The 72,089-nt window shown below is 39.8% G+C and overlaps 3 protein-coding genes across 4 annotated transcripts; all 3 read left to right on the forward strand.

Moving 5' to 3' along the window:
- Positions 1–10,382: 10,382 nt before the first annotated feature.
- On the forward strand, positions 10,383–11,388 carry LOC149302313 (DNA-directed RNA polymerases I, II, and III subunit RPABC3-like). Of its 2 annotated transcripts, XM_089482612.1 has the most exons (5): positions 10,383–10,455; positions 10,541–10,624; positions 10,766–10,859; positions 11,085–11,168; positions 11,271–11,388. In XM_089482612.1, the coding sequence occupies exons 1-5, from the start codon at positions 10,383–10,385 to the stop codon at positions 11,386–11,388; spliced, it is 453 nt and encodes a 150-aa protein (XP_089338738.1). The 2 variants fall into 2 exon arrangements, with proteins under 2 accessions (XP_089338738.1, XP_089338739.1); XM_089482613.1 differs by lacking the exon at positions 11,085–11,168.
- A 7,022-nt stretch (positions 11,389–18,410) lies between these two features.
- On the forward strand, positions 18,411–52,214 carry LOC149302314 (major facilitator superfamily domain-containing protein 8-like). The gene is made up of 13 exons (XM_089482415.1): positions 18,411–18,414; positions 20,501–20,584; positions 24,479–24,664; positions 25,040–25,102; positions 25,501–25,620; positions 32,526–32,605; positions 34,974–35,274; positions 36,372–36,445; positions 36,532–36,615; positions 38,788–38,917; positions 39,079–39,201; positions 51,735–51,865; positions 52,149–52,214. The coding sequence occupies exons 1-13, from the start codon at positions 18,411–18,413 to the stop codon at positions 52,212–52,214; spliced, it is 1,446 nt and encodes a 481-aa protein (XP_089338541.1).
- A 7,193-nt stretch (positions 52,215–59,407) lies between these two features.
- On the forward strand, positions 59,408–60,172 carry LOC149302315 (transmembrane epididymal protein 1A-like). Its single transcript, XM_089482416.1, has one exon. The coding sequence runs from the start codon at positions 59,408–59,410 to the stop codon at positions 60,170–60,172; it is 765 nt and encodes a 254-aa protein (XP_089338542.1).
- The last annotated feature ends 11,917 nt before the right edge of the window (positions 60,173–72,089 follow it).

Below are 72,089 nucleotides of genomic sequence, written 5' to 3' on the forward strand. Positions count from 1 at the left end.
TATGATGTCACACTACTGGCTTTGTATAATTTATGCGGCTTGAATTTGTTTTCATTTCTGAAGACTAAAAAATATGCTTGGTAGCAACAGAGTCATTGAGAAGGGTGGTGGTATTTAGCTCCCTGGACAATTAACATACTGTTTGCTTGTTTTGTTTTAATATTAGGTGTCCCAGCAAGTTGGAGATGTTCTTTCACAGCTCAGCCTTCTTTCAGAAGCTACACAAAAAGCAAAGAGCCCACAGTGCATATCTAATGAATTAAAGAACCTGTCCCGAAGTATCAGAGACATCACAGGTCTCATAAATAAGTTGATGAAAAAGGATACGTCTCTCTTTCAAGAAGTCTCACTTCTCCATTTACATGGCATTCATTTTAACACTACAGACAGTATGGAAATTTTACGTAGGTTCTACAAACTGCTTCAAGGGAAAGTCACGTTGCTTTCACATAACCTGAGACAAAAATTATGCAGGTGACAACATTAAAGCCTGTGGGAGTGGCAATCCCCAGATATGTGGACTGAACAAACATAAAAACTAATATGTGGCATCTATTACCAGGAGAGTTATTTACCTTATGAAATGCTGAACATGGCCAAGTGGCTGAAACCTACACATGCTACCCACACAAAAATGTGGAATTAAACCAGACTTGGAAAAATACCTTTACATAAAATATAAATATACAAAATCAATGACAGTCTCAAGGAAGTGAATGAAACTACACTCATGGTCCATCTATCAAGGACAATGATTGGTTGGTTTACGGTACTTTCACCCATATAATGTGCATGTGGGGTTTAATGTCTATGGTACTGGTGAATGACAATCCTCATCAGCGCTATGAAGATCTATGTTCTGTGTGTGCAGCTTTATGTGACACCTAACAAGGTCAGATAAAACAGTTACAGATGGATTCCTGTGTAGCTATATTATTTTGTGCCTTGCATTTAATGTTGCTATTCTAACAAACATTTGCAAATAATATAAAATGATCAATATCAGATATACTGTGATTGGTGGGCAAAGAAAGAACATATTATGTTACCCTGGAATCTTAACACAGTGTGACTTTATTAAAGAACAACAATTAGCAAACTCCACTGGGCTCTGTGGAGATTGCTCCATGTGTACCGTACCTAGAAAAGGTAATACTGGCCAGAGTTCTAAATATATCAGTTGCCACAGAAAGCAATAGATTATCCTGCTGATTATTCCACATTTTCCACTTTAGATTGTAATTAAATCACTACACCATTCCTACTGCTGAATTGTAAACTCACTGTCCAGAAAAGCTTTAAGCACATAAAGTTTACTAAGAACATGATTGTCGTTGAAGACCAAAGCAGGCACAGATATGATGTTGCCATTAAAAGAGTCAGTTTAATGTCCCAGTCTCACTGTGGCTGACTGGTGGAGAGTATGCCACATGTCAGGAGATGTCTTCAGCGAAACACATCTTCTGCATGGCAATTGGGGGGAATGCATAGGGAGAAGAATCTGCAAAAAAACCCATACATTTGCAAGGGAGATGCTATGTTCATTTAAAGGGACCTTCTAGTTATCATTTCCTTTAAAATATACCGTATTTGCCCGAATATAGACCGCACCCCCCCCCCCTTTAAGCCCCGCAAGACCCCCGGGAGTCTGCTTTGGTAAGTCTAGGGGGGGCACATCTTGGGGGCAGGGTGGCAGCATATCTCGGGGGGCAGAGTGGCAGCATATCTCAGGGGGCAGATGGGCAGCATTTCTCGGGGGGCAGATGGGCAGCATTTCTCGGGGGGACAGAGTGGCAGCATATCTCGGGGGGGGCATAGTGGCAGCATATCTATTACAAACAATTTTCTTCAAAAAAGCACCTAACTTTTAGGGTGCGGCCTATAATCATGTGCGGCTTATAATCGAGCCAATACGGTATATGATAGCTTCAGTGTCCCTTTAAACATTTTTGTGGTGTTTTTATTTTCTTAATAATTTACAGAATACAATAAAAGAGCTGTTAAGGATTATCAATGGGACAGCATCTTTAACTTCACATATCTATGTGAAATATTATAAGTACATTTCATTGAGCACATAGCTCAAAATCCATCAGCTAGAACTTCCACCACATCTGCAGCTCTTAATTAGAAGGGAATCACTGCGCTATTAGCCAAAATTCCCTGTAACTGTGGTTTTGACTTAAGCAATCTGTGACTCTCTTTTTATTGCTAGCTGCAAACAAAGGTTTATACATCTTAGAACTCCCAACTTTTCATTAAATGTCAGAATACAGCCACCATCGAAGAACAAAAACAAATCCTTACAACCCTATACTGAAGGTTGAACTACAACATAAATTATCTTTTTGCTTTGTTTGTATCAATAGGCAACAGTAAGAATTTATGGGTTTTTTTGTATTGTCCTAATGAATTGCACAATCCTAATGTTACAGACGCGACACACTATATATTGAGACAGACAATGACAGTGGTACACTATAACTCCCATCACGTTATACTGAACCAGACAATGAGGCTGGTACAGCATAATTTCCATAATTATATACTAATCCAGACATTGACAGTGGTACAGCATATCTCACATCACTATACTGAGCCAGACACTGATTGTAGTACAACTTAACTCCTATCACTATATACTTAACCACACATTGACAGTGGCACAGCATAACTCCCATCATTATACAACGAAACTCCTATCAATATATCTAGAACCACACAGCGACGGTGGTACAGCATAACTCCCATTGCTAGATAATGAGCCAGGCATTGACTGTGGTACAGCATAACTCCCATCACTTTATACTGAACTAGACAATGAAGCTGGTACAGCATAACTCCCATCACTATACTGAGCGAGGCACTCATTGTAGTACAACTTAACTCCAGTCACTTTATACTGAGCCAGTCACTGATAGTGGTACACCTTAACTTCCATCACACTCTCACTCACACATTTCCTCATGCTTTATCACATTCTCTGAATGTTTTCCTACCTTTCCCATGTCCATGTGTCCTTTGCTGCTGCAGCTCCTCTTTCTCTTCTTCTTCTTCCTTCTCTTTTTGTTCTGCCTTCCGTGGTTGCGGCTTCACTGCTGAACTACGGGAATATCATATTACGGCACTCACCATTAATAGCCAGCATGCATTGCAAGGGACTAGGATATGGATGTCTGTATAAACAGACCTTCCACTCCCTAATTCTTGGGACAGTAAGAGGGAGATCCATGATCTCCCCAACTCTGGCCCTTCTCCCCCAGTGGTGGGCAGTATAGTCCGTCTTTTGAGAGACGCACACCCAGGGCTGAAGGCCTCCCCATAGGGATAGACCACTGGTGCATGGGTCTCCCAACCCTCACAAGCCCTTGGTACTTTTTCACCCCAGTGCTGTTGGCTGCAGAGATCTATATGAGGTCACATAATAAGACATTGCACAATACCTTGCGCCTTTAGTGTGGTAACATCATAACCGGGAGTGCAGGCGGACCAGTGGTGCAAAATGTTATACTGCTTTACGGGGGATGTTTGTGTGTGATAAGCTCTTCATGCCGTGACATGGAAATGTATTGTGAGTGGAGTCTGTGGCTGAGATGTTTTAGTGTGATTTGGTAGACAATGCATGCATTAGTTCAGCTGAGAGTAATCTGTGTTAATGAGTGTGTCAGAGTGGCATATCTTGGGGGCAGAGTGGCATATAGGGGGTATAAGGCATACCAGGGAGGCAAAGTGGCAAATAGGGGGTATAAGGCATATCTGGGGAGGGCATAAAGCATATCTGGGGGGCAGAGTGGCAAATAGGGGGTTATAAGGCATAACTTGGGGGCAGGTTGGCAAATAAAATGAAATAAAAACAAGAAATGCATTTTTCTCAATCATAGTTTACATGTGAATTTATATTTACTAGTAAAACGTTTTTTGCAATATAAACTAAGGAATGACACAATAGTACAAGGTGAATGAGTCAATTAACACAATACAAACAAGCGGAAGACCACTGTCAGTCTACCCTAATTAGGTTGTGAGAAAGCTGATGAAGTCTGAGTAGATCGACTATAAATGCTAATGATCATATACAAGTTGTCATTCACCTTGCATTATTGTGTCATTCCTTAGCTGATATTGAGCTTTTTTCAACTGTTAGTTTAACCTAGTATACACTACTACACATCTCTTATGTGAAGTATTGTAATATGCCTTTTTTGAGGTAAAGAATGCAAACATTCCATTGGTTACAAAGCACTTTAACATACATCGGTGAGCTGCACAAGGCAGTAACACAATGCATTTAGGCATGTAGATGTAGTCAAGGCAACTTTCTGAAATTCAAACCAAGCACCAGAATGGGGAAGAAAGGGGATTTAAGTGACTTTGAACGTGGCATGGTTGTTGGTGCCAGACGGGCTGGTCTCAGTATTTCAGAAACTGCGGATCTACTGGGATTTTCACGCACAACCATCTCTAGGGTTTACAGAGAATGGTGCGATAGAGAAAATATCCAGTGAACATTGGAAGACTGGATGAACGTTGCCTGGTCTGATGAGTCTCCATTCCAACTGCAACAGTCAGGCAGCAGGGTCAGACTTTGGCGTAAACAACAGGAAAGCATGGATTGATCCCGCCTTGTATCAATGGTTCAGGCTGGTGGTAGTGGTGCAATAGTGTGGGGACATTTTCTTGGCACACTTTGGGCCCCTTAGTACCAATTGAGCATCGTTCAAACAGCCCATGTGAGTATTGTTGCTGACCATGTCCATCCCTTTATGACCACAAAAGGGGGTCCAACCCGGTACTAGCAAGGTGTACCCAATAAATTGGCCAGTGAGTATATATATATTGCAATGCTTCATTGTATTGTTTCTTTCATTGTTTTCAAAGGCAAAGGTTAGAATGCATAAGCATCTGACACATCCAGTAAAGCAACACTCATAACACTAGGGTAAAGGGGAAATAACAAAAATGATATTGATGAAAAGTACATTGTTAAAATGACATCATTGGTAAACATGAATAAGTCATGTGACAAACTCTTTATGCACTTTATGGATCTTTTATGACTTTACAAGATTGTGTAAAGATTAGATAAAAAAATACAGGGTTGGGCCTCTGTACTCATTTTTATGAGGTTATATGAGTTACACTTAGTGTACACGTGAGCATAATGTGAGATATATATATATATACATATAAAAATTCGAATCGTTTTCTATCCCACAATCTAGGCTTGATATTAATTTCTTGGGAATCAGTGTTCGAATTCAAATATTTTCACAGCCTGTGTGTGAAGAGTGATCATCGCTATTCTAAATTCTGTGACAAATAACAGGAAATGTGAAAAGTCTTAGGGATACATAGGAGACAGGTCAGCAAGTCATGTGAAATAAATGAGGTATTTATTATGGAACACATCCATAAAGTAGTCAGTGTACCCTGCATTTTTTAATCTACGGAAATCTCAGTCGCATTCCAGGAAAAAAAAAATGCTTCCTTAGTAGAATAGTCACTGAATATGGGGAAATCTAACTAGCTTATAATGGAGGCGTATGTGATTGTTTTAAAAGATCCATGAATAAAACGTGTGTGTATACACATAAGTGTGTACATGTAAAAATGTCAGGAAATACCAAGTAACACTAAAAGTGTTTTCATCTAATGGCAAAATAGCTTTCATGGTCATTCACGGTATTCATCTCTACCACTTCTGCTGGAAGGGTATTCCATGCATCCACTACCCTTTCAGTAATGTTTCCTGATATCCTCTCGTTGTGGTAGTATTTCTTCTTTTAAATTAACTCTCTTCCATTATTATGTTGATTCCCTTTGAGCACTTGTTACTTCTTTTTTCCAGGGTATAAACGTTAAGGTCCTTCAACTTTTCCTGGTAAGTTTTATCCTACAATCCATGAACCATTTTAGTAGCTCTTCTCTGAACTTTCTCCAACATTTCTATATCCTTCTGGAGATACAGTCTCCAGTACTGCACACAATACTCCAAGTGAGGTCTCACCTGTGCTCTGTACAACGGCATGAGCTCTTCCCTCTTTCTACTGCTAATACCTCTCGCTATACAACCAAGCATTCTGCTAGCGTTACCTGCTGATCTACTGCATTGTCTACCTACCTTTAAATCCTCAGAAATAATTACCCCTAAATCCCTTTCCTCGAACGTTGAGGTTAGAACAGTTTCAAGTATGCTATATTCTATCCTTGGGTTTTTATGCTTTACTTTGCATTTATCCACGTTAAACGTCAGTTGCCACAGCTCTGCCCATTTTCCAGTTTACCCAGATCATATGCCATTTGACGTATCCCTCCATGAACATCAACCCTGTTGCAAATCTTTTTATCTCCAGCACACAAAAAAACTTGTGGAAGAGCAAGCCTGAAGATCACAACCCACAATATATCTACATATTATCCTAATGCCATTACCATTTCATGGCCAAGTGTATTTTGTACTCTTAACAATGTTTTTGCAGTTTTTACTATGTTTGTTAAACCATTATTTTAAGGCTTAGTGTACCCACACAATATATAGTTTTTCCAGCAGAAATAGGGCTTTTGAATGAAAATATGTTCTTATACCCCACATGCATAATTTTTAGGTTTTGGAGGATGGAGCATTTACAGCTTTCCACTCTTTTTTGGTCCATTCGTTTTGGAACAATAAATGTAGGTTCCTGGCCTTTCAGTTCAGATGAAATTCAGAAGATTTGTTCCATTCGGAAACTAAATTTGTTGTCATTCATCCTCTCTTATACTTTCATTTGGTATAAAACCAACATTGCTTGCACAATAACCTTCGCAACACATTTATGTAAACATATATACACATTACTGTGAGTTTGAAACAAAACAAACCTTTACGCCAGATCCTGAACATGGACATATTTAAGCTATGGTGTCGATGGGGTTAAAATAAGCTATTCTTTTATATATGTGCAAGATCCAAACCTAAAATCATTAATACAACATCTGTGTCTGAGTCATGCTGATAATTGTAATAGTTGCATGTATAAAAATGGTTAGTCTTTATTGATATGCAAAATGCAATCTCTCTATTTTTTGTAAATAAGAATTAACTCTTACAAAGTTAAGGGCTTTAGTAAGAATTTAGTAATGCTGAGTGCATTATAACAAACATTTTTAACATCAATAAAGAGGAATACAAGGGTAATAACAAATAAGGGGCATGGGGACACGATAGATACTATTCTTCCAAATAAATAATTAAAATAATTATGTTAATAATAAAAAACACGTTTACATTAATAAACGGTATAATTCCCCACAATCTAGGCTTGATATTAATTGCTTAATCAGTGTTCCGATTCAATCATACACTGCATGGTGGCGGAAGTCTGATTTAAAAAAGAGCTTTCTTGATCACCTCTAAGCTTTAACAAAGGCATTCGGCGAAAACCCACCCAAGGGCGCACTGTGACCGCTCTGGAGAGTGGGCACAATCACTACCGCGAGGGATTTTGGCTCACAAGACGGCGGCAGGCACCCCTTTAAAAAAAACACATTTCCAAGGGGGTCTCAACAGCTTTCTTATCGCAACGTGATTAGCAAAATGCGAGCCGTGTGAAGTACGCGAGCCTGGGGATGCAGCCAAGCGTGGCGTCCCATAGTAGGTCTAAGGCGTACAGAGGGCTCCAAGGGCCTGGACTGAGGTAAGGGGTGCCTGAGCTGCGAGCGTGCTCGCCTGAGGGCCTGACAGGTTGTCTAGTTTTCAAAAATATATGGTTTGATGGGGTCAATTGAATTGGCCTGGCTTTAAAGATGGCCCAATTAGGACATGCAGACAGATGGAGCAGATGTAAAAATTCCAAGTTGAAAACCCGAATTGCGCATATCCCAAATGTGGCCTTTTAGCCTCCAAATAACCTGACAAGCCCATGCATGTACTGTACTCAGGAGATGTTGCTAAACACATATTGGGGTCTTGTTTGACAGTGGCATATACCAGGAGCAATAAATTCATACCTGGAGTATAATTTGTTTAATAAAACACAAAATAAATTGCTACCACAATGTTTCATAAATATATGGTTTAAGTGGGTAAATTGCATTGACCAGCTTCAAAGATGTCCCAAATACCACATGAGGCAGAATGACCAGATATGGGGAAAAATGGCTACTTGTACTTATTGCCCTATAACTTGCAAAAAAAAATTAAAAATACATAAAAACATTGGGTATTTCCAAACTCAGGAGTTTTAGAGATAGTAGAATTTATTCAGCAGGTTTTTTCATTAGCTTTTGCAGATGAGCAAAATATTTTTCAAATAAAAGTTTGAGAAGGCGCTTTTTTTGACATTTTTCATAAATTTTTTTTATAGGAAATTAGATTTGTTCTGGAAAAACAAACAAAAACAATATATAACTTATGCAGGTGCATTAGATGGGAGAGAAGAAATTTACAGCTAAAAATGAGCACCGCGAAAGTGTTAAAAGAGCCTTGGTAACGATGGGTACAATTTTGTTTTAAAAAACAGCCTGGTCCATAAGGGGTTAATTGCAGATCAGGGGGTAATAAATGAAAATAAAAACATTATTGGAGAAGAAAAAAAAAGACTGCTCCAATTTTTTTGGGATGGCTCCTAGATCCAAACCAAATTGGTCGACTGTGTCGTAACGGGATAATTTTTAGGACACGGAATAAACAGGGATACATTTGGCTATAAGGACGGGAATAGTTATAACTTGCTTATCTGGTGACATATCAGGCTGGAGTCTGCCCCTTTTTTGAGGCAGAATTGTAAATAGCTTCAATGCCTTTTGTAGCAAGGTTTAACTTTTTTTTTTTTTTTAAACACCTTTACTTCTTCATGAAAAATTAGCCTACCATTAATGTGAAACCTTTTATATTGTACTAACGTCTCATTTATTTTCCCGCAAACAAAAACGTTCAAGTTTACACTTTTAGCTCATGGGTCACGTTTTGGCAACTAGTGACGAAACCCTTATAGTGCTGCTAACGATGTATAATAAAGATTGGTGCGGAAGGCGCTCTGTGTAAACATGCGCTTAGCGTAAGGATTCGGATTTTATGGTATGTTTTTAAGTGTTTAAGTATAATATATGTATTCTGTGCGTAAAAACCCTTAACCCGCTGCCTAGATTGCCATAAACAGCCCGCCAATGTACAGTACAGCTGTATACACCTAAGCCTCTACCACGCCGGTAGTGACGTAGCACACCGGAACAGGAAGTACCACACAGGCGGCGTGCGTGGAGAAGCCGTAGTAAAAAGTAAGTTATTTAGTATAAATGCGTGTTCATTTGTTCTATAGCGCAGCAGACATTATTATAGTTTTTTTTTTTATTGTTATAACGGATGGGTTTTCTGATGTTAGTTTCTGTGAACAGGAACAGGGTAGATGACATCTGCTGATTATTGAATGGACGTTAGAAAAGTTGTATGGTTACATAATTGCATGGAGCGGGTTGTTATAGTTACTGAGCTACCATTGTGGACTGTATGTGGGTTTTTCTATTCCACTTTTAGGATTCGTAGATTTATTTAGTATGTGCAAGAAATAACGCAGTGTCTGTTAATATTGAAGATGTTTGGATTTAATCACATCACGTTAATGCAGATAGCTTGTGGAGGGTACCACATGACAGTGTGTGGAACCAGAATACACATTAGATCTGTTTTGCATGTGGTCATGCTATATTAGTATGTTTTTAATGTGGTATGTCGATGGACATGCCATTCATTGTATGTATGTATGTATGTATATGCATAGGGTAAATGAGTGTCGCTCTTAAATTAACGTTTCTGTTGCGTACAAACGCATTGGGATTTATGTATGCTAGCCATTGTATCGAAGGCAATGCTTTTGGCCAAACTCATCTCCTGCACAGTAGTGTGGATGCACAGCATGCTGTCTGCCAGCCAGTTTCAGAGTTGGCTTGCATGGTTTTCAGGGGATCTAATGACACACAGAGAGAAATGATTGGCTGCCTCAAGCAGCGAAGCGTTATACAGAACACAGACAGTGGAGGTGATGGCCTTGTAAATACACATTAAAGAATTCTGATATACCCATACTAGAGTGCAAGCTCTACAGGGAATGGACTTACTTTCCTAATGTATTCGTATCAGTTGTACCTGATTGAAATGTCAGTCTGAATGCTGTATCCATTATAAATTGTATTCCCTTTCTGGGATTGTAAACTTAAATGCATTAACTAAAATATATATACACAGAGGTAAGCTCCAGTCACTCACCATGGGGTATTACTTTTGCTTTTAGCACTGCCAGTCACCCTCTCGCTTGCCTCTGCAACCTTGTGGGTTTTTTTTTTTTGTTTTTGTTTTTTAAAACAGTTCTGCATGTTCTTTTTCCTGCAGTTAAAAAGGCTCAGCCATGGCAGGCATTTTGTTTGAAGACATATTTGATGTGAAGGACATTGACCCAGAAGGAAGGAAATTTGACAGAGGTCGGTAGCATCTTTAATTGATTTGTGTATAGGTACGTTTGTGTTCTTTGTTGCCCTTGCGTAAATTCTTGTGTCTGTGTTCCAGTTTCTCGTCTGCATTGTGAAAGTGAGTCTTTCAAGATGGATCTGATTCTGGATGTGAATATCCAGATATACCCTGTGGAGTTGGGTAAGTGTTTTTTTTTTTTTTAAGCACCAAGAAGTAAGATCATCACATATTATCATTGGTATTTAGTTTGGTTTTGTTTGATGTCTGCATAATATTCCAGCATTCATGCAATTTTCATCTTGTATTTTTTTTCTTCCTCAGGGGATAAGTTCCGGTTAGTTATTGCTAGCACACTCTACGAGGATGGGACGTTGGATGATGGTGAATACAATCCCACGGATGATCGCCCCTCCAGGTGCCATAATCTATTGGAAATTCATTAGGAAATCGGTGGGGTAAATTGATGAAGGAAAAATAGTTTGTGCGTAGAATATACATAGCATAGTAATTTAGGTTGAAGAAGACACAAGTCCGTAAAGTTCAACCTTGCAGTTGATCCAGAAGAAGGCAAAAACACAATTGAAGCAAGGTATGCCTTATTTTAATCTGCTTCTCTTTATTCCCCCTCTTTCTTTCTCAGGGCTGACCAGTTTGAATATGTCATGTATGGGAAGGTTTACCGAATAGAGGGCGATGAAACATCAACAGAAGCTGCCACTCGCCTGTAAGTAAAATGTGTTCTTTTTTCGCCTTTGAATTGTCTAAATGTTCTCCTATCCGGTACTGCATGTGTCTTTGAAACCCCTATTATCTCCCCTGCAACCAGGTCTGCATATGTGTCATATGGGGGACTACTCATGAGGATTCAAGGAGATGCCAATAATCTTCATGGTTTTGAGGTAGATTCTCGCATTTACCTGTTAATGAAGAAACTTGCTTTCTGATTTGTGAAAAAGCCTGAATGCAGATGGGGTCGTGCAGCGTTGGATTTGAAGCCCGTTATGATGAACTGATTTCATTTCTCCTCTGGTTTTATATTTAATAAAATATTTTTTTAGTATGTTGTTTCTTGTGAAAATAAGGAATAAGTGATGAGTGAGATCCAAGTTTACTGAGGACGTCCATGCAGTCCATAAAATGTTACTGTACTAAGGGCTGTTAGGGAACATACCGAGACAAAGAACGGTTATCACTTCGGCACAGATGGAAGATTACTATTCATTTATGAATAAACGCTCAAACGATGTGTACTTTTACATGGAATAGGCCAGCAGTGGGAGAATGCAGATGACTGAACATTTTAATGTGCTGACTGCTCTCTGATACATGAACAGCCAGCTTGAGCATCTGCTCCAAGAAGAGGCAGATGCTTTTCAACTTCCTTTATAGTAAGGATGTGTTATCCTGGGCCAGCTTTATACCCTTTTTGCAAGTGTTTACCTTTCAGTAAGAGGAGAAGCAGCGAGAGTAAAGCACAGTTTCAGTTGCAGAAACGGATGTACCTTGCTTTCTCGAAATTCCAGTAGCTATTGAATTTCAAAGCTTTATTCACGTTTGGACTGTGTTTCTCCAAAGAATAAACAATGCAAAATTACATATGTAAATTTTGTCAATATTTTGTAATATTGTCTTCCTCTTAAAAGTTCTATTCTACCTACTTTCCTGAATGTAGAACTTTTGCAAGTAAACGCAACATCAGAAACCCCTTTCCTAGTGTTGTACAACACCTAAATCTGTAGTTTGTTTTTTTTTTTGTCATGTGACTTACTAACTTATCGTTATAGATTTTTGCCATAGGAACTAAAACGCTTCTTAAAAGATCATGTTAAGTTAGAGTAAAAAGGCAAATCAAAGTTGTTTAGGATACTTGAGTATAATTAATTTTCTGTCTTAAGAAGTTTATTCATGAAAGAGGGGAAAAAAAACTATCCCCACCGTATATTCTTCCCTCTACATCATGAAGGAACAACCCCAGTAATGATCTCATGCAAGAAAATTATCTAGCTGTATAACACATAGTTAAATTGTTCATATTAAAGTCATCCCACTGATTGAATTATGCATTATACAGGGCCAGCTCAACCCTTCATTCTGCAAGGGATCCCCCTTCATAATAACAGAAGAAACTACTTACAAGAAGTATCATTGGTTTAATAGAGCAAACTCTCCTGTGCATTTCTACTTTTGTGAAAGAACCCTATTGTTGCAAAGCACCATAAATGCAGCATTTCTGATGTCAAGTCAGACCAGGTCAAAACACCAAGAAATCGAGAAAATAATTTCTGGAGCAAAATCTGAGAAGACATTATAAAATGGTAACCTTTCGTGGAGTATCTGGACCTAATAGTCATCAGTAGTAGGAGAAGCAGTCTCGTGACCTCTGTAGTGTAGCTCTGCCATCACTCCATACGTGGCTCATAGGGAGGAGAGTTGCCAGGATACTTCCACCATGGAAATGGGTGGATCTGGTTAGTCCTTACAGGTTGCCTGCTTGAAGCAGCCTATCATTGTCAGGAAAGTGCTCTCACTGAAATCAATAGGAGCGCTCTATAAAGATATGCACAGGAGTTCCAATTGACCCTAGTCTGCCGGTTGGTGCTGACTGGTGGTAAGTATATCAAGCCAGGGGACATGTTCGGTTGAACGCATCTCCTGCACGAAAAGTAACCAGAGGATGGGCAAATATATACTGCATAGTGTATTGTGCAGAATCCCACCATGCATTTGCAATGGGGACACCATGGAAACCTAAAGTGATCTCTTGGCTATAATATGCATTAAAGTGCATTGGCTAGCTGGAGTGTAACTGTTATGGTTCTGTAAGCATTTGAACGATTAATCCTTAATGCCTAATTAAAAGCATGGAAAGGAACCTTGATGTTAATTTTTAACTCTACAAGAGTAGATTAAATGACTAAACGTAAATATTACATGGTACCTTCAAGTTCTATACTCAGTGTAAAAACGAATCAGACCAATTTATATGTTCCTTTACCATGTTCCTCTTTCCAGTTTTTATTTCCACAAGCTGATTTAAATCGCTTATATATAATCCTTTAAAATAATAATTAAAAATGGTATTCCTGTCTGCAGGGCATTTGCTTTGAGGCAGTCTTCCACTTGATTCACACACTAGCAGTGTACATAGGAACATGCATGCAATGCTGTGGAGTGAACGGAACAAAAACATTTAAGCACAAAAAGGTTTCTTAATAAGCACAATGAACAATAGCAACAGTGAGATGTTTTTATTGGTGGGGTAGCTGGTATTTAAACTTCTTTATACAATATGTAACCTATTTTAAACTGATCACATTTTGCGCAAGGAAGTGCAGATGTATATGTCTGGTTGGGAACATGTCACCACAAATCCCTTGTCGTGGATGACAGTGTAGCCTAATGCTCCAGGTTTCCATGTGCGCAGTTGAGTAGGGAAGACGAGAACCGCATCGAATGATAGATGATCTTCCCCTTGCTTCCAAATATACAGCATCTATTTTGCATATGTACATACACATATATACTATATATATATATATATATATATATATATGTAAATAATAGTTTGTTATTGGACTAACTGTATTTAAAATATTTAGTCTGCCTTTGCATTCATCATGCATCATATTTCCATTAAGATACAAATGCCCCACTATGTATCCCTGGCCTGAGATTGCGGCAAATAAAGTCTCTTTTATTAATTACACAAAAAGTAAGTACGGAGTCCCCGTATAATGCGGCATTCCCTCTCCTCGATGACAACCGCGTGCACTCAGCGTCCAGTCAGCACCCAGATCAACCTGCACCTGCCGTGACACATGGGTCCAAAGGGCAGGCTAGGAGGTCAACTAGCTGCCCACTCCTCTCCCTGAGAAATAGATAGAGCGCTGGACCACCCCACCCAGCTGATTTCTTTGGAGGCGCTCAGGGGCATTATCATTAATGGCCCTCCCCATATGCATCCTGGCAAGCCTCTGGCAAAAGCCCCATTCAGCCCTGAATGTGCTTGCCATTGACTGCCTGACCACACAATCAGTGCTAGTTATTGACTGACACCATAACCAGAGGGGTATGCCTGCACCCAGCCATATGCCATTGCCAGGCCCAACCACAAAGTCAGTGCCTAGTTCTGGGCCAAACTGTAGAGGGTGTTTGCTGGCCAACCTTGGGAGGAGGGAAGGCCGGATTACCGCTGAGGCGTGAGTAGACTGGACCACTTGGTCTAGCTTGAGACTTCTTGGTCTAGAGACTTGGTCTAGCTTGAGACTGGCGTTTCTTTTCCCAGTTGCCCTTCAGTGTCCTTGAGTCTCTCACGATCAGTGGGTGGGTAAACAAGGCACAAGTGAGTAGTAACAGACCTGGCCCGAAATCCCCTTTGTCTCTGTCCCAAATTTTCCTGCCATTGCAAATGGCCCAGCCTGCTGCTTTTTGTTCTCTGTAGAGAAGTATTGCATAATGGGCTGGTTAACTTCTATTTTTGGTGTACGTGGGGTAAAGCACCTTAATGGTATTTTCTTAGTTAATTTTTAAGCTATCCTTTTGTTAAGTGGAGATAACTAATTGAGCAGGGAACAGAGATAAGAGTAGAATATATTACCTGCAGATAAGTAGCTGGCCAACTAGTATCCTGGTGATGTTTAGGTCTGTGAGAGTGATGGTAACTTTTTATGGGAAAGGCTAAGAGACAAGCTTCATTATTGTGTGCTACCTCTTTTCAAATGTAGGTTGGTTACCATATGCTTCAATCATGGTGCCGCTAGCATTGTGCTTCTCTCCGTACGCTATAATCATAAGCTGCCTAAGCACTACTTAGGTGGCATGCGCCATTCCAGGTGATAATTTGCCAGCTCTGCATGTGCAAAATGGAGAGATTCCAGGGACACATAGGATGTATTCCAATAAGGTATATTTTCTATAAAAGTTAAAGAATATTGCCACTATGGTGCCAGAAAATATATGATGGGCACAAAGATAACAAATAACCTGATACACGGTAGATTAAAGGAGCAGTCAAGCCTTTCACTGGGAATGCATATGTTAAATATACGTGGCTATGTTAAAATGACCGGTCTTTTCTGCTTTCTTATGACATATTTGTACTTTTTTATTTACCTTTACTTTCTCTTTAAGCTGCATGACTTGGCAGCTTCAGAAGGAGGGGTTGAGGTTAAGCTATGACAGGTAAATGCTATGCTATGCAAGGTGTCACATCATTCATAAGGTATTCTTATCTTGTTTAACAAAAACCTGACACTTCTAAACAATGCACTGATGATGAATCATGAAAAATGAAACATAACCTGTTTCGGAATAAGAAAACATTTCCAATTTTTATGTTTAAAGGAGATGTAAAAGAAGGCCTTCCTATGGTGTAATCAATGCTCTAACCACAAAGGGTCCTAATAGCTTTTATTATGAACATGTTATTTTGTCACCCCATTCCCTTAAGATTGTAAGCTTGCGAGCAGGGCTCTCTCCACCTAACACATCGGTTTGTCTTAGACTGTCAATTCTTGTCTTGTCATACCCCTTGAATATACGTATTGTATTAAGCACTGCGTAAATTGTTGGCGCTATATAATTAAAAGATAATAATAATAATAAGTTTTTAATCACATTTGCAAATACAAGAATGTGTTTTCCTCAGCAGATGCTTAAAGTTAGTGATGTGATGTCTGGATAATTTGTTTCTCTCTTTCCTTCTTCATCTTTCAATATACCCCAATTGATAATTGATTTGTCTGTAACTGTTTGGGATGATAACCCACATATCTGAAATATTTGCGCTTTTTGTAGTCCACACTCCATGTCTTTTCTGGCATCTACACTGGGACAGCTTGGTCGGCATACCTGAGAACGCTCCGGGTTTCGTCCGGAGACTCTGAGTGAAGCGTCACTAATGGGAAACTCTGGGTTGTGGGAGCGGCATTGCGGCACGCCCCACTTCCCCATTGACAGGTTAATACTCCAGGCTTGTCCATAGATAAATACCACTGACAAACATCAACATGCAAGAAAGATAAAAATGAATGCAATGTAGATATGACATATCTTATGCAGAAAGTGGTTTGGACGCAGGATAAACTAGTTGTGGTTTTATGGACTCTTATCCAATTATCCTTTACAGAGGTTTGGGTATAGCACGGGACTCAAACAAAAGCTGTATGGAAAGCAACCCCATGTTGACCTTATGAACATACCTGGGAATTCTCTGGCTCCTGCTACCCAGAGCCCCACTTGATGCGGTTTGGAAGTCCCGCAGTAATGTATGAACAAATTTGATTCTTAGTGTAGTAGATATGCTGCCACTCTGCCCCCTCCCCCAAGATATGCTGCCACTCTGCCCTCCCCCGAGATATCCTGCCACTCTGTTGCCCCCCCCCGAGATATGCTGCCACTCTGCCCTCCCCCGAGATATGCTGTCACTCTGTCGCCCCCCCCCCCCCGAGATATGCTGCCACTCTGCCCCCAAGATGTGCCCCCCCCTAGACTTACCAAAGCAGACTCCTGGGTGTCTTGCGGGACCGGCGGGGGACATCTACACAACACGCATATACAACTTCCAGTGCCGGCCAAAATATTACAGATTTTAAAAGAAAGAGGTGTGAGGAAGGTCCACCCTTGTAAGGAATCGCTCCAGGAGTCTTGGTTAACAAAGCTGATACCAGGCAGAGGAAGATGAAGAAAGAAGAATAAGAAGAGGCAAGAGAAGAAGCGGAGCTTCGGAAAAGTAGACAGGGACACAGAAGTGGTCAGTGGAGAAGGTAGGGAGACATTCAGAGAGAGCATGAGAGAGTGAGACAGAGCGTGCGAGACAAAGTAAGAGTGTGATAGGGCCTGAGTAAGAGTGAGTGAGCTGTGAGTCTTTGTGGCTTCTCGGGGGTTTGCCCCTGACCCTCAACAAATCTCCCTGAAGCCCATTTCCCAAACCTCTGGTATTATATCTTTGGGCAGACTGGATGGGCCTAATGGTTCTTATCTGCCTTCCATTTCTATGTTTCTATATAGTGGGGGCTATGGCCCTCATCACTGACACCGCTGTGCAAAAGTTTATTCTCTAAAACGGGGAATGGGGAACTTGTTGGCTAGTCCCTTCTCCTGCTATCCATCTCACAGTACATTTGTCTATGTGCCCCACACATTAACATGCAATTCAGTAAAGCAGGCACTATACCATTTTTAATTCATCTCTTACTAGGATACATAGTCTTAACAGCTACAACAAAAGTGAGCAGTGTAAGATGCCGATGAGAAGAGCCAACCCTTGGGACTGCTGTGAGAAGACTTGGACAGTTGTCAGATATAAAGCAATGTGAGAGTCTAATTTCATGCTGAAAGGTGATGGAGTTTTACATGTATATACAGACCATCCGTTAACATTCCATTAAATAAATGTAGCAGGTGCACAGCTTTGTTGCAACTCAAAGAATAGAACTGTATAATGCTCAAGTCTTGTGCGTTTATATTGAAACTAATAAAGCTCTGCTTGTTCAAGCTGTCAGGTTTCCTCTGGGACTTCAGACCGAGGGGAGAAAGGGCAGCAATGAATACGCTGCGATAATGTCTTGTAGCAGGAGGGTTCACGGGCGGGTGTTACTTCACCGTTTTCGTGTTAAGGGAGACTAGAGGAAACTCGGGTTACCGGCCGTATTAACGGGTTACCTGATGGAAGTTAGTGAATGACAAGCGTTTATTTCCATTCATATAAACAGCAGCCAGATAGCTCATGGATCCCCTGGCAAACGCTGACAGTAAGATGTGTTTCTTTCTTTTTGGATGTATGTGTGCTTCAGACTGATTCTGTAATGAATGCATCACCAATCTGCCCTCCGTCATCATTAAGTCACGTGGACAGCTGTTTCTATGAACGTAACTAAGCACGTGATTGGAACAGCTTTGTAGATCTTTAGCCAGCCCTTACTGACCCTCAGGGTTTTCATGAAGGCTAGTAAAGTGTATATGTATAATGGGTAAGTTTTTTGTTTTTGGCTAATTAATAATAATTGCTGTTTTAGATACCAGATCAGCAATTTAAAACTGGAGACCCATGAGTTCTACATGCATCAGACCAGTCCTTCCCAAATGTAGATGGACAGTATGAAGAGTGCATAAAAGTCATTCATTTACTTGTTATTTTCATTTACTTGTTTTATTTGGGTTTTTTTAAGGGATTCCACTTATCAAGGTTTGTAAACCTTGTAAAGGTGTTAATTTCAAATGATCGCTCTTTCAAACACAATGGCTTATTTGACAATTAGCAATGGACTGTTTGAGCATTTACATATAGTTTTATTTTATCAATAAAGTAATCAGAAAAAAAAAATGCAGTTTTTTTAAGATTGTGTTTCAGTGTGATTGTACATGCTTTGTGTGCTTATAACAAGCTGGTTCAAAATACAGTAAATTACATTTTTTATTTTTTTCCGTGTGCCTCCTGACTTCGCTACACGAGGATTGCGGATACATTTTCTATTTTGTGATTGCCCTATTCTACAGAAACACATTTGTTACATTTTAGTTCATGGAAATAATTTTGCTTAGCAGTGAGTGGGATACGTTACTCTTTTGGGTAGGCTACAAGGCTTTTAAGTCTGCAGCGAATGGCACATGAAAATTCCACGGTATGGAGACTGAGAACATTAGGTAGAACATATGCTAACTTCATGTAAGAAATGTATGTGAATAGTAAAAAATGAAAGGTACCTGCTGATTGTGCTTTTAGCACTATGCCTCATAGAATTGGGCTACAATTACACATCTACACATTCCTTCAGCAGTGTGTCTATAAAATTTTCTGGCCTACAACTGAGAAAAAGTAGTAGTGTTGCTCTATGCATAAGGGTATATTCACTAATGTGATAGTTTCCTATACAGTTGAACATTTCACTGAATTGATATCACCTTATAGCACTAACTCCAGTGAGCTTCTGCTGCATGTATAACATAATGTGTAACAATATCAAAGAGTTGAAACACACATACTCACATATACATGCACCGACACATACACATTCATGCTCATGTGCACTTATACATATGCAACCATTTTCACACAAAAATATATCCACATCCATGCTCACGCAAACATACATCCACATTCTTGTTTACACACGTTTACACATACATGCTCACAAATTTACGCATACATACACATACATGATCTCACACACATAAAGCCTTACACACAAACACTTGGACTACTCCCTCCTTACCCCCTTACCTCACTGGCATCAACTTTCTCATGGATGTCTTACAGTGTACGAGCTGCTTTGCGTTTAACTGGGGGGGGTTCATGTAATCTCATGTTATGTGACACCACTGCCTCTCTGGGTTGGTCCAAGTTAGACTGATCCTTTGTGAACATTTTTGGACCACTCTGGGGGCAATTGTGGACACCCCCACACCCAAGTATGCTACTAAATAAATTGAGAACCTTAAAACTAAAGTTAAAATAAATATTTAAATGAAATAATAAATGGGATTGGTGCAGTTTTATTATGTAAAACCGTGGGGTGGCTCAGAACAGAAAGAACAATATAGAACCTCTAACGTGTTTTCATATTTGATAGACAGCTTTTCAATTATGTAAATATTGAATAATGTGCAGAATCCACAAGATATTTTCAACACAAAGATCCCATATGATACCCATTACTTCTGCCTTTTGGGGTCAATTGTTTTTAGGCATACAAGTGAGGATTTATGAAAATACTTAAGAATGACAATGAACTAACATTGTAGAATGCCCTTAGTTGAGCTTGTGTTGGCTTCAATGAGATTTGAACTCTCTTTGAATGACTGAACAATTGATCAAAGTGAGTTTTTCCTTTGATCGACACATACCCAACAACTAACCTTGGACTTTATTTTGAAAAGCCAGGGTTCCAGCTGCAAGTCGATACTGCCAAGTAAAACCAATGCGATTCATATAAAATTGTATGTATCTGTCTGTGAGATGTGAACTCTGTGTTTAGTGTATAGAGGTTGTCTGGCATGATACATTCATTGTATGACAACAGTGAGAAACATCTAATGTTTTCTTTGTTTTGTGTTTAGTTTCTACAGGTCTTTTACAGAGGAAACAAAAGCTGACAAATGTTGCAATTGGGTTCATTTTTCTGCTCAGTGGCGTTGAATACGGTCAGTACTCACGGCCCTTGTATATTTACCACATGCAGGGGCATAACGAAGCCTCAGGGCCCCGGTGCGAGAATCTGTTAAGGGCCCCCCAACCCAATCTACCCCCTCTCACACCATCTACCCCCTCTCACACCATCTACCCCCTCTCACACCATCTACCCCCTCTCACACCATCTACCCCCTCTCACACCATCTACCCCCTCTCACACCATCTACCCCCTCTCACACCATCTACCCCCCCTCACACCATCTACCCCTCTCACACCATCTACCCCCTCTCACACCATCTACCCCCTCTCACACCATCTACCCCCTCTCACACCATCTACCCCCTCTCACACCATCTACCCCCTCTCACACCATCTACCCCCCTCTCACACCATCTACCCCCCTCTCACACCATCTACCCCCCTCTCACACCATCTGCCCCCCTCTCACACCATCTGCCCCCTCTACCCCCTTCTCAGGCTTTCTACCCCCTCTACTTCTACCCTCTCCCTACCCCCCATTCTCACTATCTATCCACTCCCTACCCCCCCCATTCTCACTATCTACCTTCTCCCTACCCCCATCTCACTACCCTCTCCCTACCCCCATCCCACTATCTACCCTCTCTCTACCCCTCTTCTCATTACCTATTCTCTTCCTACCCCCTTCTCACTTCCTACCCTCTCCCTACCCCCTTTCTCACTACCCCCCCTTTCTCACTAACCCCCCTTCTCACTATCTACCCTCTTCCTACCCCCCTTTTCACTATCTACCCTCTCCCTATCTACCCTCTCCCTACCCCCCTTTGTAGGTCACTAACCGTGCAGTCCTGTGGTGGGGGCGTGAGGCCTCTGTCTCGCTGCTCTGCCGCGGTGCGCGGCTTCACTGCTGAGCGCCGGCATATGACGTCATATGCAGGCGCTCAGCGTGAAGCGCCGGCACCCGAGACAGATGCCTCACGCTCCCACCACTGCAGTTGGGGCAGCGCTGAAGCAAGCGGCGGCAGGGAGCAGAGGAGACAGAAAGGCGCCGAGCGGTTGCTGAAAACGACCGCTTGGCACCCCTTGGGCCCCCCTGACTGGCAGAACTCCAGGGCCCGGTCGCAATCGCGAACCCGGTAGTTCTGCCACTGACCACATGCAACACAGGTTCTCGATATCTGACATATTAGTTTTGTTTGAAATTAACTTTATTAAATCTATGATTACCCTGCTGAACAATGAGATGATCTTTCCACAAATTGTAGATAACCAGCATTATATTTTTATGTATTTGTATACATTGTATGCGTAAAAAGAGGTAATGTTGAAAATCATTTTAGTGTTTTCAAAATACAAGCCTGCAGCATTGCTGATTCTTATAGGTGAAGTTTTTATTTATTGCATACTTCCTAATTGTACTTATTTTTAAGTGACTGTCCCCGTTTGGCTCAAATCACTCTGTCTCTCTTTCCTCCTCTTGTGTTCTACCACTTTAAAAGTCAAACTAATGTGTCTACAAACAGCTGAAAATGTGTTTCTCAAGAACTTTATGCATGTTAAGTATCTATAATTATCTTCTTGCCTTACTCAAATGTGTAACAATCATAATTTATGGTTCTTTCAATGATGATATATTAGCCAGGCCCTGGTGCAGAAAGGCATTCCCAAACCATGACACTGCCACCAGAATGCTTGGCCATTGGTATGAGGCTCATAATGTGAAAAGCAATATTTGCTGTGGCCCATATTGTCCACAAAAGGCTGTTCCAGAGTATCCATGTTCTTAGAAAGAAGTGGTTTTCTATCCTGCACCTCTGCCTCAAATCCAGTGTGTGGGGATGGTGTAATTTTGCTGAAGTCATAAACACAAACTATAAGAACCTAAAAGCCTGTAGATCCTTGGATGTGATTCATGGTTCCATTGTGCCTCAGGATTCAGTCCTGGCCCAAACCTTTGCCATCAATTTGATTGCAAGAGCTATTACTAGTCAGATTTATATTGACCCAAACCAGGCCTTATTGTTTATCACATTCTTCAAGCACCTCACCCTAACATTATCGGTTATTAAAGGGCTGATTTTTCCCGCACTCAAGCATGCCAAACGAGTAAAACAAGTTTCCTCCGACTTCCTTTATATTTTATTACAACCCACAAAATAATCTGGCCAGTATTGGTGTGGAGCAATATGCAACAATGCAGAAAACAAGACAGGGACCAATTCATTTTTTCACATGCCTATTCTAACATTTATAATAGGAAATACAAAGTGTCATTGTGTTTTATGTTCTCATTTATTTCTTGAATCTGCTATGAAATGTATCAAGAAATATAGCTACCTTATGTCATTTCAGCATTTACATTAGCAAACTTTGCCCTTTTAAAAGCTTTCATGCCTTTTTTATTTGTTTGACAAGAGGGTCAGCTCAGTGCCCTTGTCAGCCTTGAGTAAAAACATATGAGCAGTCATGGATCATAAAGTTTGCTTCCTACATCATCAGTGACAGAAATCATTAGGAACATGTGCTTTCATCTCCTTTTATTGGTCTCATTGTTGAATTCAGTGCAATAGCTTTTCAGACCCAACTCCATTATGTCCTAAAAAAAATATATATATATATATAATCCGCAATGTAATATTATCTGAATGAAATGCCCAATGAGCTATATGATGCTGAGAAAGAAAACAAGCCTTGGAGATAGGATTTCAATTATTATTTAAAATATCTTAGTTATTTTTAGTGTTGACCATATTTACAAAGATTTATTTGTGCGCTGTGTAACTAATTATGGAGTGGAGTGTGCCGTTTGTTTGAATTGCTTATGTTTCAGAACTTTGCGCCATATTTTTCCTTAAGAATCTGTCTTATTGTGTCAATGTTTTGTTCAGCATGATTACTTCATTAATGGATGTTTTATTAGTTTACCTCACAGCAAAAAATCTGAACAAATCTGATATGATATTTTGGTTCTGACTCCAGCTTGGGCAGGTTTTTTCCTTCTTTTCTTTGTTTTATTATTTTTATAGTAAGAGTGATTACATCAGATATTCAAAGCAGTAGCAGACTACTGAAATATTCAACTAATCCCTCTTATTAGGCTAAAGTAACAAAGAAAAACATCACATTCAAAGACATGGAAACAGAATTTTCCCGCAGAAAAGAACCATTTGGTCCATCTAGTCTGCCTACTGCTCTAAAGACTCGGACCTTGATCAGTACTTGGTCTTGTGGCAGGTTCAGGATAGCTATATGCCTAGCCCATGCAAGTTTTAATCCCCATTCTATATGAACTATCGGTATAACCATCTTTGTCATTGATAAGGCAAAGTAGGAGACATTTAAGATTTTAATTAACACTACGAAATTATGCTAAAAGTTTCAACTTTCTCACGCATGCGGAACTAAACTAAGGTGGATATAAGTATCCTTCAGATCATGCTAATCATTTAAAGGTGGGGCTTTACTAGGTGAAACATCATGTTTACTATGTAATATGCTAAGTGAATAAACCTTTATCGACTGTAAGTTGACAAGATCAGGGCCCCCCTTCACCTTCTGCACCAGTATGTCTTATGTACATTCATAGTATTGTTAATTTTGCATAGCATTAATTTTAATGTTTATTTGTAATCAGCTATGTCATTTTATTCTTCCACTGGAAAGTTTTATCACGACCCCCCCCATTTGGGTGCCTGTTCTTGTGTAATATGACATTTAAGTGCTCTCTGTAAAAAAAACAAATTATACAAAATGGGACTTGAAAGGCTTGAACATTCAATAGGACTAGGATTCTGTTTCTAATGTTACAGAAGTGTTAATGTTGAGCAGACATGTGTATCTTTCAATGAATTCTCCTTCAGTTTGACATTTTGGTTTACCACAATTGCATTGCATGTAGGTAATATCTTTGTTATTGCCCCTACAGCTGTGATTCTGCCCACTGTCTGGTTATATTTGCAATCTCTGAATGCGCAGCCTTTCTTCTTGGGTCTTGTTCTCTCGGCTTTCAGTCTCACCGAGCTCCTGGCTGGTCCTTTGTTTGGATATTGGTCAGACCGCACCGGACAGACCAAAAGTGTCATCCTACTGAGTAACTGCTTTGAGATTGCAGGTAATTCTGGGAAGCGCGTTTTCCCAATACTTCTATGGTATCATTGCATGGAACTGTGGCAGGCACACTCACAGTACCTCCTATGGTATTATTTAGGTTGACCTACAGCATTAATAATTATGGGTGTAACTTCCACTTTCAAAATTTTGTATATTAAAATGTTTATCCAGTGCAACATATCTAAGATAAATGTATTACCTGGAATATTTAACAGCCTTATCCGCATGCTATTCATGCAGCATTCAAGTTTTGTTAGCACTTTGTTTGCATTGTGTTATACCAAACAAAGTATTTTTATATAACCATCCAGCTTATGCCATTTGTAAATCATCCATTATGTCTGTTGTATCACAACTTTTGTTTTTCTCTTTATAGGGAATTTTATGTACTTTGTTGGAATCTCTAAGTGGTTTCTCCTCTCTAGCCGCTTAGTAGCAGGTAACCTTGACTAGATGATCACTAGCACATTGTTAAAACTGGGTTTCCATAAAACTCTCTGTTCTTAATGCCGAGACTGACTATTACGTACATTTACCAAAGGCCAAAAAACACTTAAGATATATACTTTACTTTCTGTCTGACACTTTTTGAAACTTTTTTTTTGCGCATTCTTTTTTTTTTCTTATTGCTTTTGGTAGTTTTGGAATATTTTTGCATTTCTCTTATTATTTTGATTACAGTAGTTTCATTACTGTTTAACTCCCATTTAAAATTGAATCTGTTTTTTTGTTTAATCTTTGTTTGGGTGGGATGGTATCAGTAATATTTGTATGTCATTGGTATTACTTGAGTAGGGTTTACTTCTGGTAGATGATTATGATGTGTGTCCTCCTCAGGAGTTGGAGCAGGGGCAGGTGCTTCTATATTTGGATATTTGACTCGTACATCCAGCTATGAAGATCGCGCACCAGTGTTTGCGATGGCTATGGCATGCCGACAAGTAGGGCTTTTGATAGGTAAGTGTCTATGGACTATTTTGCCTGTGTTCTTCTGTGCACCATGATAAGTTAAAAAAATCAAAAATCAATCTTCACTGCGCTTTAAGTTCCTCTAGTTTCCACCATGGCTGTTCAATAATACTTCATTAATTTTATTAACTGAAGGTTCTCAGTCTGACAAGTCCCATCCACACCATGCCCATCTGTTAGGGTTACCTTGCCAACGATTCTTCAGTTGCATAGTTATGTATATATGGAAGTATTGCTGCATGTTTCTAGATTGGAACTGACTGCCTATTAGAAAAGACCTCTCTTCCTTACAACTCCCTCCTACACCACTCACCACCACTCTCTCCACTATACTAACTGCCTTTTCCCCTACAACCGAAGAAGAGATAGCCACTCTTCTTTCTTCCTCTCACCCAACAACCTGTCCCCTTGAGCCCATCCCTTCACACCTCACAAAGTCTCTATGTCCATCACTTACCCACCTATTTAATCTTTCTCTATCATCTGGAACTGTACCATCTGCCTTCAAGCATGCGCTAATCACACCAATTCTAAAGAATCCTTCCTCAGATCCCGTCTGTTTGACTAACTACCGCCCTATCGCTCTGCTTCCTTTTACCTCTAAGCTGCTTGAACGGATTGTGTACAATCGCCTTACTAACTTCCTCTCCTCTAATTCCCTCCTTGACTCTCTACAGTCTGGTTTCAAACCCCTTCACTCTACTGAAACAGCTCTAACAAAAGTCTCCAATGACTTGCTAACTGCCAAAGCTAAAGGTCACTACTCTATTCTAATACTACTGGATCTCTCTGCTGCTTTCGATACTGTTGATCACCACCTTCTAGACTCACTTGCTTCTATAGGCATTCGAGATACAGCTCTCTCCTGGATCTCCTCATATCTGTCTAACCGTTCCTTCTCTGTCAACTTCTCTGGCAAGACATCATCGCCCCTTCCACTTTCGGTTGGTGTCCCCCAAGGCTCAGTCCTTGGCCCTCTGCAGTTCTCTCTTTATACTTCATCTCTTGGCAAACTAATCAACTAATTTGGCCTCCAGTATCATCTATATGCAGATGATACCCAAATCTACCTGTCTTCTCCTGATCTCTCTCCATCTCTCATGTCCCGTATTACCAATTGCTTGTCTGCTATTTCTTCATGGATGTCACAACACTACCTGAAACTTAATCTTTCTAAAACTGAACTCATTATCTTCCCTCCCTCCATCTCCACTCCACTACCTGAATTCTCTATCACCATTAACAACATGACTATCTCTCCTACTAACCAGGCCCGATGCCTTGGGGTCATCCTTGACTCAAACTTCTCCTTCATCCCTCACATTCAGTCCCTCGCCAGATCCTGCCGCTTGCACCTAAAAAACATCTCTCGTATCCGCCCATTCCTCACCCAAGAATACACAAAAACTCTGGTTCATTCACTTATCATTTCCCGTCTTGACTACTGCAACACTCTTTTGGTTGGTAGTCCACTGTCTCGACTCTCTCCTCTACAGTCTATCCTAAATGCCGCTGCTAGGCTCATCTTCCTTGCACGTCACTCCGCTTCTGCTTCTCCCCTCTGTGAAACCCTCCACTGGCTCCCAATTACCTTTAGAATTAAATTTAAGATCCTGGTACTGACATATAAGGCCATCCATAATACTGCTGCTCCCTACATTTCTGACCTCATTAGCAAATACTCTCCTACTCGATCCCTACGTTCTTCCCATAGGCTAAGGCTCTCCTCCTCACTCATCACCCCTTCCTTTTCCCGTCTACAAGATTTCACTCGGGCTGCCCCATATCTCTGGAATCTACTCCCAAGGGACCTTCAGCATTCACCCTCCCTCCCGACATTCAAGAAACATCTAAAAACCCACTTCTTCAGAGAAGCATGCCATCTTAGCTGCTAGAACTTCCTTGTCATCGATACAACCACCAGACTACCTCTCACCCTTTCTCTGTGCCTTATGTTTGTCACCCCATTTCCCTCTAGATTGTAAGCTTGCGAGCAGGGCTCTCTCCACCAAATGTATCGGTTTGTCTTAGTCTGTCAATTCTTGTCTTGTCATACCCCTTGAATTTATGTATTGTATTAAGCGCTGCCTAAACTGTTGGCGCTATATAAATAAAAGATAATAATAATAATAACCTAGGCTCCAGTTACTTCAGTAACCATTACAGGATGTCATGGACACTAAACTGTGTAATACTGTAGAGTGACCATGTAGATTAATTATATCCTTAAGAAAAGAATAACAATACAAACTCCAGCCTTATCTTACCTTGTTAAAGTAGGTAAACATACGAAATTTGAGGTTTTAGTTAGATAGACTGGCAAAACGTGTCTAGACACGCAAACAATTTCATGCCAACCCCTCCTATAGGGCACGTTTGATACTTAATATCTCATAAATGTACCGTGACGCTGCCATCAAAACCTCCGTAGCAATCTGCAAGCAGACAAAGAGGCACCAATATCCTCAAATATAAGCATAAACTGTCAGAAAGCTGTTGGGATATGCTTAGCTTTGTTACATGTGCAAATGATGTGTATTTATATGGTGAAACTTACAGCTTTTGCAACCCTTTAGCTCGCCTGAACCTTGGCTGCGGATCAGAATTGCTAAACTAGATACATGACCTAAATTGGCAAGACTTTTCATTATAATGGAGCCATGAGCAAGGCTTTGTTTATGTCAGTCATGTGGTTCCACCAGCCCTTCAATCTAAGACATCCCTTCCATAGTTAGGGCAGGCTCCCTCTTCTTAAAAATGTCTTTTATATGAACTCAGTTTAAATATGGCAAAAATGTACCGCTCAGAAAACACACTCTTTTTTTTCTACAAGGAAGGACAGAAAATAACAGCACCAAATGTTAGTTATCGTAACTCAATACCTAACCTATTATTGCGCTGCTCTAATAACTCCTGTGTCAAGCTTTCAACTGTGATCTGCCCTAATAACAGTGTGTCAGGCTTTCAAGAGGGCTCTGCTCTAATAACTTACTGACAAGTATACAACTGTGCCCTGCTCTCTGCTTTCCTAACATAAATCTTTCTTATAGCTCAGCTGCAATCCTCCAAAGAGCTTCTCTGGTAGTAAAAACAGGATAAGGTTCAAGTGAACCTGAAACCTTGTAATGTACAGAGGGGGCATTTTTGTACATATGTTAATGGATTTTAGCTATCTGCTGATGGCAACATGCTATGCAGAATTGCTTTAAGTCATGCTTTAACCACTTTATGACCAGGGCTATTCTAAACCTCAACAATAAGAGTATTTGGCATTCTTACCATGTTTCTATGCAGCCATAATTTTGCTTTTTTTTCTAATTTAGTGTACCTGCACAAATGATATTGTTTTCTTTAGGACAAGTCGGGCTTTCTTTTCATGCTATATGAATACATGTATCCTGTAATTTATTGCATATAAGACATTAGGCATCCAATCTGACACATCTAAAGCAACACACTTATATAGTAATTTGGCAACCACATTGTATGCATAGGCATACCTGGGAACTTCCCAGGGCTCTCCCTCTTCTATGGAAGCCGCTTTACAAATGGGTAGGACTAGCCCAAGATTCAGTTAAATGGATTGGGAATCGGAAGGGAATTGGGCAGGGAGTGAGCATGGTTAAACTTTACTCTACTGCCCTGGAGAAAGAGGAGCAAGACCCCGAGACCCCAGGTCATACCCAGAAAGTTCTAAGGTATGTGTACATGATTTCCTTCTACAAGTTGCACATTACCGTTTTCATGTACACTATCACAAGTAGAAGCGAAAGGAGCCCTACAACAATATGTTTCTGAAAAGCAGAAAAGACTATTTTACTGGGGTCATATTGCCACTTTCCATGCAGCCATTTCACTCTCTTCAGTCTCAGCAACACAAACGTTATTCATACACAGAAGTATTGTTGTGGATTTTTTTTTACACGGAATACATGCAACTACCAAGGAGAAACCCGTATTTTTTGTATATTTTTGTATAATTTGTACTTGGCACATCCCCCAAGTACAACAATATCCCATATTTATAGGTTTGACACTTATACAGGGTCAAAAGTGATAATACCACTTTGTGGTACAAACCCTGGTCATAAAAGGGTTAGGTTTTTTAAAAAAATATAATGAAAATATACTTTTTTTTCATGATTTACCAATCCCACCCACTAGATTTTTTATATGATTATATTAAGGGTTATTCTGCGCCACCCTATACTCAAGGGTACCTATGTTGTATAAAGTTAGTTTGCAAGTTACATACAACTTGTCAATGGAAAACAAGATACATTGATTATTTTTATGCTAATTAAATGTTTTCAGATGACAAGTCTAGATGAAACAATTACCAGACCATGTCTTCTAGACTATTTTTAGTACTTTTTTCAGTGTTATGCTGTAGTATTAACCCCTTAAGGACCGGGCTCATTTTTCGTTTTGTACCCTGTGGGACCGAGGCTGTTTTAATACTTTTGTGGTGCTTGTGTTCAGCTGTCATTTTCTCCTCACCCATTTAGTGTACCCACATAAGTTATATATTGTTTTTTTCAGGACAAGATGGGCTTTCTTCAGATACCATTATTTTGATCGTATCATCTTATTTACTATAAAAAAAATTAAAAAAACATGGTGAAAAATTGAAAAAAAACATTTTATGACTTTTATTTGAAAAATCTTTTACTCACCTAAAAAAACAAGTAAAAAAACTAGCTAAATAGATTCTACTACTTGTCCTGAGTTTAGAAATACCCAATGTTTTTATGTTTTTTTGCTGTTTTTTGTAAGTTATAGGGCAATAAGTACAAGCAGCGTTTTATGATTTCCAAATCTTTTTTAACAAATCTGGTCAGTCTGCCTCCATCTCCTCTTTGGAACATCTTTGAAGCCGGTTAACTCAATTTAACCCATTCAAACCATATATTTTTGAAAACTAGACACCCCAGGGTATTCCAAATGCTGTTATTTTAACCCTTTCCATGCACCAATTATACAACTACACTTTGTCAAACTTTGTAATAGTAATTTTTTTTTATTTTTTTTCACACAAATTGTACTTTAGTTATAGATATACAGGTCCTGGTATATGCCACTGTCAAACAACACCCCAATGTGTGTTCAGGAACATCTCCTGAGTGCAGTGATACCCGACATGCATGGGTTTGTCGTGTTGTTTGAGATTTAAAATGCCACATTTGGGAAGTGCGCTTTTTTTGTCCATTTTGGAAAGTCTGTACCTATGCCCTATCCTTGAGCTCAGCCACTCCAATTTACCCCATCAGCCATTTTTTATATATTAGACACCCCTTGGGTATTTGAAGTGCTTTTATTTTAACTCTTTGTTGAGATTTTTCAGAAATTTTAGCACTTGCTCAAAATAATAAACTTTATTTTTTTATTTTATTTTTTTAATACTTTTTTTTTTATATATTTTTACACATTTTGCTGGTACTGGATGGTTCATCTAGTGACATCACTGCATAATTATTTTTAAATGTTAGCACTTTTAATTTTTTCCATATTTTTTTTTTTCCATATATTTTTTTTTTTTGAATATTTTACTAATCACATTGTGATTAGAAAGCTGGGCTCCATTTACTTGCATGGTTGAATGCAGTACCTGTATTCAACCTGCAAGTGGAGCCAGAGTTCTCTAGACCATCTAGCGAACTTTAAAAACTTGTCACACCCACCCAGAGGTAAGTGTTTGGTGTCGATGGATGCCTCCTGATCGAGGCATTCCAGCGACACCATTTAAGTTTAGGAGGCGATCGTTGATCGCCTCCTAAACGCTTTTAAAACAATGTATGGCGGCTGTTGACGCCTCGGGGAGGGGCCAGACATGGCCCCCGATGCCGATCTCGGCGTTACTGAATGCCTCGACATCGAGGCATTACAGTAACGCAGTTTAAGCGAAGAAAGTGATCGTTGATCACTTTCTAAGCTTATTTTACTTTTTGACGGTTCAGGACCGTCAAAGGTCATTTAGTGACCTTCATGTCATGACGGTCCTGAACCGGCAAAGGTCGCGAAGGGGTTAAAGTGTGGTCAAACAGCATAGTCCTCTTAAAAACATTACTTAAACTGAGAAAAGTGAGTAAATAGAGACAACATAGTGTGGCGTGATAACATTATACAAGTACACACAGCAACAATATAAACTGCTCTATGGTAAATAGTTCGTTGATAGGTCTATACAAGGAACAAGAAGTTATTCCATTCAGAGCTGAAGGAATTTTTTTCACCTAATGTAGCCAAGAGGGTTCTGTACAGTCAGAACAATAAAGATGTGAAGGTCATTATCGGCATAGGTGGTGCTATCAAATTCAATTGTTGCTTTTACAAATAGGCTGGATTATTTTTTCAGCAAAGTAAAATATATATATTTCATTTTTATTGCCGCCAGTCCTAGACTAGCCATCTACCACACTGGAGAAATGCCGGGTAGGCCACTTGCCAGTAGCGCCACATACCTACCCGTATAGTCCTGCAGCATGTAGCAAGACACATAGGTAGTTCTTATAGACTTCTTTTGTTTCAAACATATTTGATGTGGCCTACAGTGGCCTATAGTTTCACTTTTTTAATGCATGGGTCCCATTGCTGCAAACTTCCTCTTGTTTTGTGTGTTGAGATTCATAGTAAAAAGTTGGCTTGTAGTGGATATTTCATTGGTGTCCATGTGCAAATGCATTGATTATGATAGCCAATGCCAAAATACAGTTTGTTCCTACTTCAAATTATTCTCTGGAATAAGGAATGTGTATACATCTTCGTTTCCTTTGTAATAGGGCATGGGGTGTGTGACAATCACCTAATGTCAAGAGCATTATAGACTTTCGGGGAGAACACACACCCTGATTATGACCGGATTCTCTAACGTAGATGTTGCTGTGTTGTTTCAGGTCCTGCATTCAATGTATTCCTAAGGTACTGTGATTTCCAACTTGGGCCTTTTCATGTGAACAAATTTTCAGCTCCTGGTGTAAGTACCTCACTCATGCCACAATGCCGTCTGAAATATATTCTGCAGATGACCTTTATATTACTGATATGGGTTTAAAGTGGATCGACTTATGTTATTTATGAAATAAAAAATCAATATGCACATATTAAACATCTTACATTCAGTATGTACCGTGGAGAAAAGGAATCTTAAATTTCTCTTTTAAAGACGGTCAGTATTATCCTTCTCTATTAAGTTACCTGTCCCTTATTGGTAACTTGATATGTAAGTCTGGAATGAGGAGAAGGGAGATAACTTTAATAAGGATTCATCAATGCCATTTCTTCCATAGGCTTCCATTGATCTATGCTTCCCTTAGGTATCTTTTCACACCACTGTATCATTTTAAACAAAATATCTCGAAAACAATTTCACTAAGTTTTACGAATGAATTTATTTATGCTAAAACCTATGTTGGTGACAGTTTCTTTTAGAAACAAGTATTTAGTTACTAATAAAAAATAAATTAATCAACAAGTATTTGGTTGTGTTTATAATATAAGATATTATGAGGAGGGTATAGAAGTAACCGTATCGGTCCCAGAAGCGCTGAAAGCTTGTGTGGGTCATTAAATATGTTTACGATGTACCGTATATATCATCTCAGTCAGCCTAATAAAACTGAGGACTAAAGACTTCATTTTTCAGATATGTAATAGAAGTCTTCTACTCATTTAACATAAAAAAATCCCATGCCTGGATTAATACATCTTTAATTTTAGATGTATACCAGTAATTAATTTCTCCGTTCCTTCATGGGTTCACGTTGTTTACACGGTGCTGTGTTTCAGAGACATAGCTTTCACAAACTAAACCCTGAGTGAGGTACCGGATGGAGTTTTGCCATTAATTACAAGACGCATGACCTCTAGACTATAGCCTTTTTTGACCTTTTTGTCTCCAGATGTGTCTGTACATTTCAAGGTAGGCACATCTTAATTCAATGCTTCTTGATCTTAATCTGCTCTGTATCCACAAGAAATATGCAATGGATAGTAAAAAGACATTTTAAAATTGTACACAAACAGTGGTAAATGTCCAGACATCTGACCTTCACTGATTGTTTCGTGTGGAAGTGAAGTATGAAGTATGTCTTATCTGTTCTCTCTCATGTTTCTGTGGGAAACACTTTGCTAAACTTGACACCCCAATCTTCTGTGGACACTGCAAAAGCTATTTTTGTTACTGTGATCAGCAACAAGAGGCGATAATAGAATAAAACTGAAGTCCTTTCACAATACAAAAAATGTAATTGATTATTTCATGTTTTTCAATATGAAGACAATTTTGTTGGTTTTTTTTTCTTTGTATTTGAGGCTGTACACCATCCAGTAGCAGAAACAGGACAAACTTTCTGTTATAGTGATTCTGGTTGAAATTGGAAAACATTTCACCAGAATCACTAGGACCTGGCAAATCTCAAATATTGGACTAAATCAAACCTCAAATCAGGGCAATTTTATTAATAAAATCAAATCCTGGATCTAATCTGTAAATTGGATATTAAAAAAAATAAATTAGATCAGTCACATATAAGATCAGAAAAGATCAGATTCCAAAATGCAAGCCTCCTCTTGGACTTTGGGTTGCAGGCCGTAGCCCCCGAGCTCCCACCAGTCAGTAGCCGATAGATAACCAGGATATGACTCCACCCAAACAAAAATTAACCGCTGGGCAACTAGAGGCTTATGCAAAAAACGTGCCTTTATTTTCAACAATAGGTGCCCTGCCCCGGTGGAAAGAAATCGCTCCTTACCGTATATAAGGATCTCACCCGTCACCTCCTCCCGACATACTCCTATAATATATATTACACACGCTATCGTTGAAAAGTTTGGCGTCACTTAGAAATGTCTTAGTTTTTGAAAGAAAAGAAAATTTTGCCCATTAAAATAACATAAAATGGACCAGAAATACCATATGTTAGTGTTGTAAATGGAAAAGACTGGATTTAAATGGAATATCTTCATAGGCGTACAGAGGCCCGTTATCAGCAACCATCACTCCTGTGTTCCGATGGCACATTGTGTTAGCTAATCCAAGTTGAAGTTTAAAAAGCGAATTGATTATTAGAAATCTATATTTATATATTTATGCACCACACCTACCAGGACATTACAAAGAAAATCTTCTGATTTTACAATATCACAGTACAGCTTATTTGGGATTTGTTTTATATGCACCTAGTTCTGCGGGCGGCTGTTCTGGATGGCTATATGATAGCTGATAGTGTTACACAAACATCTGTATTTAAAGCTGCCATTAGCTCTATATTTAAAGTTTTAGTTAAACTCTAGCCTTGTTGTTAGTATTAAGGTCTGAAATGTGAATCCTTTTATTCTTCCAGATCTTTATGTGTGCTCTTTGGACTCTGATGCAGCTGATAGTGCTTTTCATGTTTTATGATCTCCCAGTGAAACCCCCAGAACCGCTCAGTGAAGAAAATGAACCTCTCTTGAAACAGACAGAAGTTCCAACTCAGGGACCGAGTCCTTCATACGGCACAATAAACAGCAGCCATGAACCGCCAAGCGACAACGTTGACTTCTCCAATACTCCAAATGATCATCATTTCGCTCAGAATATCTCAAATAATACAGAAAATGAGAAATCAGTTGGAAAATTGCACAGTGTACAGACAGTAAAGGGTGAGAAGGCTGAGTATGTGTGGATTGTACACACCTTGTTGCCAAATGCCATTCACATGCATTTCTTCCTTGGGGTAGTGACAGTGAAATTATATTGGTGTTACTTTTATATAACAAGAAGCTCCCATTTTTATAGATGATGGTATATTAAAGATGGTGTCTTTAACAGTATTGTATTGCTTATTTAGTTTAAATAGTTTAATGTTTGATGAGATTTACATTTTCTTTAAATTTTTGTTTTAATTTAGGGCTGTTAGGTGTGTTGTTTTTTTGTTTTTTTTTTTGCAGAAGCTATTTCATAAAAGAGAGATGGTAGATAAGTCACTGTATTGAAAGTTCTTCTCCTGTGGCATGTACTCCACCTCAGGATAGCAGTATCTGGGGGGTTTTTTTGGGGGGGGGTTGCGGCATTCTATCTTTTTTTGGCTGTGGGGCTCTATAGTAGTGTACAGTCTGAGAACTTTAATATTATTTTTTTCCCAAATACAAATTAAATCAAATGTAAAAAACAAAATCTTTAAGTTGTGGGATGGATAAGTATAGCTATACATTTCAGTTGTTACAACACTAAATATCTGCATACCTAACAATTGTGTATGCATCACAGATTATATTTATAACTAGGGGATATAATTGGTATAGTTTGGTAGTCTGTACCAGACATTTTTACAGTTAAAAATGTTATCACTCTATTCCGTTTCAAATCTCACTCCAATCTCTGAAATGCATTGTTCCCCAGAAAACTGAGGTGTTTTGGGTGTGAATGAGAATAGTTTTTCTGTCTATATTGAGGAATGCTGTCCTAGCTTCTTTGGTTTGCCAGTGTATTGAGAGATCTATACTGTTATTTTTAAGAAAATGGTTTAAAGACATTGGTTTCAAGAGCCGTATAGTAATGAAGCGCTTGAGGATGTCATCCAAGATGTTAAGGTGTAGTAGTGTTTTTGGTATTTGTGACTGATCTAGTATGTCTTTGTAAGAGAGTCCTAAGAACATTCCTTGCAGGCTAACCTGGAGGAGCAGCATTGTGAATATCATTTACACATTTCCTTTAATTCTATTTTATTGAGGACAAATTTAAATTTTTTTGCTTTCAGGGCTTCTGCGTGAAGAAATAATAGTCTTACTGACCGCACAGTTTGTAACTTTCTTTAATCAAACAGCGCTAGAGGTGGGTATATCAGATTCCAGACCTGAGAGTTCAATGGTAAATTGTGTGAGTGCTTTAATAATATTCTATGATGTTAATTTTTTCAGACTCTGGTCACCCCTCTCGCTCAGGCGTACCTGGGTTTTCAAGATCTACAGAACTCTTTGCTTTATTTCCTATGTGGAATTGAGGTATGTGTTTGTGACAAACAATTGCAAGTACATTAAAAGTGCATGTCATGGAGTGGCAAACGTAAGTTTACATCCACAGTCCCCGTAAATAAATATTAATTCTACTGATTCATACATAGGACACTGCCAGATCTCTGGTCAGACCTAACCTAGTGTGTTGTGTCTAGTTGGAGCCCCCATCTTCAGAAGGATATTGACATTTTGAAGAGAATTCATGATTCATAAATTAATTTCTGTAATTACTCAATATTTGGAGTACCCCAAACTAGACATAGAAAAAACTTAATGAGTAAAGGAAAATATAAGTTAGATTGTATCATTGTGTTAAAATACATTTTATAACTAGTCTTTTGCCCAACAAGGGGAATACTCAATAATCAATAATTGTCCCTTTCAACTTAGTCCATCAGCAATCAACTTTGAGGATGAAATGCTGCCTAATATATCCCACCCAGTGGCAATCTTGTTATCATGGCACCTGTCAGTGGGTGGGATGTATTAGGCGGCAAGTGAACATTTCGTCCTCAAAGTTGATGTGTTCGAAGCTGGAAAAATGTAAGGATCAGACTTTGACAAGGACCAAATTGTGATGGCTAGATGACTGGGTCATAGCATCTTCAAAACTGCAGCTCCTGTGGGGTGTTCCCGATCTGCAGTAGTCCAAGGAAGGAAAATCGGTGAACCCGTGACATGGTCATGGGCAGCGAAGGCTCATTGATGCACGTGGGGAGAGAAGGCTGGCCTGTGTGGTCAAATCCAACAGACGAGCTACTGTAGCTCAGATTGCTGAAAAAGTTTATGCTGGTTCTGAAAGAAAGATGTCAGAACACACAGCGCATAGCAGTTTGTTGCGTATGGGGCTTGCGCAGCCTGCAGACAAGTCAGTGTGCCCGTGCTGACCCCTGTCCACTGCTAAAGGTGTCCAAAACAGGCACGTGACCATAAGAACTGGACAACAGAGCAATTGAAGAAGGTGGCCTAGTCTTTTACATCACGTGTCACGCTTACCTGAGAACACATGGCACCAGGATGCACTACGGGAAAAAGGCAGTTCTGAAGGCAAAACCCAGTACTAGCAAGGTGTACCTAATAAAGTGGCCAGTGAGTGAATATATATATATATATATATATATATATATATATATATATATATATATATATAATATAATATAATATAATATAAGTAGTTATAAGGTACCCTCTTGTTCTGCTTTTACTTGCTGCCAGTTGGTGTGCAATAGCAGATATCTTCTAAAGCACAAATGTGTGAGTTAGGTTTCCATTAAATTTATTTTAGGAATTTGTTATATTAGCAAACAAAAATGTAAGAAGAAACACAGATCAGACTTGAAAAAATTACTCCCCAAAATCAAGACTATGACTATGGAATTCAGAATGAGAATGAAGGATGCACACACTTCAGAATTTGTGGAAGAAAAGTCCAAATATGACTTGAGTTTGATAGCTCATTATCTCCTGATTATTGCACCCAAAGCATGTAAGCAGAATCTGAAGATAATCTGTTCTGTATACACCTGCTATATTCATAGTGCAACATGATATCCCTCACTTGGCTCTGTCTCCTGGATTAACAGGTAGAGACAAGGGAGGTAATATTGTAGATTCAGTCAATCATTACCTACGCATAAAAACTAAGCTGTGGACTTAGCGTCAAGTGTTGAGGTTTGAAATGATATATTGTGTTAGGGTATGCAGAAGCCGTCGGCATAGTAAACCTGGTGTAAATGTTTGAGACTTGCCAAATAAAAGTCCTTTATTTCAGCAGAAGACTAACCAGTACTGATGATAGTTGAAAGAGTGCTTGCAATTAATATAGTACTACATACATTTTGAGTGTTTCCCTTCTCCTTTTGGGGCTTCAGCATTTGAGGGTTTTTGTTCCTGTTCTTATTTACCTGTTTTATGAAAACTGCCCACACCTTTCACTTTTTATAAATTTGTTATTTAAATCTCGAAACCTGTACTTTGAATATAAAGGCAGCATACACCGTCTGACTTGCACTTTTAATACTTAGTACTTTGTGCTATAAACCTCTGCTTGTAACGTGTTCATCCTGTAGGTTAGTTTGACTGTAGATTAGTGTATTTTATTTACCTCTGTTTTAAAGGGTAAATAAAACATCTAGTTTATATATATTTCTATTCATCTAGATGTTGATTGGATTCCTCCTTGTCCGCACACTCAGTCGTTGCAGCTCTGATCGTCTTCTTCTCGCATTTGGACTCTTTATTTCTAACATCTCCTGTATTTGGTGTCTAGTGTTCTTAGCAAAACCCAAAGGTTAGTCATACCTTTCACTCATACACTGTTTTCTGTGTTACAGTGTGATTTTCACAAGCTTCCTTTCGGATACAATGCTGAGAGTTCAAATTCTTAGCCACCTTTCTATCCTCTATATACTATACAATTCATTATTTCTTTTTTCCTCCATTCTCATACAGGAAGTTATGGACTTCTGTTGGGGGAGTTTGTGGTTGGGGTATTCTTACAAGTCCTTGGGCTGCCTTTCATATCAGTATCCCAAGTGTCTCTGTTTTCCAAGCGGACGGCTGAGAGTACTCAGGGTGAGTTTGTCCAACTAGCCTAGAGGGTAGTTCACATGTTTTTGTGTATCCATCAAAACCTGTTTTTTTAAATATGAAAACTCCATTAATTACTTTTTCTACACAACTCATGATTTCTTTGGTAGCATTCTGGTTGACATATTCTTCTCATCAATGTTTTTTGTCCCCTCCAATGTATTATTGTTATGAGGAATGTGGATCTTCAAGATGTTTATTGAGTGTTCAATGTGTGCTCTTATCGAGGGGCGTGGCTTGGATGGCGAAGGAATAGGACGCACGGCTGTGGAGCTCCTCCAGTTTTTATACATTTACACGGCTTTTATTGCATTTTGGAACCGAATTTGCTAATTATTTTACATGCTCTTCACTCCAAGGATGTCCACGCATAAATCAAAACCAGCTACGCACAACCTACCTGCTTATTTTGAGCCGAAACCAAAGAGGAAAGCGGCCTCCCGCGCTTTACTGACCGCTCGCAATGCTGGGGAAGATGGCGACACCACGTTGCTCCTGGCTGAACCTTGCGCGCCGAGCTCTCCTGCTCCGTCTGTGGATGACCCGGACGATCACGCACTCACAGTTTCCTCAATGAAACTATTGCTCGAAGACATGCGACACAAGTTTCGCCAAGACATAGAGGATTCCCTTGCGGCAGTCCATAAAGATTTACAAGATTTGGGGGATCGTACTCATCATTTGGAATCTAAAATGGAGGACTTCTCCGAGGCCCACAATACTGTGGTGGACACCTGTAACGCTTTGCAATCGGAGGTAGAAGCCCTCCGTTTGAAGCTCAGCGATTTGGAGGATCGCTCTCGGCGGAATAACGTCCGCATTCGAGGCATTCCGGAGGACGTCTCCCCGGAACACCTGAGAGCTTATGTGGTATCTTTGATCCAAGCTCTATTGAACCTTCCACAATCGGAAGATGTCAATATTGATCGTATTCATCGCCTGCCTCGACCTAAGGCGCTTCAGGGTTCACCTCCTCGAGATGTCATTTTCCGCCTCCATTTTTATGAACTCAAAGACAAACTTATGTCGAAGGTGAGGCTTGCTCGAAATATTCCCGACCAATACACTCATTTACAATTTTTTAATGATTTATCTCAATACACCTTACAGCAACGGAGATCTCTTTCAGCTATTACGACAACTTTGCGATCTCATAAAATCCTTTACAAATGGGGCTTCCCCACTCGCCTGCTGATTACGAGAGATGGACTGCTCCATTCGGTTAGATCGCCTAAGGAAGGTATTGCTCTACTGTCAGCTTGGGGCTTGGACATTGTCCAACCTCGTCACTCATCTGCTCCTGACACAGCACCATCATTGGCATCCTCTCCTAAACGGTTGGCCCGGGAATGGTCGGTGGTTCCTACTCGTCGCTCGCCTCTTCATACTTAATCGTCAGCCTCAGAGATGTCATCCTCTCCACCGCAACACCTTCCTTTTTTTTTTTTTTTTTTTGTTGTTGTTATTTTCCTGACCTACCGTCTACTATGAGGTCCAGTGGATTTCCTGTTCGGCTTTTGGAAGGCCTGCTTCCGTTTCTCCGGTTCTGTGGAGACTTCTTCGCTCTGTGTATGGATGAAGCGTCGGTGACTAGCTTCCTGATGGTTCCAGTCCTCGTGTACCGAGCTTCGTCGTGCTTCTTCGTTTCTGCAGGGACTAAACCGCTTTGTGCCTGTGAGATCGATGTCCGAATGAACCGCTGATGAACTTACCTCCTGATTGTTCCGGTCTCATTGCCTACGGTTGGACGTCTGAATGAGACCTCTCATTGTTTTTTCTTATTGTTGATTTTTCTGTTTGAAAGGGGTTTTTTTTTTTTTTTTTTTTTTTTTTTTTTGTTGTTGTGTGTGCGATGAGGGTTCTGCTGCTCAATACATGATTCCTTACACTCTCACTACACTTGATGCTATGTCTGGTTTCAGCCTCTTTTATGTAGCTGGATTTTCCTTTTCCTTACATTTCCATCTCAGGGCTTTATGTGCCCGCTCTATCCACTACACTACATACATATTTTGGTTCCTACCGCAGTCGTTTTTGTTTTTTCGCCGTGTTTTTCTTTTTTTTTTGTTTTACACATGCTGGAGGTCTCCCTCCCGCTCTCTGATTTTGGCTACTCCACCATACGGCGCCTATTTTCCTTGTGTTTCTCCTTGTTGGAGAACGCAAGGTCTTGTTACTGCCTCCCCCTCGCGCGGTCAAATTTTTCAGAGACCGCTTGTTGGGAGTTTCACTTTAGGTTTGGGGGTTTTCCTCCGTGTTATTCCTTTATTAGCTCCTTCCTGTCAGTAATATTTTATTATTATGTAATCTGCCTTTCTTATTACTCCGATTGTCCACGACGACCTTGCTCTTTTCATTGTTTATTTTGTTTAAAGTGCTCTGATTCAATATCCTTCCTGCTCACGAGACTGTGTTTACTTTTTAAGAGCTATTGTTTGTACAGGGACCGGGTGCGATTCTCAATGTCATATGTATGTGTATGGTCTTCCCCGGGATCATCGGTCACTCTTTTTCACCCCACTCTACATAGTACAACATTTTTTATTATTTCTTTATTTATCTATCTTTTTTTGATGAGCCAGTTTATCATTGTTCTCTGCTATCTTCAATATGGCCTCTATTAATTTAATGTCTATTAATGTGAATGGATTAAATACACCACATAAGCGCAGGATGCTTTATGCGGATGCTAAGAAAGCTCATGCGCACATAGTTTGTGTTCAGGAAACTCACTTTAAACACTCCAAACAGCCTAAGTGTTTCTTAAAAGATTATCCTTGGCAATTTCACTCTATGGCTACCACCTGCAAGGCTGGTGTTTCCATTTTTATTTCTAAACATTTGTCGTTTCAATCACTTCGCTTGGTGACCGACCCCCGGGGCAGATTTTTGATCCTTCACTGTATTTTGAATTCCACGGAATACACGTTAGTTTCTTTTTATGCACCCAACACATCCCAATTACACTTTACTAGGGTCCTGCTTTCTAAAATAGATTCCCTCAAGAAAGGCCACCTCATCCTTGCCGGGGATCTCAATGCGCTACTTGATCCTTTGTTAGATACTTCGACCTCCTTGAGGGGCGCATACGGTACACGGGTGAAATCATTGGCTGCCTCCCTTGCTCATTCTTTCCATTCCTTCCAATTATATGATGTGTGGCGCCTCCGTCATCCTCTGGACAGGGATTACTCTTTTTTTTCCGCGTTACACAAGTCGTACACCAGAATTGATTTTATTTTGGTTGATAAGCTTGCTTTGCAGATGGTGCGGGACTGCTCTATTGGTGTTATTACGTGGACTGACCATGCGCCGGTTTTTCTGTCTCTATCAGTTGCTCACTCCTTTATTGGTCGAGGTTCCTGGAGGCTTAATAATTCCTTGCTTTCCGATGACTCCGTCAAATCCCAGGTTCAATCCCACTTGGAATTATATTTTCGCGAAAATACACATCCACAAACATCTATAGAGACATTGTGGAATGCCCATAAGGCGGTGGTCAGAGGTAAATTTATCAGTATTGCCTCTTATTTAAAGAAACAGAGAGCTATCCATTCTGATTTGGATTCCCTGCTTTTACGTTTATATGACTTGGAAGCCCTGAATAAACAAAATCCGTCAGATCGGTTCATTGCTGAAATTGCCCGTATCAAACTCAAAATAACTGAGATTCAAGCCGAACGCACGGCCCGGGTGAGACTTCGTCTCCGCCAACGATTCTATTCCAAGGGCAACAAGGCCGACACTATGTTAGCGAATAAACTCCGCCACGCCACGGCCCTGTCGCGTCCTCAATTTGTTCTTTCCTCACAGGGAGTTCCGTTGCGGAATCCCTCTCACATTGCCGATAGATTTGCATCTTACTATTCCTCGCTTTATAATCTCCGCACTGATTCCTCAACTTCTCAACCCACGATAGATTCTATCAATACTTACCTTGACTCTGTAGCGCTACCTACTCTCACTGAGGAGATGGTCACGCAGTTAGAAACCCCTTTGGAGTTAGATGAAATTCAGACCACGGTTGCTCAATTAAAAAAGAACTCTGCTCCCGGCCCTGACGGTTTGACTAGTTTCTATTACAAGGCTTTTTTCCCGGTGCTGGGCCCTCACCTCCTTTCTTTATTTCGTTCCTTCATGTCCACTGGTCACATGCCGCCTGAAAATTTATATGCCCATGTTGTTACAATCCCTAAGCCTGGTAAATCTACTGACAAATGTGAACATTATCGGCCCATATCCCTTCTAAACAATGATGTCAAATTATATGCAAAAATTATAGCCAACAGACTTTCTCTGCTTCTTCCTTCTCTCTTACATTCTGACCAAGTAGGATTCGTGAAAAACAGACAGGCTAATGATAATACGCGCAAATTTCTCAACGTTTTGTGGGAAGCCTCCAAACACAACACTCAGTCTGTTTTGATTTCTTTTGACGCTGAAAAGGCATTTGATCGCCTCCATTGGTCCTTTTTGACGTCCGTTCTCTCTAAGTTTGCTTTTCCTCCCTCCCTGATTAGGTCAATAATGGCGCTGTACTCTTGCCCCTCTGCTTCTGTTTTCTTTTCCGGATTTATTTCCTCCCCATTCCACATCTCGAATGGGATGCGACAGGGCTGTCCACTTTCTCCCCTACTGTACATATTGGCCCTGGAACCCCTAGCGCAGCGGATTCGCTCGGACCCGTTGATCAGGGGTTTCCCTACTTCAAGTGGTGCAGATCTTACGCTAGGTCTCTTTGCGGACGATGTTTTGGCTTCCATCACTCACCCTTTAATTTCTTTGCCTGCGTTGATTTCTCAATTCCAGCAATATGCTCAGGTTTCCTATCATAAAATTAATGTCCACAAAACGCAAGCTTTATCTCTGAATCTACCGAGTTCGACATTACACCTGCTTCATGACTCCTATGCCTTTGATTGGAGGAGAGATTATCTCCTGTATTTAGGGATTAAACTTCCTCGCCTATTGTCTAAACTGAATGAATTTAATATTTGTTCAATCTGGAAGCAGGCTCTCCAGGACCTCGATAGGTGGCGTTCCTTTGATATATCCTGGTTAGGGCGTATATCTTCTGTTAAAATGATGCTTTTGCCGCGGCTTTTATACGTCTTTAGGGCAGTCCCGACCTCTGTCCCTCGTAAATTTTTACTTCACATACAGGTGGTTCTGAATTCTTTTATTAATCTTAAAGGTCACTCCCGCATCTCCAGGCAGGCGTTTTATTCTCCCAGGTTCAGGGGGGGTCTGGGGGCACCAGATATTCTATCCTACTACCATGCCACTATTCTGGCGCAATCGACTCTATTTCACTATCGAGGTAATCTGCCTCAATGGGTAGCCCTTGAAAACGCCTATGTCCATCCTTATTCGGTTGCCCAACTTTTATGGTTACCTCCTATTTTTCGCCCGTCCCTTCCATCACTCTCTCCCACTACGTTATGTACGCTTCACATTTGGTCTCACCTGGCCAAACGTAATTCGGCTTTATTGCATATCACTAAAGCTACTCCGCTCTCCTCTCTTGAGCTATTAATCCCACACTTGAATCTCGCCCATTGGTATGCTACCCGTTCCTTCACAGTGGGAGACCTCTTTGATAAAGGTTCTTTCCGGACCTTTTTGGATCTTAGTTCAACTTTCGGGCTTCCCTCCTCCGAGTTTTACAAGTTTCTGCAGATCAGACATCTATTGCAATCTCGAACGTCCTCGCTGACCATTGACGTTTTCTCATCTGACCCAATCGTTCACTTGTGTTCACGGTCCTCTCCCCCTCGAGGTGTGATTTCTATTTGTTACAGTTCGCTCCTAACCCATCTATGGGACAATAAATTACCGCACATGCTAACATGGGAGCGTGAGTTGGGTGTCACCTTCCCTCTTGAGATGTGGCTTGACTCGGAGGAGGCGATGCGTGGTGTATCACACTGTAGTAACCATATTGAGTTACAAAAAAAGGTAGTCTGTAGGTGGTACCTCACCCCGGCTCGACTATCACACATGTTTCCGTCCTGCTCGCCTTTCTGTTGGCGTGGTTGCCCGGATAGGGGCACCATGCTTCATGTATGGTGGCTGTGTCCCCCTGTTTCTCAACTTTGGAGGCGGTTGATACATCTTTTGGAATCCACTCTACAAATACACCTCCCCTTTACACCACAATTAGTGTTATTCCACATGTTCCCTGATGCTATTTCTGTTTGTGTTAGGAAATTGGTGATTCATTTCTTTTTAAGTTTAAAATTGATGATAGCCCGTAATTGGAAGTCGGCCACACTGCCGAAACTCGTTGATATACTCCATCATCTAGAACACACTTACCTTCTGGAAAAATTGTCCTTCCAAAATGATCAACGAATGCCTTTGTTTGATAAGGTTTGGGCTCCTTGGACGCAGGTCCAGCTTTCCCCACTGTGGCAGGGATGATTGCTGCGGTGTTTATGTGTGATCGTGCCCGGTCCTCCCTATCTTCTGTACCAGTTTACCATATGGTTCTTCCAATGACTTGCATTATTTTAGTCGTGGCATGATAACATTCTAATAGAGCACTACTTTGATTTTGTTTTTGTTTTCCTTTTTCTTTCTCTTTTGTATTTATCTTCTTTTTGTTCTGCTGTCTGTTCTCCCGGTTGGGCTCCCGTAGCCGCAAGGCTTCTTCGTCGAGTCTTGTGCCATTGTTGCGACTATTCTTCTGTTGCTCTTGTACATTTATGCATACTTACCACCTGTGTTTCTTTATTGAGACTATTGCCACTGTAATGCATTGTTTGAGTTACTGTGTTATTACTGTTGCTATTGATTTTTCATGTGTCTGGTGTACTGCAACTTTGTCTCGGCGAACTTAACTCTTAAAATTGAAAAATCGAATAAAAAACTTTAACTTTAAAAAAAAAAAAAAATGTGTGCTCTTATCCATGGGTACCTTCAGGTAGTGAAAGTTTGGGAAGTTACTAATTGGAGTGAACTATATTCACCTTTAAGATCTAATTTCAAAGAAAATACGGTGCTACAAATCCAACGATGTCTGGGGGGTGATCTCGTCTCCAAAGAGTTGAGTTCATTAGAGGCAATATTATTCCCTGAAGTAGGAACCACCAAGCACTAAATTATTTTCGACTATACACCAGCTGTCGGATCAAGCACCACAGGTGATGGACCCACGATGCAGGAATGGTGAGAATATCCGATAAACAAGCCGGGATCAAGGCAGGCAGCACAGGAGCGTAGTCAAAGAACAATAGCCGGGGTCGGGGCAGGCAGCACAGGAACGAAGTCAAAGAACAGTAGCCGAGGTCGGGACGGGCAGAGCAGGATCAAGGTCAGAAGAACGAAAGCCGAGGTCTGGTACACGTGGATATCAATCAGAAAGCAAGAGCAACACAAACACCCTGAGAACAATAACATGGACTCGTTGAACGGGCAAGGAAACATAGGACCAGGAAGTTTAAATAGAGCCAATGGCGGGAGAGCAGGTAAGATGACGTCATCGCGACCGGCGCAAATAGCGTCGTCGCGATGGCAACCTAACAAAACCTCCTGCCTGTGTTACCTCCGCGAATGACGCGGAAGCGCCACACAGGCAGGGGAGGTAATGTAAACAGCCTCCGTGGACATGCAGCGGCGATCGAACACTCGATCGCCGCCGGCATGCCTGTGGTGGCTCAACCACAAAGTCCTCTCTGCTTGTGTTGCCGCCGCGAGCGACGCAGAAGCGCCACACAGGCAGAAGAGGCACTGGTCGGGTGCCGCGAGCATGTAGCGGCGGATCATTTCTCCGATCGCTGCTGATATGCTGCGGCAGCCCGATCAGGGCTGTCAGTGCCTGGGAGGTGTGCCTGCTCGATACGCACGCCCCCTCGTGTGCGTGTAGAGCGCACGTCAGTTCACGAGGGGGACGTGCGCGAGGAACGCCGTGGGACCCCGGCCGGACAGGTAGGTATGACACCAGCTTAATGGAGGACTTCTCCACTGCTCATAACCCGGTGGTAGATGTTTGCGATTCCCTTCAGTCAGAAGTGGACTCCCTCCGTCTTAAATTGAGCGATTTGGAGGACCGATCGTGTCGTAATAATATCCGCATTCGGGGTATTTCAGAGGATGTTACGCCGGACAACTTACTTTATTGGCAAGGGATCTTGGCGTCTAAATAATTCCATACTCTCCGATGAGTCGTTAAGGGCTCAGGTCCATTCTCATCTGGACTTATACTTTACAGAAAACCAAAACCCACATACTTCGATAGAAACATTGTGGAATGCCCATAAGGCGGTCATTAGAGGTAAATTTATCAGTATCGCTTCCCATTTAAAGAAACAAAAAGCACAAGCCGCTGATAAAGACTCCCTGCTCTATGACCTTGAGACCCTTAATAAACAAAACTCCTCTGACCAGATGATTGCTGATATTGCTTCGGTTGAACTCCAATTGTCCACGATTCAGGCTGAACACACATCCCAAATGCTATTGCGCTTACGCCAGCGCTTCTACTCCAAAGGAAACAAAGCTGACTCTATGTTGGCAAATAAGCTTAGACATTCGGCAGCCCTGGTGCGTCCCCACTTTGTTTTATCACCTCATGGAATCCCACTTAAAAACCCTTCTCATATTGCTGATAGATTTGCCAATTTTTATTCTTCCTTATATAACCTTCGTGATGATACCTCTACACCTCAACCCACGGCTGAATCTATTAACACATACCTTGCTTCTGTATCTTTGCCCACTCTTATAAAAGAGATGAGTTCTCAGTTAGAAGCCCCTTTAGATCTGGATGAACTTCAATCCACGGTTCGAATGTTGAAGAAAAATTCGGCTCCAGGTCCTGATGGCTTAACGAGTTATTATTATAAAACCTTTTTTTCAGTTTTGGGGCCGCACCTCCTTTCCCTATTTCAATCCTTTATGTCCAAGGGCCATATTCCTTCCGAAAACTTATATGCACATATCGTCACAATCCCTAAACCAGGTAAACCTACAGATAAATGTGAAAATTTTCGTCCTATCTCGTTGCCAAATAATGATGTCAAACTTTACGCCAAAATTATTGCTAATAGGCTTTCTTTAATACTCCCTTCCCTTCTTCATTCCGTCCAAGGTTTTGTACGCCATAGACAGGCAAATACCCGTTAATTTATTAATATACTATGGAAGGCTTCCCATGATAAGATCCCGGGTGTTTTATCTTTTGACGCGGAAAAGGCTTTCGACCGTCTTCATTGGCTGTTCTTATCGTCTGTCCTTTCCAAATTTGCTTTTCCGCCCCCCCTGATCCGTTCAATCATGGTTCTGTATTCCTCTCCCTCGGTCTCTTTTTGGGGATTTATTTCCTCCCCATTTTTTATTTCTAATGGGACGCGCCAGGGCTGCCCACTCTCTCCACTTCTTTACACCTTAGCGATGGAGCCTTTAGCTCAACTTATTCGTTCAGATCCCCAGATTTCAGGCTTTCCCTCTACAGAGGGTGAGGATATTACTTTGGGGCTCTTTGCCAATGATATTTTGGCCCCGATCACAAACCCTTCCACCTCCCTTCCATCGCTGCTTCACCAATTCCAGCAATATGCTGCAATCTCATATCACAAAATCAATGTACATAAAACTCAAGCGATGTCTCTTAACTTACACAACCAATTGTCTACCTCACTCCAACACTCTTACGCTTTTGACTGGAGGAAAGATTATCTTTCATATCTCGGTGTTAAATTGCCTCGCACTCTAACTAAATTGCATGATTTCAATATTCGGTCTCTCTGGAAACAAATTCTCCTTGATATTCAGAGGTGGCGTTCTTTTGACCATTCCTGGCTTGGCCGTATATCCTCCGTAAAAATGGTGGTTTTACCGAAACTGCTATACGTCTTTAGGGCAGTCCCGACCAGTATTCCCCGTTCATTCTTATTGCACATACAGACGACCTTGGACTCCTTCATTAATATCAAAGGCAGGTCACCCATTTCTAGAAGTGCTTTCTACTCCCCTAGGTTTAAGGGAGGTTTAGGAGCCCCGGACATTCTGACTTACCACCGAGCCGCTATCCTTTCTCAAGCGATTTTGTTTCATTATTGCGCAAACCTTCCTTAATGGGTCACACAAGAGAATATCCATGTCCTCCCCTACTCGATTCCCCAATTATTGTGGCTTAAGCCACGTTATCGGCCGAAATTATTACCACTTCCTCCCACCACACTTTGCACGTTCCAGATATGGACTGAATTAGCTAAAGGCAGACCTTCTCTATTTCACATTACTAAGGCTACTCCACTTACTTCCCTAGAACTCCTGATCCCAGAACTGCGACTCAATCGTTGGCACAGTAAAGTACTCCTGAGGGTTGGTGATCTTTTTGACAAAGGCTCCCCTTCGTTCGTTCTCTGACATCAGCTCTGCTTATGCGATACCTAACTCTGAATTTTACAAATTCCTACAAATACGACATTTCCTGCAATCACATTCCTCCTCTTACACAATTGACATTCTTTCTGACGACCCTATCATTCATATGTGCAACAAAACCTCCTCCTTTAAGGGTATGATTTCACAATGCTATGTTTCCTTACTGATGCGTCTTTGGGAGAATAAACTCCCCCATATGTTAGCTTGGGAGCGAGACTTGCAATCTGCCTTTTCCCTTGAAACATGGTTAGATTCCGAAGAATCCATGAGAGGTGTCTCCCATTGCTTTAACCATATTGAGCTCCAAAAGAAATTGGCGTGTAGGTGGTATCTCACCCCGCAAAGGCTGGCCCATATGTTCCCTTCTTGCTCTCCTCTATGTTGGAAAGGTTGTTCGGATGTTGGTTCCGTGCTGCACGTCTGGTGGTCGTGTCCCCCTATTTATGAGCTTTGGGGGAAAGTATTTCATTGAGTCCGAATTACATATTCCTCTCCCTCGCACCCCGCAGTTGGCATTACTTCATTTGTTTCCGGATGATACTCCCTCACCCATTCGGAAACTAGTTATTCACTTTTTTTATCTGTTTAATTATCGATTGCTCGCAACTGGAAATCGCCCGTGATTCCTCGCCTCTCTGACGTCCTCCACCATCTTGAACGCATACATATTTTAGAAAGAATGTCTTTCCAAAATGATCAAATGCTCCCTTTGTTCACAAAAATTTGGGCTCCCTGGTCCCAACTTCGTCTCTCGCCTTTATGGCAGGCTTGACGGGATAGGTGAATATTGATGTGACGCGCCCGGTCTCTACTTACCTTTCATTGTATTCTCTTTTTTCATTTGGGGTTACTTGACGGCTTTCTATTATACCTGGTCATAGCTGTTTTTGTTGTACCACTATGCCTGACTTGATCCATATAAGTTCTTGACTGTTGGTTCTTGTTACAAGGTGCTTCGATGCCACTGTTGTTTTCCATCATCAGCGCTTTCTAGGACTGCGAAGATTGCCGAGCGTCTTATGCTTTGAGATGTTGCCATATGTGTCCTCTGACATTTTTATTTTCTTAGCGGCTTCTCCTAGCAAGCTACTGGGTTTTATGTGTACTTGATGTCATTGTGTTTATTTTATCTATCTATGTACACGCACTGTTACCTCGGACACTTTATAATTTCTACTGTATTGTTCTTCGTGTCTGCTTTGTTGTGAAAGCATGTTCTCTTACACTTGTAAAATGTATTGGAAACGACAAAAAATGATGAAAATAAAGAAAATTTAAATTTCAAAAACAAACAAACTATACACCAGCTTTTCAACTAATACACCAGCTTTTAGTGCCTCTTCATCAGAACATTTACTGTAACTGCGACCTGATATTCCCATTTGATACACCTGTGAAGGTTACCCGAGACACCGTGTCACATCACGCATTGCCCATTTAATGGCATGGGTCCAATCCTGTTGCATATGTGCAGAGCACTATTGGTTAGGATAGCTGTTGTGAATATTCCACCATAATTGCTAACTATGATGTAGGGACTGTATGCACAGAGATCATGGTAGATTGAGACAAATACGTGGCTGTATTAAAATAGTTCTTGTTTTGAATGTAGTAAGGTGAATTGCAGTTAAATTTTGTAAGTAATCAAAATGTTTTGTCTTATTCCAGCTCAGTCTCTCGCAATGCAGTAATGTAATCGACCAGATAGTTTGTTAAGCAACCATAACTTAGGAAGAGCTGCCATAGAAATTAATGTATTGTATTTATCTAAACCTGATCTACTATGTGCCTACTTTTCTGTCACATGGCAATGAATGTTCCTGTCAAAAATCCGAATGAGATGTGCATTCAGCAGCACTTTTCTAATATTGAGCTAAAAAAAACTTGTTACATTAATTTGTAAGAAACTCACAAAGTAAAAGCAAGTTTAAGTCCAGGTGTCCCTTGTGTTCTGTTATACTATATGTATCCTTGTTAAATGTCACGTTGATTTTCAAGCAGGGACAATCCTTACATTTTTTACATAGTTGCATCTAAGGACTGAAATCATTCTAGGCAACTAATCGCAAAAGAAAAAATTGACCAGTGTCCCTCTCTCTCTCTTTTTTTCTTAATTTTAACAATTTCAGGATTCAACCATGGTGTGCGAAGAGCTGTAGGCGGTTTGGCCACAATCCTTGGGCCCTTGTGGGCAGCGGGTCTGATAGAAGAATTGTACATAATGCTTGGAGTCATGATGGGACTGCTTGTCCTACTCACAGTAAGAATGTCCTCATAGGGCATACTTGGCCAAATCTGCAGGACATCCCATAGGTTCCAATTATACAGTGGGCTTTACTAGTTAAACCACTTCATCCCATGTCATTAACAATGAATTATGTGGGACCTACCAAGCCCTTGCTCACCAGAGTTTCCCCTTATTTAGAATGTTGGTGAGATTCAACTCTTTTTACTCCATCCTTAGGCAGAAAGCACTGATATTGAACAATTCTTAATTTTTTCCTATTATATTTCACCTGATTTTTATTTTGTTTGTCATGCAGATAATGTTCGGTGTATCCTACAGATACCTGATGGAACCTGTAACGCCAGAAATCCAAGGTCCATGAAGAGTACACGTTTGATATATTATGCTGCCTAATTTTGCACTGCAGTCACATATTACTGTATCCTGGAACTTGAATTAGTTGTTTTAGGGGAGAGGCAGGATCCTTTTTAAGTTGCTGGTCAAGTGGTGTAAAACCCCACTGCCTTGCCTCTTCACACGACACAGAATCATTAACACTTAAGACATTTCTATGTGCAGACATTTTTTTTTTATTAGAAATGAAATTACTTGACATTAACCCTCTTTACACAGAAGAGATATAAATGTCACATGCAATGACACGGGAACCTATGTCCCTTTCTTTCAATACTTCCTTTAAATGAATTTTATGTTCAAGTATATATGCACACAAAAAGAGGCTTCTGAGTTGAGGCTGAAAGTTTATATACACGTAGGCTAAAGACACAACTCCACGCATTTCATGTTACCATACATTTTCGTTAGTCAATTAACCCCTTAAGAACCAGGCTGGTTTTTTTTAATTTTTACTTTTATCTTTTGTGACCAAGGCTGTTTTAATACTGTAACGGAGCTCGTGTTTAGCTGTAATTTTCTCCTCACCCATTTAGTGTACGCATACAAGTTATGTATTGGTTTTTTTCAGGACAAGAAGGTCTTTCTACCATTTTTTGATCATATCATCTAATTCCTATAAACAAAATAATAAAATATGAAGAAAAATTTAAAAAAAAACACACTTTTTCTCACTTTTATTTGAAAAATCTTTTACTCATCCAATAAAGCTAATGAAACAAACTGCTAACTAGTTTCTTTCCTGAGTTTAGAAATACCCAATGGTTTTTTTTGGTTTTTTTTGCTTTTTTCTGCAATAAGTACAAGTAGCGTTTTGCTATTTCAAAACCATTTTTTTTTTTTACAAATCTGGTCATTCTGCCCCATGTGCTATTTCGGGTATCTTTAAAAGGTGGACAATGCAATTTACCCCATGAAACCTTATAGGTGCACATTGGAACTGTAACATCTGGTCCTACTGCCCCTGTTTCCTAATAGGGCCATATTTGAATCTGGTTAATTCAATTTACCCCATCAAACCATATATTTTTGAAATATAGACACCCCAGTGTATTTAAAATAGTGGTATTTGAACCCTTCCATGCACTAATTTTACCACCAGCCTTTGTCAAAAAAATTTATCACACAAATTGTACTTGAGGTGTGAATTTACAACTCCTGGTATATGTCACTGTCAAACAACACCCCAATATGTGTTCAGCAACATCTTTTGATTACAGTGATACCACCCATGCATGGGTTTGTCTGGTTGTTTGACAAATGATTTTGATTAGTAGTCCAAGTAAGGTTGAATACTTTTTTGAACCTTGCAACAAGCCTGGCTCAGGATGATGACCAGGGATGTGTTATGTTTTAGAAAAGCTACTAGAGTCATTAATAGCAGGAAGAGAGAGAGGTGGTTCCTTCACTTTCTCTGGCCAGACCTTAGTATTGACAGTATTGCGTACAGTTCTGGAGAATCCATCCCAGAATGATACCGACATTCCAGAGGAGGGCTACTAAAATAATAAATGGTTTGCAGGTTAAAAAGTATCAGGAAATACTTTAGAGATCTTAATATGTATAGCTTGGAGGAAAGAAGAGAGAGGAGATGTACTTAAAATGATTTAACAAAGTAAAGGGGGGACATTTTGAGTGTTGGAAAAAGAGGCCATAGTCTAAAAGTAGATGTCAGATGTTTAGATGAAATGTAAGGAAGCTTTATTTTACTGAGAAGATGGTGCATAAATGAAACAGTCTCCTAGACGTAGTGGAGGCTGATACAGTGAGGGCATTTAGACAGGCATATAGCTATTCTGAATATAAGGCAAGACCAAGGACTAATTAAGGTCTTTAAGTCCGAAAGACTAGATCAGCTGAATGGTTCTTAACTTGCGTCAAATTATGTTTCTGTGTTATATTACCCTATAAAGGGGTTAAGAATTTCTGCTGTAAAAATGTCCTGTATTGGTGACATCCAAACTAGCACACACACAATGTATAAAAAGAAAATGGAACGCGAGCATTTAATATATCAATGATGAGTAGTTATCACCAAACACACAGTCCCTAGGTAATCTCCCACGATTGCCTTGATGCTGCCTTAGTAAAGTACAAATTCGTATTTGTATTCTGGTTTGGTGTTAAGTGTAGACACGTAATGCTCATTTTTTGCAACCATTTACATTTCAAATTGAAGAAAAACCTCTTTTAGATTCTCTCCCTTCATACTCATTGGCACAAAGGTTATTGAATGTGATCTAAATACTTGATCACCTGTGAATTAGGGAGTGAATTCAAGGCTTTACAATTTAACTTTAAGTCTGGCTCCCAGAGGTGTACATTATCCAAGGTTCATTGGCCAGCAAAACATGAATCATTTAGTTTGTATAAGAGATTAGAAAAGTCTCTATACCGATATTGGGCAAGAAAATTCTTATCTATACATTTTGCTATCAAATATACTGTATATTTTGGTGAGGCTTTTTATTGTCTTCTATCTATATTTTGTATATAAATACCAACCCTGGGCTCGCCTTGCATAATGCATAAGTTCAGTGAGATGACTTTCAATAAATTTCACTGATTTTACAATGCTTTAATCAAGGCCAGCTCAGCTCTCCTTGCAGTTAAAGTTCTCTTGGGATGGCTGTTTTGTAAAGTTAGTAAATTGAAACTCCAACTCTCCTGTGTTCTCATACTCTGGTGTCTAAATTCCAATAGATCATATGGTAAAACGACAACTATAGCTACACATTTGTTGATTTCTTCATGCTCATCCTTGCAGCTCCAAATAGGTGAGAAATGTAAAAAAGATTCACATACTCTTAATTAATACACTTGAGTAAAAATTTTTTTGGATGAACAAATGTTTGCCTCTGTTTTTAGAAACCCATACTGTTGTGTCCTTCTGACGCAACAACTCAAATAACTTTTTTTCATAGAATTTCTTATCTTATCTGTTCACGTTGTATTATCACATACAGTACATCTCTCATTAAAACATTGCATAAGCTAGAATCGATGCTCCCTGAACAATATTTGGTTAAAGATAGGTTATTGCAACTGTATTCCACAAAATAGTGTTAGGCTGGGTATCATGTATTTAGCAAATATAACACCACCTTCCGTTCTGGTTTCTGAATTGACAGAATTGTGTGAAATAGGGCTTTCAATATTAGAGGCGCTCTGGTGAATGTAATGCTTTTGTAAGTAAGTGCAGCATTAGAAACATCATTTCTAGTACTGTTGAAGTCCGATCCCTGTTTTTCTAAAGGCAGCGTGCCAAGCATGATCAGCTCTTTTGCAATGTTATTTGTTTTTAAATTGTTCACCCACACAATTGTATATATTTTTTCAGGACAGCTTGATAGTATGTTTATTGGGGAACACCCCACATGTTCTCATTTTTTATAAATTACACATAGCTAATCCAAATAGAAAACTCATCCTGAGTTTGGAAACTGCTAGAATTCTCTTTCATCCTTGCCATATTTATAGTCAATTATTTGAAGACTTGCAAACTGCTATTTTTGGGGGGCAGCGCTTACAAAGGTAAATCAGGCAGCCTAAGATATTTCACATGGGTCATTCAACATTTTATGCAGTAATTTCCCAAGTTTACCATATTATGTCAAAAAAAATAAAACTGCATTTTTCATGCACCCTATGTGATTTCTCTTAGCAGAACAATTTTCCCCCCATGAATTGCACCAATGGTTTCAAAGAAATCCTGACACCCCATATGGATAGACTTCCCTGGTGTACTATATTGTTATACGTTTGGTTGGTGGGTATTAAAGGAGTTTTGAGTAGTTTTCTTTTATTTTCGTTTTTAAACAATTTTTATTTTTACCAAGATCCCCTCTTGGTGTTTGTACCCTTGTAATTAGAGGGAGTCCATGATGATAACATCACTGAAGTACTTTTAAGTACCACCTTTTCTTATTTCTTTGCTATCTATGTTTAGAAAAATGATCTCCCCAATCATACAGGATTCCCACCTCTCTGATCTCTGCCAATCATACAGGAAAAGGGGTTCTGCATTATTTGTGATCAGACAAATCTATAGAAAAGGCCACGGCAGGGTCTATGCTGAAGTTAATAACAAAGTATTCTTTTCCACAAGACCCGAGTCATAAAGCAACATTTTTTCACTCTACTATTTGATTTGACTTCTATCTATTTATTTAATTGGAGCAAATGTGATTATTACGTCACTATATTTTTTTTTTAGTTTAAATAGGTATTTAAGTTTAAAATAGAAATCTTATACATTTATTCTGTTTAGAGTTTTCCCAGTACCTATTAATTTCTTTGGAATTAATCCGTTTAGTATGTCACTACACCTAACTTTTTAGTTTTTCCAGTATGCCTAATAGATAACTATATATAGATACAAAATGTCATCAATGAATCCTGTACGCTGTGTGATTAAGGTTTATACATCAATCGCGTTTTTATACATACTAATGATATTGTCCTTCGTAATAAATGGACAACAAACAACAACATAGTTACCTAGAGGCTAGTAATGTATTTTCCCTTCTGGGAATTTCTTAGAGGGCACAATTTTTCCTACACATTGATTTTATACTTTTTTTTTTTTTATTTCCTTTGAGCAATTTGTAGCCATTTTTAATGAACTTTATAATTTAAAAGTTATGTTTTATGGGGAAACATTTCAGCGTTTAGTATCTCTATAGCTGTTTCGCACTTGTTAACTCAACCCTCAAGATCTACTGTGACACCGGTTTCATTGAGCAACCATTTTAAATGCACCCACCCTTTCCTTTACACACCATGCACCAATCTATAAAACACATCCATGTTTAAAGTGCTTTCGGTACATTTGCATTTCCTCATCCTGTCACTCCACCTACCCTTATAAAGGCAGCTAAAATATACTTTACGTACACAAAATTAAACTATATCACAGTATTTGCAGATTAGTGCGAGCAGTATACATGATATATACTATTTTTATATGTACGTTTTATCTCACATTCATTTATGTCCCATTAGTTAGGTTGCTGGTAGAAGTGTGTTGATTCTGGCAGGTTCTGTTAGGGTGTGATTGAGTGGATTTCATAAGCAAAACCACGTGTGCTATTTTTAACACACATTTGCATTCCGTGATTGCTTATTTTCAAAGCAATTATACTAAGGCTAAGTTTAATACATTCATTTGATTGTGCTAAAAGCTGTGATGGTGGTACTCCCTTTTTTTAAACTCTTCGTGACCATAGAGCATACCACTTTGTCCTATAAAACATTGTCATTGACAGCCAAGGACTTAAAACGTTCTGTGGTTTTTGCAGCTGCAGGGATGTTTCCCAGCCAACATTAGCCTACAACGATCCGGTGTAACAGCGCTCGGCTCAGGTGCCATTTATACTAGAATAATGTGGAATGCCTGAACAGAAGTTCAGGCATTCTCTACCTGCGGTGCTGGTGCTGCCACTGCTGGAAACAGTTTTAGGAGTAAAAAAGGGACTCACAGTTGAACAAAGATATTGTAAAATGATTTTAAGAGAGCGCTGGTGACTAATGGAAGTAAGACACCTAGTCACAAACTAGTTAAACACACCAATACCTATTAAAAGCCCTCTAAATCTTACTAGCTTTACAACCCTCTCTCTTTCGCTTATGAGACAGTAAGTGGATGAGTTGTGGCTGCACAGTTTTCCGTCCACCAGATCATAGATCAAATCCACTTCTCCTCCCGACTGAGCATTTGTTTGCTTTTCGCTGAACATTAATCCAAATTGTCTGTTTGTCGGATGGAAATAAAAGAGTAGTTTGGTGTGAAGAAACAGGTGTGAACATCACAGAGTGGAACAATGACAATGTGCACTTTACACACATATCATTCATACGTATACTCCACTAAATAACACTTGTAGTCCATTCTATACATAATGTTATCGTACTGCCTGCATCAGGAGTCATAAACAAGTTATTAAAAAAGGGGCAGAAAGTATACACTGTATTTGGCAGGACGGTAATAAATGTATTCATAACAGACGAATCATAATCTAATTGTGTATTGTCTGTAGTTAAAAAAATGTAACTTTTTAAAAAAATTTTTTTACAGTCAATCTCCCTGATTTCGTTTTTCATACTATAGTAAATAATGACATTTCAAGCAAAAAAATGTTTTGGCTTTATTGTATTTTTTCTGTAGATAACACAGTAGGGGTACAGGAGGCAAGAAGGGAGCTGTGTCTTACACAGCAGCTTCATAAACCCCTAATGATACGCAGATAGGACAAATACCCAATAAGCTATACCACATGTAGTACATAACCTAACAATTTGACTTACAGAAACACAAGGTGAGGAGGACCCTGCTTAAACATAATTTACCCATGTGTTTAAGAGGGTTTCAGGGTTTTCAGGTTTCTTTTGTGCTGTAGGTACCACCTTTGCAGGGTGTGTCTGTAAGGTTAGCCAGGTTTACACAATTATAATCTGTCATCAGCAGCTTGTCACTCAGACAACAGAGTCACAGAGACAGGCTTCACCTCGAGATACTACAGCATAGCAGAAAAAAAGAGAACGCTGTTCATCAGGGTCGGCGGTGAGAGACTGCTCTGTATCAGAGTAATACTGCTGAAAAGCTTCACACCTGGAGAAGCTGTCACCAGGAGACTGTTGTATACCAAGCTGCAGTAACTAAAAGGAGGTCAGCACAATACATTATTATTCTTGCTCCAACAAAAGAAGAAACGTTGAAATACACAGGTGAGTAGTCTGAGTTTTTATGTTCATATACTGCCCTGCAGAATATCAGAGAGTTCCTCAGATTTACTGGCTTAATAATAATTAGTATTTAATGAATAGTAACTAATTTGACATTTTCCTTAATATCGTAAGTTCAAATTCTTTCCTGGCTTCTTTCTAAGTTCATGTTTTATGGATCATCCCATGCAGCTTGATCAATATGTGTCTCAGACCAGTGATTATTAAATATGCATCTGGTCCAATGTTAGTAAGGTTTGGTCCAACACATTACTGATCTCACACTGCAGGCACTCTGATAAATGTTTTCTCCTATATTTTTGCAGCATCACAATTTAGTAGCCTCACGTTCTGGTGATGGGTACGTACATTGGTCACATTTCTCCCGCTTTGGCATTCCTGTCTTTTGGAATCCTGTACGCTGTCAGGTACTCCTTGATGGTGCTGAATGGATGCAGAGAACAGTACCCTCCTAGAACAAAGAAACCTGGTAACATCCTGAAGACACTGCCTGTAGAAGGGGTGATGAAGTTGATTTATGGCTTGATGGCTGTCTTAGCTGAGTTCTTCTTTCCTCCTGGAGTCCAGAAACTTAGGTTCTTCAGGTCAGATGACCCTGATTTTCACTTCCAGAATCCAAGTGAGTGGCAGCATGCCACAATGTATGGGTATTTCTGTGTTAGCGGAATGCTGGACATCATAAGTCAGTCCTGTTTGCGTCAACGCTGGCCACTGCTGGAACACTTGGGAGTCACTGCAGCTTTTTTCATTACCACCCTCCTACTCAAATTCCATAGTCATGGGAAAGATATGATTGAGGTTCAAGTTCACTACCTGCTGCTAGTCACTTGCGCCCTTACCAGTATTATCTTCATAATTGAGATCTGGTTGCCAAACCAACCACGACTATGGTTTTCCAAAACATGGCTGGTACTTGTGCAGGGAACATGGCTTTTTCATGCTGCCTTTATCTTGTACAATCCACCAACTGGTCATACTTGGAATGCTGGTGATCCTGCAGATCTCATGTTTCTCACAACATTTTACTGCTGGCACTTAGCATTTAATGTTGGGTTACTTGGTGTAATATTTTGGGTCACATTGATCTTACACCGTCGCTGGGGTGAAAAAATAAATCGAAATGGCTACCATTTGGCTGGAGAGATGGAGAAGCTGACTGCAGTTGGTGATGAAGATTTATAATTTGAATATCATTTCATAATTACTTTGAAGCAGGAAATCCTAGACAGATGTGTTGTTGTATCTTGGGTGGTGCCAAATCAGTGACATCAGGTAGGAAAAGCCTTGCTTCATGAGGTATTGGGACACATACATCATTAAACCACCACTCCTAGCTTACAACAATATCACCGGTAGATTCAAAGAGATCACAAGGATCTCTTGTTTGCTGTATTTGTGTTAAATCTGAGGTCACAGAGCTATACCAGGAATAAAATGATTTATAGGTTTATGACTTTATTAAAACGCGTTCTTATAGAAGTTTATTATACCTGGCAGTACCAGGATTCAGTGTACCAGTGTTCAAACAGGGACATGTTTTTATAGTAGAAAATGCGCAGAACACTCCACCACAATCAGTCTTGGACATTATGGCAATTATGGTTTCCATGTCTTAAGAACACAAAACTGATCTTAAAAATGTCTCTGAGCAAACATGTATTATTTAAAATGATTAATAACAACTGTGTTCAAGCACTGGTATGTGTCAGAAAAATAAAACATTCCAGGAGTTATGGAGCAGTTGTGCTTTGTGACATGCTGTATTCTGTAACAGAACCCTATTGAATATACGGTGAAAGAGAACCCAATTTTCACGTGAAAAAGTGTAATAAATGAGTAAAAATGACTTCGGCACTGCGGCTGCCCAAAAAACACTCCTCAAGTTGTATGGAAAAGCCAGTCAACGAAAAAACAAACAACAATAGTGTAATATTGCTAAATGACACTCAGTGGTTGATAATGTGAATATAACTCACCAATGAATGAAGTTAATCAGGCCCGTCAAGGATTCAGTAAAAGTATCTTTAATAACTTCTTTAACATTTGTGAAGAATAAGTGCCAAAATAGTGCAGTATCTTCATATAAAGAAAAGGAGAAATAGAAATACACTTACAAATAACTTTAGCACAACAGCAATGAAACTCACTCTTTGAATAAAAGAGTCCAAAACGATATCGGCAAATGTCCAACGGAGGTTGTCTATGTGCATCGCATAGGAGAGAGGATCCAGGTCCTCTGCAGCGCTGCGGGGGGTTCTGGATCTTAGTCTCATAGTCTCGATACAATATAGTTTATAGCACACAGTACTTTTTTCATGCGAACGATCAGTTTTTAAAATTCACACCGATATGCAAATGTATATTTAGCTTTTTAGCAGAGGTATTGATAGTGGAAAGGATGGGCATAAACCCAGCATTTGTTAATGAAAACCCTGTGTGACACAGATGAAACCTTAAACTTAAATGCACTTTCATGTACATGATATCACTTATTTGTATCCAAACGCACAGGGGGATTTAACAGAATCCTCTCTCTATATTGCCTACCCAAGGTTTTCCCTTGCACTGTAATGGAGCAAGTGGACTCACAGACCTCTCAGGACACACTGGGATAAGACTAAGTCTGGAGCTTACCTCAGGCCCCATTAGATAAAAAAGACCTTTCAGGTGTAAGTTACTTGCCTTCATCTAACTCCTGCTCTGGCTTGCTCAAGATTACCAGGGGCTCTGGTGAGATCCCCCCATGCACATGCATTAAGCATGGAGAGCAGAGGGGGTGTTCCTATGCAGCTCTGCAGGTAACATTTTCATATGATAAGTTTATTTTTTTCTTTGTATTAGCTATTTCTTTATATTTGTCTTTCTTTTTTTATTTATATTATACACAAATGTAAAAATGCATATTGAAGTACTAAGTATGCATTCACATTTGATGAGGCGGTTCGGAGCAGTAGATCGCCCCTTAAATTACCGTATTTGCTCAATTATAAGATGACCCTGATTATAAGACGACCCCCCAAAATCTGAATATTAATTTAGGGGAAAAAAAAGAAAAAAGGCCTGAATATAAGACGACCCTATAGGAAAAAAGTTTTACTAGTAAATAATTTATGTAAACTATTTTTTCATATTTAATAAAAGCTATGATTGAGAAAAATATTTTTGTAGTTTTTATTATCTTTTATTTGCCATCCTGCCCCCCAGTTATGCACATCTTCCCCCAGGCTTGCCACTCTGCCTCCCTGATATGCCTTATACCCCCCTATATGCCACTCTGCCTCCAGAAAAGCCTTATGCCACCCATACAACACTCACACACCCCCGACTTACCAGTGCTTCTGACTCCCTGGCGTCTGGTGGGGGCATCATTTGAGGTCTGATTAGAAGATGACCTCGATTATAAGACAAGGAGTATTTTTCAGAGCATTAGCTCTGAAAAAAACCTCATCTTATAATCGAGCAAATATGGTATATTGCAAACTCAGCTGAATAGACAAAGTGATATTTCAGGTAGGTCCTGTTAGCAAGTGTACACTTTGCATTCATGTGTAATATGTATGCATAGAATGTGCTTTACCTTTTGTAAAGTATGTATGCAGCAGGTTTCTGTTGCATAGTACAGTTCCTCGGGTCACAGCATGGCCTTTCACACACCTACTGATGCATGAACATGCAGTCATCACCATGTGATTCAAACCATGCCTTTGGATTGAATTGCAGGAAACAGCATTATCATCACCATTACTACAGAAACATCGAGACACGGAATTCGATAACAACTTTGATAAGAACCATTCCGCTCATCTAGTCGGTAAAGCAGATTCTTTGTATACTTTAAATAACTTCACTTACATTTTGTTTGTAATTTGGATGCCTATATTCCAACTCTGTTTTAACCTTTAATGTAGGTAATTATATATACATATATTTCTGGCACAAATAATATAGCTGATATGTTGCTTTTGGGGTGTGAAGATTTGTAAATGGTTTGGTTATTATTCTTCACTATACTTGACCCCTAAGTCATAAAGTACCAGTCCAGTATTAAGGCATACTTAAATAGGTTAACCACTTTTCCAAAATCCCAATTTTTAAAGTTCTTTATATAAAATAAACCTGTGTAGGTATTTCTTTTAACTCTTTTTTTTGTGTCTTAAACTCACAAAATTATTGATTCAAGCGTAGTTCAAAGAGTGAAAAAATTAAAAGAAAAAAAAACACAAAACACCAAAACCAGTAACTTCATGCTGCCGACCATTGCCCAACTCCCTCCCCCTTCTAGTCAGAATCACCCCAGCCATGTTGCACTTAAAAGAATTACAAAACATAAGTCTAAATGATAACATATGTATTTGTTATAGGTGGCCTACCACTAATTACTAGTTACCATACCAGGTGGTATGATGATACATTATTTGTAAGCTTTGTTGTATGGATATAGGTTGAAGTTTAATAAATGGTAGTTAGTGCAAGTTGAGTTAGGTATGGGTTCACCCCCCCAAACCAGCTGAATGCTTCCCCATCCCTCTAAACTTAGGACAACAGTCTGACATTTGCCCATTAAATACAATTTATATACTGTTCCATGATACATGTCTGTGTACTTAGAATGGAGTCAAATTTTACTCAAGACCAATGTCTATTCTTCAGTAATGTTGTCCAATGTTCTGACCCATTGAAGCATATCCTCTTTGGTTTGGCACCGAGACCGAGCTAGAGGGCTCGCAGAGGAGAGAGAGGGGCGCCGAGCGGGTAAGCGAAAACCACTCGGCGCCCCTCTCTCTCCTCTGCTTCAAAAAAACCAAAAACGCGCTGGGCGGCAAAGTGCCGCCCCTTCAAAAGTGCCACCTGGGGCAATTGCCCCACTCGGCTCCATTGTAGGACCGGCCCTGATTATAGTAGATGGTGTGTTAAGTGCATATAGTTGGATTTTTGAAACCCTACGTATGGATGATATTTAGGATTTCTCAAGGGAACTAAATGCAATAGGTGGGATTTTCCAGTATTAATCATGAAACCAGTGATTTTGCCATACTTGGACAATAACTGAAGAATGCTAGGTAATGATGAAGAGGGAAAAGAAATATATAACAGATCATCCAGAAATACTATAAATGTTATCTCCTTATTCCCTATAGGGAAAATGACATTTCAGATAAGCAACGGACGAAGTAGGCGGTCCAACACAATATTAAAAAGTATCAGGGAGAGCTGACATCCTTGTCTCACCCTTCTGTTACACAATCTGAATCTAGACCATTCATGTTTATTTGTGTTTCCGGAAAAGGTATACAGGTAGGCAAAATGTTTAGGTACATAGCAAATGTATCCAAGACTCTTGATCGAAGACGTTTTCCATATCCAAGTTCAAAAGCATCTTATCTGTCAGATAATGGAAAATGCTAGAAGCCACTGTAACTGCTACAGCTGTAGTGTCTGTCTTGGACATAACAAAACGGTTGTGAATAGTTAAGGAAGGGCAAATATATCTGTAAATAAGCAGCCATGATCGCAGTCCTGATTCCAAAATGTAATGGGTCTGTATGAGGTAACTTGGGTAGGATTTAGCTTAGGGATCAGAATAGTGCAAGCTTCTGTAAACAAAGTAAGGGAGGCTTCCCCTACAACACACCATTATAGAAGGCCAGCAAAGTGCCTCTTATATAATGCGATGTAAATTAATAATCAGTCCCGGGAAAATTGCACCTTTAATCCAGCTCGGCCACCATGCTCTGCTCTGAACTCAGGTCCCCCACTTCAACCACTATATAACAAAACCCAATCACAGTTGCTCGAAGAGAATAACAATTGCTCAGCCATTAGACAGCAGGATGTGCAGGGTCATCTATCTATACCTTAATGAATGAATGAGTTTTCCAACAATGAATTCCATTTCCTCCCCATTCATTTCAGAAGAAAATCGGTAGATTTTGAAATTCAGAAACAAAATTAATTGTCTGACGCTCACATTCACTCCCACTCTCTCACACACAATGATTTTTATTAACAATCTCTCTCATGTTCTCTAAATGTCTCACTACCTTGGCCACTGACCACTTCTGTGTCTTGCAGCTCCGCTATTCTTGTTCTTCTCTCTCTTTTCTCTTTTGTCTCTTCATCCCCATCCCTGCAGACACAATCACCCGGTGAACTTCCACAAAAAATCCGGCACTTCCTGTGACCATTTTTGCAGACTTTTATAGGAGGTTAACTTCGGTAAAAATTGTGGACCCCTTTCCTCTGATCCTCCAATCAGAAGAGAGGATGACACCAGAAGCTTCGCCATTTTACGGGTGGTCATGTCTGTGGAGATGCGGACAAAGAAAGACGAAAGACAAAGCCATTACATAAGGAATGTCTGATCACGCGTTCAGGCACTCCCTTCCAGGAGACTTTGTCAGAAGACAGGGTCAGTCTAGACGCTGCTGGGATATCCGATCGCTCCACCTACTGTCCGATCACACAAATTGCAATCCCCAAAGCAAGTCTATGGAGTGTGTGATCAATGCAAGTGGATCGCAAGTGGAAAAAGTTTAATATCACTTGCATGATAACATGTTTGAGAGGTCTTCAAAATAATTTAAAAATAATTTAAAAAAACCCTTACATCCCATTGCCCCAGCTCTACAAGTAAAATATATAACCCCCCAATTCACTACCCCCAAACCTGTTAAGTAATAACTATTAAAAATATTTTTTTGTAGACACTAGCACACAGTTATATTTTTTTGTATGTTTCTATGGTTTCAAATGAAAGCTCTGTTTGTTCAGAAAAAAAGGTTCAGAAAAAAATGTATGTGGGTACATCCAACACTGAAAAGGGGAATCTTAGTGAAACCCACATATGGTAAAAATGGCAAAATACCAGAAAAACCCCTGAGATTGAAATGGGTTAGCAAATATAGTAAACAACAGTGGACCTAGGACACTAAACCTGTTTTTAGGTCACATGCAAACAATTTCACCTAATTTTGCCTATTTTCATTTTTACAGTAACCTACTGTAATCAACTGTATCGAATGCTTTCGCAAAATCCAAATAAACCCATCTACTGAAAGACTCTGGTTTATATTTTTCTCACCTCTTCATAGAATCCAATTAAGTTCCACATGATCTATCCTTCATAAAACCGTGTTGACTAATGTTGTTATTGCACAGCACGTATTACCTGATATTATGACTTAGCTACATTTCAAGTAATTTCCCCACGACAGATGTCAAGCTCACAGGTCTGTAGTTACCTGGCTGAGCTTTTGAGCCCTTTGTACCACTTCTGCTTTACGTCAATCTTTAGGGATCATGCCAGGCTAGAGAGTATCCCTGAAAATCAAAAGCTTGGCTTTGTTCCCTAAGTGCCCGGGGATGCATACTATCTGGCTCTGGTGCTTTATCAGTTTTAATTTCATTTAACAATTTTATCACCCTGTCCTGTGTCAGTCACATGATCACTGCAAACATTTTGTAGCAAAACTTTGAAAACCTAAGGGCATTGATTTAAAATGTCTTCCTTCTCCTGATCTTCGCTAATCCAGTGTTCTGCGGGCCAACAGTTTCTATCTTTAGTTTGTCATTAATGTATTTAAAAAAAGTCCTAAAAAGACCTCAAATTTGTCCCTTTCATTAAATTCACCTCCCACAATAACATCCTGGTACTGAGTAGATAACAACTGTTACTGAAAAGTTAAAAATCATTATTTGAGGCATATACATTGACTACAAGAAATGGTTGTTTTTTAGTAGTAATAACTTTTATGATATAGTGATCCCCCATGATCAATTTTCTTGTCATGAATTATATATTTGTGCATTACGATTTCGTCAATTCTCATGAATCACCGAAAAACAATCCCAGACCCCACGAATAAGCAAAGCAAAATCCTCAGAATTTTTCTCTCTCACAGTCTCTGAATGTCTTCCTACCTTCACTGCCAACCACTTCAATTTCCGTGTCTTGCAGCTCCACTTCTGTTTATTGCATCTTCTTGTTCTTCTCTTTTCTTTCTTTGTTCACATCTCTACCATCCACATTCCAGGACACCAATTTCAAATGAACAGATGTATCCACGGTATTGGTAAAAATCTGAGTAGTCATGGGTCAACTAACTTCACAACGGTTCTCCTGCAACAAGAATAGTAAAAGTTTTCTGTGTCCAAGCTCAGTAGTCACAAGTAGTAACGAGCATCATTTAGACACAGGTCATGTAAGATGTAATGCCGTAGGATGAGTTGATGAAGCTTTAGGAGCATCATATTTATTTTCATTCTCCTATTCCCCTTAAAATGGCTGAACCAATTAGACAATATAGACAATACACAAGGGAACTATATATATATATATATATATATATATATATATATATATATATATATATGTATATATATATATATATATATATACATATATATACAGTTCCCTCTGGGTTTTTGTTCATAATTCCCAACTGCTAACTTTTTGTGTGGTGTTTTCTTCTCTATAAGCCATACTCAACACTGCAGCTAGACTAATCCTCCTCATCTGCTGCTCCACAATGCCAATCTCTCCATTGGCTACCATACCTTCCAGAATCAAATTCAAACTTCTGACCTACAGAGCCCTTACCAACTCCGCACCCACTATCTCTCTACCCTCCTATTCAAACACATCCCTAAATGCCTTCTTCATTTCTCTCATGACTTGCATATCTTTTGTACCGTCATTACCTACTCCCGCGCCTGTATTAAGGATTTTACGCATGCTGTTTCCCTTCTCTGGTATTCCCTTCCCTGTTACGTCAGACTTCTTTTCGAGAATCGTACAGCCTTTCCCCCTATCACCTAAGCTAGCATCATAATTAAGCCATCTGAACGACCAACAGCCTATCCAGATCATCCTGACTCAATCAACTCATCCCTATCCAAGAAGTCCTCTGCTACTATTCGCCCTCAACCACAGGCTCTTCTTTTCTTTTTGTATGAGTTTCTTACCGTGTGTGTTTTAAATTATTTCACTGACTCTGGTTGAGCAGTGCTACGGAGTCTGATGATGCTAGATAAGTAAATATAATGTAATGTCTACAATAATATCTGATACCAGATTTCCATTTGTGAACACAATCTAATATGGCCACCTTACGGGTTGGCTCCTCAACTACTTGTTTTAAAGATTCAAGTAGAGAGTTTAGACTATTATTATTCTGACATTTTATTTATTAACCCCTTCAGTCCCCTATGGACGTACAGGTACGTCCAAAAAACGCATCGCAAGAATCCCCTATGGACGTACCGGTATGTCCTGCCCTTCTTGCAGCAGCAGAGACACAACATTTGACAGCCTGGACTCCCCCCTGACAGCATAAGCCAGCTTTCTCCTGCCGATCTGATGTAACAGCTTCCGGCACGAAAGCCGGAAAACTGTTACATTTTTAAACGCCGATAAGCATTATCGCGCATTGCCTTCCAGGACGCGTCACAGCTGACGTCACCCGGAAGGTCATCAGAGGACAGGATATCCCCTGCAGGGTCTGTCCAGAGAATCTGTATTTTCGAAAGGTTGTATTTCCTTGTTATATATATTTTTCTACACCATTTGTGTAGACTATAATTTCTTATTTTTTTAGCGCACTTTTACACTTTTTTTCACTATATTGTCTCTTTCGATAATTTAGGGTTATTACAGTATTTGTTGCTGCTCCACACTGAGTTGAGCGCTGTGATCACTATCCCTTTTGTACATGAAACTATGTGTTTAAGTCATTTTCCCATGCTTAGTTATTCTTTCCTATTTTTATTTTTTCTCTGTCCTATAGTTAAAGTGAACATCTGCAGGTATGACACATTATGTATACATATAAATAAAAAGTTATAGTTTCCTGAACACCGCCAGTGCTGGTTCCTGATGATTTCCAATGTGGCTTCTTGGGTGTTCTGCCTGCATGTGCACTCTCTCAGACTGCCTTCTTTTCAATCCCATACATTGCTTTATTTTTTTTCTTCACACAAATATGTGTACGTGGTTAAAAAAGTTTTTATTTTTCATAAACAGGAATCACTCTCAAAATAGAAACCTGCTTTTTTCTGTAACATGCAGAACTGATCCCTATAATTATTTCAAGTGCCTTGTGTTAGACAAAAGGTGGTCTTAACTGGCTGTCCACATTTTTCATAGGGCATTAATTGAGCAAAAATATTTGGTTATTGGACATCTCTGCTGCCATCCAAAAAGGATCCTGGCTCCCCCTTCTGGTATAAACAATGCCAATTTACACTTTATTTTTTGGCTCTTCTATGCAGAATGAAAACAGAGAGCTTTTACCTCCAGAAGATGGACAAATTCACTCTCTCGTGCTCTATCACACTCTCACTCAAGCTCTCAATGCCTTCCTACGTTCTCCTTCTGGAGAAGTTAAGCCTTAGGTACCAAACAGTTACAGTGCTGGACTAAAGGAAAACTAGCACTGGAAATAATTGAAAACTAGACCTGACGTCATTGTACCATTATAAGCAGGGGAGGGCTGGCAGCCCAAGGCCTGGGGGGCAAGTCTAGTCAACTGGCCCATTGCACCACCAAAGCGGCTGCGAGCGACATTGAAAGCGGCTGTCGTGCGGCAGTCACTCCACCGGCACTTAATGAAATCAAAGCGGCCGGCGTGCACGCACCGCCCAATGGCTGTGCCTCATCTCTTCATCCCACCCCTTTTAAGATGTGGGACAAAGAGCTGAGGCACAGACATTGGGTCTGACTGCCGCATGACGCAGGGGCGTACCGAGAGTATTTGGCACCTGTGGCATATACTGTATGTGGCACCCCCCCACACACACTTTAAAACTGCATAGTTTCTATGGTTAGGCAAACATTGACAGGAGTACAGCATAACTATTATATACTGAGGCACACATTGACGTCAATGCGTGCCCAAACATTGAGCCAAACACTGACAATACTGCACTACAACCCCTATCACTATATACTAAGCCAAACATTGATGTGGTGGAGGCCTACCACGTCAGTGACTAGCTTAGTATATAGTAGGGATGCACTGAAATGAAAATTCTGGACCTAAACTGAAAATTCAGCATTCACTTGGCCAAAACCAAAAAAAACTTTAAAATACTTTATTAACCCCTTCGCGACCTTTGCCGGTTCAGGACCGTCATAACAACAAGGTCACTAAATGACCTTTGACGGTCCTGAACCGTCAAAAAATTAAATAAGCTTAGAAAGTGATCAAGGATCACTTTCTTCGCTTAAACGGCCTTGCTGCAATGCCTCGATGTTGAGGCATTCAGCAAGGCCGAGATCGGCATCGGGGGCCATGTCTGGCCCCTCCCCGGGGCGTCAACAGCCGCCATACATTGTATGGCGGCGGACGCCCGTTTTAAAAGCGTTTAGGAGGCGATCAACGATCGCCTCCTAAACTTAAATGGTGTCGCTGGAATGCCTCGATCAGGAGGCATCCAGCGACACCAAACACTTACCTCTGGGTGGGCTGTGACCGCTCCGGAGAGCGGTCACAGCCGCCGCTGCCGGTGATCTTCGCCATCAAGCAAGATGGCGGCGGCCCGGGAAATAAAACAATAAAGACGAAAAAGTTCGCTAGAGGGTCTCCAGACCCTCTAGAGAACTGGCTCCACTTGCTGGTTGAATACAGGTACTGCATTCAACCATGCAAGTCAATGGAGCCCAGCTTTCTAATCACTATGTGATTAGTAAAATATTCAAAAAAAATAAAATAAATAAAAAATGGAAAAAAAAATTTAAAAAAAATGTGCTAACATTTAAAAATAATTATGCAGTGATGTCACTAGATGAACCATCCAGTACCAGCAAAATGTGTAAAAAAAATATAAAAAAAGTATTAAAAAAATAAAATAAAATTAAAAAATAAAGTTTATTATTTTGAGCAAGTGCTAAAAGTTCTCAACAAAGAATTAAAATCTCAACAAAGAGTTAAAATAAAAGCACTTCAAATACCCAAGGGGTGTCTAATATATAAAAAAAATGGCTGATGGGGTAAATTGGAGTGGCCTAGCTCAAAGATAGGGCATAGGTACAGACTGACCAAAATGGAGAAAAAAAGCGCACTTCCCAAATGTGGCATTTTAAATCTGAAACAACCCGACAAACCCATGCATGTCGGGTATCACTGCACTCAGGAGATGTTCCTGAACACACATTGGCGTGTTGTTTGACAGTGGCATATACCAGGACCTGTATATCTATAACTAAAGTACAATTTGTGTGAAAAAAAAATAAAAAAAATTACTATTACAAAGTTTGACAAAGTGTAGTTCTATAATTGGTGCATAGAAAGGGTTAAAATAACAGCATTTGGAATACCCTGGGGTGTCTAGTTTTCAAAAATATATGGTTTGAATGGGTTAAATTGAGTTAACCGGCTTCAAAGATATTCCAAAGAGGAGAGGGAGGCACAATGACCAAATGACCACCTGAATTACGCATGCCCCAAAAGTAGCCTTTTACCAGCCAAACAATCTGACAAACCCATGCATGTGGGGTATCGCTGTACTCAGGAGATGTTGCTGAACACATATTGGGGTGTTGTTTGACAGTGACATATACCAGCACCTGTATATCTATAACTAAAGTACAATTTGTGTGGAAAAAAAAATAAAAAAAATTACTATTACAAAGTTTGACAAAGTGTAGTTGTATAATTGGTGCATGGAAAGGGTTAAAATAACAGCATTTGGAATACCCTGGGGTGTCTAGTTTTCAAAAATATATGGTTTGAATGGGTTAAATTGAGTTAACCGGCTTCAAAGATGTTCCAAAGAGGAGATGGAGGCAGACTGACCAGATTTGTTAAAAAAGATTTGGAAATCATAAAACGCTGCTTGTACTTATTGCCCTATAACTTACAAAAAACAGCAAAAAAACATAAAAACATTGGGTATTTCTAAACTCAGGACAAGTAGTAGAATCTATTTAGCTAGTTTTTTTACTTGCTTTTTAGGTGAGTAAAAGATTTTTCATATAAAATGTGGTTTTTTTTCAATTTTGCACCATGTTTTTTTTATTTTTTTTATAGTAAATAAGATGATACGATCAAAATGGTATCTGAAGAAAGCCCATCTTGTCCTGAAAAAAACAATATATAAC

The sequence above is a fragment of the Sceloporus occidentalis genome, unplaced genomic scaffold (assembly GCF_023333645.1).
Source record: "Sceloporus occidentalis isolate IW3139 unplaced genomic scaffold, rSceOcc1.0.p SCAF_19, whole genome shotgun sequence".
NCBI lineage: Eukaryota > Metazoa > Chordata > Lepidosauria > Squamata > Phrynosomatidae > Sceloporus > Sceloporus occidentalis.

Bases quoted from the DNA above. Each gene is read 5' to 3' on its own strand.
- LOC149302313 (XM_089482612.1), top strand. From the start codon at position 10,383: ATGGCAGGCATTTTGTTTGAAGACATATTTGATGTGAAGGACATTGAC. The intron at 10,625-10,765 runs GTAAGTGTTTTT...TTTCTTCCTCAG, and splicing joins GATATACCCTGTGGAGTTGG to GGGATAAGTTCCGGTTAGTT. The intron at 10,860-11,084 runs GTGCCATAATCT...TTTCTTTCTCAG, and splicing joins ACGGATGATCGCCCCTCCAG to GGCTGACCAGTTTGAATATG.
- LOC149302314 (XM_089482415.1), top strand. The intron at 24,665-25,039 runs GTAATTCTGGGA...TTCTCTTTATAG, and splicing joins TAACTGCTTTGAGATTGCAG to GGAATTTTATGTACTTTGTT. The intron at 32,606-34,973 runs GTAAGTACCTCA...TTATTCTTCCAG, and splicing joins ACAAATTTTCAGCTCCTGGT to ATCTTTATGTGTGCTCTTTG.
- LOC149302315 (XM_089482416.1), top strand. From the start codon at position 59,408: ATGGTGCTGAATGGATGCAGAGAACAGTACCCTCCTAGAACAAAGAAA.